The sequence below is a fragment of the Sylvia atricapilla genome, chromosome 16, assembly GCF_009819655.1.
Source record: "Sylvia atricapilla isolate bSylAtr1 chromosome 16, bSylAtr1.pri, whole genome shotgun sequence".
In the NCBI taxonomy this organism is placed as follows: Eukaryota; Metazoa; Chordata; class Aves; order Passeriformes; family Sylviidae; genus Sylvia; species Sylvia atricapilla.
Genome location: NC_089155.1, coordinates 8,604,683 through 8,665,630, shown reverse-complemented (window position 1 = coordinate 8,665,630; position 60,948 = coordinate 8,604,683). Strand labels below are relative to the sequence as shown.

Sequence of the window (60,948 nt, the reverse complement as noted above, 5' to 3'; positions counted from 1 at the left end):
AGTTCCTGATGGGGGTTTCTCTATAGGCTGCAGTGTCATCTCCAGCCCGTCCCATTGCTCCCCAGCCTCAGCATTGTCTTTCTGGGGCCCAGGGGGGAAGAATTTGATGCTAAATCTCTGAAGAGTGAAGTTGCTTTCTCTCCCCAGTAGCCTGATGGGAACAAGGCAACCCCTTCCTGATCTCCCAGCTGTGTGTTTTTCAGGACCCCGTGGTTGTGGGAGCAGGGTGAGGTGACTCGAGCCTTCATTCAGAGGAGCTGTGGAGCAAGAGGAACAAAAATCAGAAAAATGCACCAGTCTGGGAAAGAGTCCTTCTTCTTCCTGTCTACAGCTGAAAGCCATGGCTGGAATGCCTCTCTGGAAGAGATTAGGTCAATGCTGACAAGTGGAAGGTACCATTTTGGTCATTAGCAGCTTTTAACAATTAACAGCAGCGAGGCCAAATGACTCTCGTTGGTCAATGGTTTATCGATGTGTTTAGAGACAACCATATGCTGACGAGTATCTTTTCCCTGGCATCCTTGAAGCCAAAGGCCCACTCTGCTCTGACATTCCACTCTCACCCTACGCCCTGTTGGAGGAGGCTTAAGAGCTCTCCTAAGCACACCTATAAACTGACAGTGTACCATCTTAAACCAATTCAATTCCCTTCCCTGCGATAAAGGACGCCAGTTCCGAGAAGATAACATCTCCCAGTGATGGCTCCCTGAGCTGCAATTTAGCACAAATCTGAGTGCTCTATTATCCAGCTCAGCCAATTCGTTAAGGAAGGACAGGCGAGCACATCTATTAGCTCGATCATCATAATCAAATATTGGCACAAGGAGCTGCTCGGTGCTGCAAAGTCGAGCGAAACCCCCATAAAACAATTATGTGCCCTTCAGGAAAACAGCGTGCCAGCCGGTGAGGTGGGCATGAGTCCGACTCCTTTTCCTCCTCTGAGAAAAGGACAAAATCCCATCAGCTCCAAGTTAAGTCCAGTAAAGCCTCAAAGAGACTTTGTTCCTGGGGCTCTTGAGCAAATTGGGCTCTGTCTCCAGCAGTCCTCATTGCTGGGGCTGTTTATTCTCAGGGACCACTGGCTAAGGGATCCTAAGCCTGTCCTAAGCTTCTGCCACTTGTCCTGCACCAGGACATGCTGCAGACAGTAAATGAAGGCAGAAAAAACTTCCAGTGAACACCCATGGCCATGCACATGCTCAGTGAAAGGCTTTAGGAAATCTTCCTTTTACACAAACTTTTCCCTACATTTTTCTGACTACAGTTCTTACCTGTTTGGCTGTGTTTTACTCTGCCCCTTCACTTTCATGCCTGTGGTAGGGCCACCTCCTCCTTGCTGTAGCCCAGCAGTGCTTGTGCTTCCATGCAGGGACAGACAGAGAAGTTCAGTTCAGTTAATCAGACAATTGAATTTCTTCGTGATGAACCTGCCTGAAATTCCCATTTGATCCAATTCACACAGCTCCAAATGGCCTTAACATGATTTACCTTATTTCACCTCTGCTACAGCAGAGCAAAACTGAATTTTGGCGCTTGAGAAATTATGTCTCCAACACAGAGATCAGTGAAAAATTCTCTTCACTGCCACAGTTTCAAAACATAAACTCTTACCAGAGAAAAAGGCTCCATTCTTCCAGGAGGGCAATCTGTGAACATCACAGTCAGGTTGATGCAACTGAACAGATCTTGTTGACAAAAAAGAGTTTTTGAAGTTCTTTTGGAAACCCAGGAGGGAAAGGCGTCCATCTCTGTGTTGCATCTCAGGCCTGGCATCTCCTGTACTGCTTCTGCTGGCATCTCCTCTGCTCACACACCACCTGTGGGAGCACAAAACTACAAGACCATGAAATCCTAGAATGGTTTGTCTTAGACGGATCATCTCATTCCAGCCCCCTGCCATGGGCAGGGACACCTTCAACTATCCCAGGTTGCTCCAAACCCTGTCCAGCCTGGCCTTGGACATTTCCAGGGATAGTGCAGCCACAGCTTCTCTGGGCAGCCCTGTGCCATCACCTCACCACCCTCACAGGGGAGAATTCCTTCCCAATACCCCACCTCACCCCGCCCTCTGTCAGTGTGAATCCAAGCCCCCTTGTCCTGTCCCTCCACACCCTCACCCCAAGTCTCTCCTGAGAGAGATTCGGATGTCCTTAAGACATTGGAAGAAGCTCTTCTCTTCTCTTCTCTTCTCTTCTCTTCTCTTCTCTTCTCTTCTCTTCTCTTCTCTTCTCTTCTCTTCTCTTCTCTTCTCTTCTCTTCTCTTCTCTTCTCTTCTCTTCTCTTCTCTTCTCTTCTCTTCTCTTCTCTTCTCTTCTCTTCTCTTCTCTTCTCTTCTCTTCTCTTCTCTTCTCTTCTCTTCTCTTCTCTTCTCTTCTCTTCTCTTCTCTTCTCTTCTCTTCTCTTCTCTTCTCTTCTCTTCTCTTCTCTTCTCTTCTCTTCTCTTCTCTTCTCTTCTCTTCTCTTCTCTTCTCTTCTCTTCCCTTCCCTTCCCTTCCCTTCCCTTCCCTTCCCTTCCCTTCCCTTCCCTTCCCTTCCCTTCCCTTCCCTTCCCTTCCCTTCCCTTCTCGCTTCGCTCCCCCAGCTCTCTCAGCCTGTCTCCTCAGCAGAGGTGCTCCTGCACTCCTGGGGATGTGGAGCACTGGGGCTGCAGGGAGCAAGTCCTGCTCAGAGGAATTCTGCCTCCAGCCTTCCTGGGACTTATGATTCCCATCACAGCATTAGAATGATTTTAAGCACCTGCTTGGCTGGATGGTGGGAGCTCCTTTTCTCCAAAGCCTTCAGAGATACCAAACCTAAATTCCCCTGAAACCCTCCAGCTTAGGAGGTGGGAAGAGCTGGGTGAGAGGTGGACAGCCCCTGGCTAGAACTTCAGGCCAGCAGGGACACACTGACCGCCCCCAAGCCACAGTGCAGGACAAGGACAAAGCCCAGTGGGACACATTGGCAGCAGCTCGAAGAAAGACCATAGCAACTAAAGTCACAAACAGAACTGGGTTTTATTATGAAATAACCCTGCCAGTACATAAGGAAGTTCTGTCTGCAAAATACATTTCCTGAGGAAAGTAGATCACAGTATTCGTTTTCACAGAATAACATGTAGCCTGCTATAACTTTCAATGTGACTCTTTATTATTTAAATATTAACAGTATTCCTTCACATAAACAAGTACTCAGTCATCACATAACCAACACACAAACGACAAAATAAATATACAACAAGAGCACAGTTCATTTTTTTCCCCGACTTAAATATTAAATAAATAATAAATACAGAATTTTCATTTCCTGTTGTCAGTGCCTGAAACAATATGAATGAAAAAGAAAAGAAAAACTGAAAAAGTCTCTCTTCCCCCCAGTGCCCCTGCCCCCACAAAAAAACAAACAAAAAAATTATCAAAATGTCTCAGTTATAAAATATCTTTAAAAAAATTCCCATCATTAAAAGAATAAATAACAAAATATATAAAAAATAACTTGGTTGCATCAAAATTACAAGTAGGAGTTGTAGATAGGGTTTTTTTCTTTTTTTTTTTCTTTTTTTTTTTTGGAGTATCATATTTTATGGTCAAAAGTTTTAATTTTTAACTTTTTTTTTTGCTTCTTTTATCTTCATTTCTATGGTGCAGTGTCCAGTTTAAAATAAGTATAAAATTAATAAATAAAAAAGTTAAATAAATAGCAAAAGTTAACATAAGGTGTTGTAAATATAAATTACATACATCTTGCCAAAATTAAATAATTTACAGGATAATTAAACTAACTACTTTTTTTTTTTCTTCTCTTTCTTCCAGTAAGTGCAATTTCTCTACTTTTAAATACTAACTGAATTGCAGTCACAATCAATTTGGACTCTATTTACATGTTGAGAACATTGTGTTTTTAACACCTCAAATTTTATACTTTTTTTTCTTTTTTTTTTTTTCTTTTTTTCTTTTTTTTCTTTTTTTTTTTTATTTTTTTTTTATTTTTTGAAGTTGGAATGGGTTCTAAAATAAGTGAACTCGTGGAGTCTGATCCTGCAAACACTTAAGTATGGGAGCAAGCCCACCCAGGCCAACTGCCCTATGGGACTTAACACAGGGAACAACTCCTATCAAGCCACTCATGGGCTTCCAGGCCAGATCCAGTGGCCATGGTAGTCACTGGGACTTTCCACTGACTCCTCCAAATGGGGAATTATACCCGAAATATCTGCAGGGTTCAGCTCAAAATGACACCACACTCTTGCCTTTTGTTGGGTTCCATAAGACCCTCCCTAGCTCTGCCTGCCCCACGGCCGGGAGTGATGCAGGGTATGGGATGTGGGGATTTCCCCACACTGGGGCGCCTCAGGGGGTTTTGCCCCACTGAAGTGTTTGGAGAAGGAAACGAGCTCCAGGTGGGAGCCAAGGTGGGGAGCAGCCCCGTGGGGTGACAGCCAGCCCTGGAGCAGTGCTGCAGGGCAGCGCCCCAAAGACATTCACAGAGTTGTTCTCTAAGTGCACAGAGGGCTGCGTGTACCCAGCTGCTTAGAACTGCTTCTTTGGAACAATTCCCAATACCTGAATCCTCTTCTTTATTCTCCTTTTTTCTTTTGTTGTTGTTGTTGTTGTTGTTGTTGCAGAATGACGCTCGAGCTGTGATTTCAGACAAATCCTAGAACACCAAACCAAACCATCCTCATTGCCCTGTGGATACGTGTAAGAAATCAACTCCTGGTTCACAGTAAGCACTTTGCTGGCCATCAATTAACATCTCTCTTTTTGTTGGTTTTTTGCTTCTTTTTTGATTTGATTTGATTTGTTTTGCTCATTGCAATCTCAACCGTTCTCTGGCATTGATGTATGATCTCTGGACTGGCAGTACTGCGCCACTGTAGGGATGATTACAATAATGAAAAGAACCAGAACTGTCATCAAACAGATTTCCAAAAAATCATATACACCGGACCATGACACATTAAAGAAATTCTTCTGTTTGAAATATCTGGAATTGGCCTATTCATAATAGCTACTCTCATATTTAAGACAGACAAAGGAATACTGTAGTTGCAAACTCCAAAAGCTTCCCTGAGAACCGTTTTTTCCATTGCGCTTTCCACTGGAGATCCAGAACTGCTCTTCAGATTTCTTTCAGAAAATAAAAATAAGCTACTTTATAATACGTCAGAGTTCCCATGCCCAGTGGATATCTGAACACTTCAGGGTTGGGAGGCCCAGCACAGGTTCAGATTTATAGGTAGCTTGCAGCTCCAGCACTTGTAGCAACATAGAACAAAACTCATGTGTGTTGGTGATCTGGACATACGACCATAGACAACATGGGGGTTTAAGCCAGTCATACACTAGTCTTGGATCAGACAAGACCCTGTTCTTGTAACGTTTTAACCCTTGGATCAATTCTGCAAGAGTAAGCACTCATGAAAGATGCCTGCTCTTCACCTGCTACCAAGCCCCACAGCCTACTGGAGAATTTAACCTTCCATCCTGATCTACCTCGTGGTCCAGGTAGAAAAAAATCCCACTTTTCACAAGAAGGTCCAAAGTTAAGTAAACGAGAACATTGGGTTTGATCAGTTCCATGTCTCAGAAATGGCCTCTTGGTTTCATTTTGGTCCTTTTTTTTCTTTTTTTTTTTATTCATTAAACAAGTTTTCTAACTTGTAAACCTGAATACTTGGAGGGGAAGTTCCATCTTACAGTCTGTTTGCTTGCTGCTCTCCATCCCACAGCACTACACCTGGATGCCCTTGACAGCTTGCTTGATGCTCTCCAGCAGGTCCTTGTTCTCTGGGTTCTGGTAGCACTCCTGGTTGGTGTACATGTCTGTCAGTGTGTTCACATAGGCATCAAAGTTCTGCTCACTAATTGGCTCCTGCAGACAGGGAAAAAAAAAAAAAGCCAAATAAAAGCATTAGTAGAAGAGCAGGAAGAGGATGAGAGACTTTGCAGTAAATTATGGGCATATTAGAGAAGTTGTGGATTCCTGAAAGTGCTCAAGACCAGGCTTGGAGAAACCTGATCTAGTTGAAAGTGTCCTTTCCCATGTCAGAGGGCTGAGACAGCATGAGTTTTGGGGTCCCTTCTGACCCAAACCATTCCATGATTCTCTGTGTGTACAGACAGCCAGAGGTCAAAGCCTTTTTTGTGCAGTGCTGCATCTGCAGGAATCTCATCATTGCCCTAATCCCACCAGATCTTAACCAGGTCCTTCATTTTATGCCCTGGCCTTGTGGAGCTATTAACAGCATCAGGTTAAGTGTGTGCAGGCATCCTGACAGGCTGGAGGCTGAGTTAAGGCATGGAAATGAAGGGCTGGAGGACAACAGGACTGCTGAAACATCACAGAGGGAACCAAAGGCAAAGTTGGGTCACCTTGGGCTCACAGCTGCCCAGCCCAGCTCTCTGCTGCAGTACAGCCTCTGCTTTTGAGGGGCATTGCAAGTATCTAACTTGGGCTTAATGGGGGAAAAAAAAGAGGTAGAAGGAAGAAAAAGAATGGGAATAAAATGGGCATAAAAGTCTCATGGGCATCATTTAATTAGAGTTGCCTGAAACCTTGAAAAAATATTTGCTGAACAGTTTATTTGACCTTTATGTGTCAAACACGTTACAAAAAAGCTCTCAGCAAGTGGTTTTCTGCCAGTTAGGCAGCTGGGTGAATACGATCCAAAACTGCTCTGCTGGAGGATGGCTCCTCTCCAACCAGCCTGAATTTAAATACAAACCCCAATGAAAAGGATTCCCAAAAAATAAAAAAAAAAGGAAAAGAAAAAAAAAGAAAAGAAAAGAAAAAAAAAAAGAATGGAAGAAAAAATAAATCAAAAGCTAATTCCTCTGATCATTGCAACGGTCTTTATGAGTTGTAAGAGGACAGCTTCCTCAACAACACCAGCCCCACCTCCACACACCTGGTTTTGACAACAGTAATTACATTCCTGGGAATAGAGAGAAGGTAATTAATAGCCTTTTGTGGTTTTACTATTTTAATGCAGTCTTTTCATTTCTCAGTAACTCTATGGTAACATGCTGTGGGCTGTTAGACCTTGTTAAATTAAACAAAATACACTCTCTTTAAGAATGCTATTCTTTAGCTGCCAGCTATTCAAAACTGAATTGAAACTACCTGCATTATAATAGGAGCTCTAAGATCTTTCTGACGTTGAAATCCAATCCCTCCTGATCTCTGCTTGTGCTGTCTTAGCCTAAAAGGCACTGGGTGCCCTTGATAAAGTTTCCTATTTTGTGATAGTGCTCCCAGATGTAATGAGACAGAACAATAGATACAAAGGGAGATCAGCAGAAAATGACAACAAAAGGGAGATATAATGCAAGCTTCAGAGATAAGGGAAAAGTACTGATCTTATAAAGGACACAGAGGTGCATGGAAAGAAATTCTCCCGCTCTTTAATTGTGAAAAACCATGAACTGGGTTTGGCAGAGCTCCCTCAATGATACCAGCTTGGGCTGAGCACTGTCAAAGTTTCTTACCATGTGTGGAAGGCGGATATTGGCAAGACTTTGGATGAGAGCCTGGCTCAACCCTGAGAGCTCCAGGAACAGGGCTTCATTTTGCTCCTCTATGATTTTGTTTTCCTCCTCAATATTCTTCAGGTTCTTCTCCATGGTGGAGATCTGTGGAGCAAGGAGCACGGCAGCGTTACCAACCCTCACCAGTGGTACCCACCAACACTCTGCACCCCTGGGCTTGAGTGCATGGCCAAGGACACCAACCTGGGACTGGAGTTTCACCATGGCCGCTTCCATCTCTGAGTTGGACTCATTCAGCTCACTGATCTCCTTGTTCAGCTGCTTGATCTCCTCATCATTCTCCAGAACTGCAGGAGGGAAGGTCACAGGCAGTCAACAAATGCTCTTGGGAAAAGCAAAAGTGTTGGGCTTTCTGCTGAGCACTGTCCTCACCTTGGCTTTTACAGCCTCGAAACAGGACATACCTCTCACCTGCCTTTTTTTTTCCTATTTTTTTTCTAATTAATATTTTTATTATCACAGTTCAATGATACTTGAAGAGGCCAACATGTAAATGCAAAAGCAAAGGACAGCAGAGCAGTTGGAGTCCAACACATCCCCACACCAGGCAAGGTTGATTGTCCAGAACAATCAGGTCACTCTCTCCGATCCTGAGTTTGGAATGATGCCATTTAAAAAACTAATGCATGTCTTGATGAGAAATTACGAGGCCCATAAAATAAAGCAATATTTCTAGAGGAGTGCAGGTATTTATAGGTTCCAAACTATCAAGTTTAATGCTTGAACCTCGTCAAATACCACAGAAAGCTCAGTAATAGCACTGGAAATGCAAAGTGCCATCGCTAACAAAATTCCAGATCCAGAAATATCTCAGTATTAAAAGCCCTGAATAGGTGAAAATTGCTGAATGACTGCAAGGGATTTGTAAAAGTGCCAGTGAACTTATATAAAAAAAAAAATCAGAATTTCAGCATTACTTCTTTTGCCTTCTTTATTGTTGCTGCCTTAAAATGTGTGACTCAAGGAGTGAGGCTGGCACCATGCAACCACAAACACCCAGAAAACACAAGGGTCTTCAAAGTACACGATGTCCTTGGAATCTGTGCCTAGATTTCAGCTGAAAATGCCCCAGTCTAAAAAGAAAAAGATCTATGGGCTCAATACCCTGACACACCCCCAAGGCAGAGGAGTGAAAAATCTTACCATCACTGGTCTTGAACTTTGTGTTGAGAATTTCATCCCCTGAGAGTTTTCCTTTCTTCCCAGCAAAAGTAGCTCTTGGACACCCTGACAAACTGAAAAACAAGTAAAAATGGGTTTCATAGATTCTCAGTATTTATAGGTGCTTATGTTACCAACGTAAGAGCATGTGCCATTTGGTGGAATTCAAGCTGAGAGACAATTCTTCTAAAAGCTTTTTATGGTACAGAGGAAATTGCTTTATGAATAGTGCCACAAAACGCCCCACTTATAGAGCGAGAGCAATTTTCTTTAAGCAAAGATTAAAAACACATTGCCTCCTGAAAGAGGAGGTGTGCCAGGTCAGGAGGGTGAGATAAGTCCAGTTGTCTTGGGCACCAAACTCCTATTTGTGGTGCTCAAATTCTATTCCAGCATGCAAATTGAGATTTAGATTAGAGGTTAGGAAGAAATTCTTCTCTGTGAGGGTGATGAGGCCAGAGGTACCCAGAGCAACTGTGGCTGCCCCATTGCTGGAAGTGTCCAGTGCCAGGTTGGACGGGGCTTGGAGCAACCTGAGATAGTGGAAGGTGCCCCTGGCCATGGCAGGGGGGGGGAATGAGATGAGCTTTAATGTCCCTTCCAGGCCAAAACATTCTGTGATTTTGTGAATATTAAAACAACCACACATTTCCTCCGTTCAGTAAACTTCAACCTGACTGAACTCAGCATCAAAAGCACAAGTTCTTGAGCCTCACATGAGGAGCTGAATGCTGCTCAAGCAGCATCTTGTGGCGGGTAGGTTCATCCACACCAAAATCACCACGCTCACACCACCTTAAACCCCAGGATTTACCTTCTGTGAGTGAGGAAGCTCCCGTTGGCGTGGCCAGAACCGTCACAGCCTGGGGTGGGGCAGGTGGGGCCTTCGTTCTTCAAGGACTTCCAGGAAAAGGAGGAGCCATTGAGGGACCCTTCCTTCTGCCTGCGGGCTGCCAGGGGACAGCCGGAGGCGCTCCGGTGTGACGCGTACTTGCCGCTGATGTGTCCCAGCCCCACGCAGCCCGGAACAGGACACCTGTAGGAGACGGTCCAAAGATCCCTCACCTGCCTCACAACTGTCCTCAGGGACAGAGACTGACACCCTGAGGACAGAGACTGAAACCCTCAAACCCCAACACAGGAGTTCTGGCCTGGCTGAGGTGGGATGTCTCCCAAGTGTTGCCTGCAGGTGTGTTTGCTGGGCCAAAAAACTGGCACGCATTCCCATGGGAACAAGTGAAGGAGCAATGGGCAGGTCATGGTGGACTGGCTGTGCTGGACTGGCCTGTCCTCTACCTGTTCCCTCAACAGACCTTGTACTGATCTCCCCACCCTTTGGCCAATTGCCTGTCACTTTGGAAAGACTACAAAGAGACTCCCTAGGTTAACCAAAACTGGAGATCTCCCCATGGAAGAAGACGGATCTATTGGTGGACAGCCACAAGGACTTTGTCTCTTCTGTTGGCAGCTATTCCTCTCTCTCTCTCTTTTTCTCCTCTATCGCATTACCATGCTGTGGGCACTCAATAAAGGTGGATTGTTTTGATTAAAACTGTAATTTTCTTGTGTCCTTTGCACTCTGAGATCAATAAACAAACCATCACGACCCCTGCTTGTATTAGCAGGTTGTGACAACACCTGTGCACAGGGAACCACCCAGAGTAACAGCAATCCAGAGGGAGTGACAGAGGGAAGGAATAAAGGCATGAGGGAATTATTGATGAGCAGGGATGAGCCTGGGAAAGGAGTGTTTGCATTTGGGTCTCGTCTGGAGTTGACAGGGGAGAATCTTGGTTGATGGAAATAGCAGATGGGAAATTAAGAGTTGTGACTGCTCCTTTGAAAGAGCCAAAGAGAGTCAAGGAGAATTCTGCGGGAGGGAAGTCTGTGGAGGTCACATCACAGGATGCAAAAGTAGGTCCCAATGGTGTCAGAAACCAGGTATTTGGGGCCTCACTGAGGACGGATTGGGCAGGTTGGGCTGCCTGACATGGGATCCTGATGTTCCCCAAGGCTGACACTCACACTGAACCATCACACACATACTGCTGACTCTGCCCTGTGTCACTGCTGATGAACCCAGGCTCATCTCCTGCCACCCTACACCAGCACAGCCAACACAGTACAGGAGCACTGCCTGTGCCCTTGGGGACACAGCCCTCCCCAGGAGCCAGTCCCTGAGCCAGGAGCTGTTCAGGCTGTGCACAAAGAGCTGCAGTCCTGTTCCTGCCAGGAGGGCTTCTGAGGGGTTTCTGAGCCTGCACACCATCAGACAGGACCAATCACTGGGTCATCACTCCCCCTGCAGCCACGGCATGGCCTCTCTTGCTTCCTTCTCCTCCTCCTCCTGGCTCACATCCTGCCTCTCTTGGGAGATCAACCCACGCTCTCGAGGGGATAAAGTGGGAATTATCATCAAGGCAGCCCATGAGCCCTGCCCTTACCAGACCTCAGCCTCTTTATGGCCAGTTGAAACACCCAGGAGCTGCGAGGAGCCTTGTGGAAGCACCAACAGAACTTGTTCTACTGCCAAGCACATGAGTAGTTCTCTAAAAGGCACCTCTTTCCTCCCTCCTGACCTAATGGCATTCTCCCTAAATCCAGGCATCCTACAAGCCCAGTGTATCTATGGGGTTTTCTGCTGTGGTTTGCCTTTGTTTTAAAAATGCTTGTCAATTATAAATACAGTTAAATGTTTATTACTCAAGGGAGGTTACTCAAAAATAGAGGAGGTGGAAGGAGGTAAGAAATGACAAAAATAACCCCCATGTCCTCAGTTTGGAAGCAATTAGGGACTTTGAGGCTCTCCAGCAAAAGCATTCGTGGAGCTGCTCCTGAAAATCGCAAGCTGCGTTTCACCGCAGAAATTATTGCCCTGATTGTTTACATTCCACACAAAAGGAAGATGACAGCAAAAGGGGGGGCCCCCTACACCCAGCCTTTTCCCAAGATAATTTGAAAAATGCTGATCTCGATTTTAATCAGCTGCAAATGCAGCACAATTCACTTATAATATCCCTGCCAGCAGGATCCTCAGTAAATTCATAACATCATTGCTTTTATATGATCACGAGCAAATTACTGAATCCTCAGGAGGAAAAGGAGAAGGGGGAGAGGGGGGGAAGAGCAAGAGAGAAAGAGACAAACCCCAGCATTTCATATGCAGCCGTTACAGCCCAGCCATTACATATTTTACACCGTTAATTTAACTTTTATTACAATTTCATTGTTAAAAAATAAACCAGAGCCTTATTGCACAAAACAGCTGTCTTGGACATATTTTAAAGGTTTTTTTTTTTTTTTAACATTATTATTATTTAATGGGAGCACCAGTAGTGTTTGATCAATTAGACACCTGTGGATGCTTCCTCTCTATGGGCTGGGCTGAAGGTTGAGGTGATCTGTTCAATCACGTCTGCAGCAAATTACTTGAAGGATGAACAGCACAAACAACAGGGACTAAATGACTTTCTCCTCGGTGACGATGTGCAAAACTTGGCCGGGTTCCAAGAGGAGCTCGGTGCAGACAGAGGAAGGATTTAGAGCCAAAGCTGCTTAACATAAACCCACCCCAGGCACACCTTGCTGTGGGTGGTGGGACAAACATTTCCACAGGCTGGGGGAAGGCACCAGCCAGGGATTGTTGTGCCACATTGTTTTGCACATCTTAGAGGAGCTTCTGCTCCTCCTGGGTGTGCTGGAAGACAGGAAGATTGCTGTCTGGGCCATGGGATGTTAGGGAATGGGGGGGGATGGCACCAGCTTTCCAGGAGTCAGAAAATCCAGTTCTGGTGATGCTCCAACCCTATTTGGAGTCTGGAGCCTAGAGAATCTATGGATGCCCCACCCCTGGAAGTGTCCAAGGCCAGACTGGAAGGATCTTTGAGAAATCTGGTCTAGTGGAAGGTGTCCCACCCCATGGCAGAGAGCTGGAATGGAGTGAGATTTAAGACCCCTTCCAACCCAAATAATGATATGATTTCTTGCAACTTCATCTCCCCAGTGTTTGCAACTTTAGGGTGGACTAGGAGAAACCCAGCTCCTGCTAAGAGTGCTGGTGGGGACCCTCACTCTGCTGTGGGTGTCCTGCCAGCCCAGCCCATGGTCCCCATAACAAATCAGCAACATAAAAACTCCTTTCCCCTTTCACTGGGAAGTGATTTCTCTGCAGAGAAACCACACTGGGGAAACTGCTTGGCACATTCCTGCCCTGAATGGGGAAAGCACAAATGAACAAAACCACAGCTTCCCCAGCCCCACAGGGCACATGTCCCTGGGGAAACCCTGGAGAGGGGTGACCTCCCAACTGGGGGTTCCAGCCATGGTGATAGCAAAGGTACAACAGCCAGCAGTTGTACATCTACAATTAGCTGCCTGCCCTTTCCTCCCCTGTGCCACTGGTTAATGGCACAGCATTGCAACACCACCAGCAATTCATGTATTTGAGCCAAAAGAGGCTTTTTTTCTACAGATTCTCGAGTAGGTTGCTTAATTTTTAATAAACTCTGCTAACTCCTGCTAATTATCACACGGCTCATTTAACTGGGAGGCTTTCCTTCCTGTCGACTGAGGAGGAAGAACAGAGCAGATGGCTCAAATATCATCTTTTTCTGAAAGGTCCGTCCCCCCCAGCAGGCACATCCCAGCTTCCCACGGCTCCCACAGGGTTCTTCCACCCCTGCTGGGTCCTGCTTTGGCTCAGCCTCTGCTCCAGGACAAAACCTGGGCACATGGAGATATCCACCTCTGCTCCTCTGTGACAGCAAGGCCTGCCCTGGGAGTAAAATATTTTTAAAAAAAATCCATTTGGAGACAGTCTGCTGAGCCAAAGGAGTTTGGACAGGTATGCCAGCACTTATGGGCAATGAGAAACTCTTGGAAGTTGTTGATAATTTTTTCCATGTTTCTTTTTTGCTCCCCTCCACCTGAACTTGCTGGGTGAGTGTACAGGCTTCAGAAAGGCTGGAGATGCTCTGAGGTACCAAAGAGAAAAAAAAAAATAGTGTCCTGGGGTGAGTGCTGCCTTTCATGTCCTGTAGCTGTGTAAGGAGATACAGATGCCAGACCCCACATGCTGAGCCTGTGATGCTCAGACTTGCTAAAAGTCAGGACAAATGGATTTCACAGCTCATGAAAACTCCTGAGGTGGACTAAGCAATTTCAAATCTCTATTCCCCACAGGAATAAACCCCCTGGGACGTTTTGAAAACTTCAGCCTGAGGCAGCAAAGAGAGGTTTTTTTCAGTTCACTTCGAATATTCTGCCCTGGCAAACACTCCACAAAGCACAGTTTATTCAGGGTTACCAGATCCTGACCCAACTCAGCACAGGGTAGTTTCTACTTCTGCTATGCTCCTGGCAGTTAAGTCGGTCCATCAACCCTTGCCTGCCCATTGCTTCCCAAAAACCTGAAATGTTTGGCTTGACTGTGGGGTTTTGCTCTCATTTACAACACTGGTGTCATTTTTCCAAGAATTATACAATGTACAGGTAGCAGAGAAATTGTTTGTGCCCTACCAGCCTACCGTTCACATCTGCAAGAAAACTACACCATTGCCTCCCCACCACCCCATTTTTCCAGCAAATATCAAAATTGCAACACCAAAACACAGCAAAGAGCTTTGGAAGAGGATGCTCAAAGCAGTGTGAGTGAGGGGGAATGTGGGGTGGGTGCTGTGACAAGCTCTGCTCAGGAGTTATTTCCAGACTTACTTCATCAGCTCTGGGTCTTCTTTATCATCCTTTGTCGGAGTGATCTTGATCCCACTTTTCTTGGCACGAGGGCAGCCTGACAGACTGTGGTTAAAAAGAGAAGAAAGGCCTGTCTCACTGGCAGAATCTCTGCATTTGCTATTCCCCCGCTTCAGTCATCTTTCCCTTGAATTTGGCACAGTGTTTTTGATCTCTCTCGTTTTGCAGCTTCACATCACGAGGAGAAGTCAGAAGAAAAAAAAATAGCAAAAAATTGAGGGAGATGGACAGTAATTAATGGTGTCTAGATAAGAAGATATCTGCTAACAGCCTGCAATGTTTAATGGAATTGTTGAAACAGAAGGCTTAGATCTAAGCTATTAATGTTCTAAAGTGATAATAGAAGTCATAAATAGGTAGCAATATTAACAGGAACATTGCATCAGCTAAAATCTGACCCTTTGTCTTTTATTCCGTTGAAAGGAGCTTCTAATCAGATGCTGGAAACATCAGAAAAAAAAAAAAGAAGTCAGATTAAAGAGATGAAAATAGGCTTCAGTTGTCAGTAACATTAATGTTTTATTCAGAACTTTACAACTCTGCCCACTGCAGGGTAAAAAAAAAAAAAAAAAAAAAAAAAAAAAAAAAAAGCAACACAGAAAGAGGCCAGAGAGAAAATAATTTAAGGAAGATCTTACCTTCTATGTGATGCATAATTTCCTGTTATGTGACCAGAGCCATCACAACCAGGAGTAGGGCACCTGCGGAGGCAAGGGAGGCCTGGATTAGCCTGGGGACATGAGCAGGGAATCCACACTCTGACAGCTCTCCTCAAAGAGAAATCTGGGCACTGAAAACACAGGAGCAGGTTTATCCTTCCTGCCCCTTCCCCCTCCGTAAGGACAGGATTTGGTCTCTAATATCCACGGTAGTGAAGTCGATGAAGCCCTAGTGACATGATGTGACATTGGAGAGGAACATCTGTGCCATGTTGGGGGTTGCTCTCCCATGAAGGGACACAGGTCCCAGCCTGTGTCCCCACCCTCGTGAAGAGGACAGCTCAGGAGCTGATAAAGAGCTAAAATACCCCTCCAGGACAGTGTTTGTCCTCTTGAGGGAGGCATAAGGAGACACAGGGGCCATCCAGGGCCAGCAGGATGGACCCAAGCAGAGACAAGAAACCAGAAAAAGAGCTGACAGCTCTGGACAGCAGGGCCACCATGGCCACCACCAACAGAAGGTTTTGGCTCGGGTCTGGGTGACTGTGGGGAGCATAATCTCCGTGAGGGCAAACAGGCAGCCCATGGCAGGAGTGTCCGCAGAGTGCCAAACTGGCCAACATTCTGATGGAAAATGATGAAGAAACAGGAGAAATGTTGGGTTAGCCCTGGGTCCTCTCCTTCCAGGGGACAGGGTGACAGCAGGGGGACAGCCTGTGAGGGGCTGGGGACCACCAGGTCACCAGGCAGCAGCTTTTGGCGCAGCCTGTGCCCCTCAGCCGTGGTACCAAGTGCCCTTTGAAGGCGCATCCTGAGCTCCCAGGTGAGCATCCAGCAAAGGCTCGGCATCGCTCCTGCGACCGCCCAAACCCGCCCAAAGGCTGCCGGGGGCTGCGGGGCCACCCAGCGGCACGGAGATAATGGCCCCAGTTAAAAACCACATCATTAAAGGGCTCCGAGCGAGAGGAGTGAGGGGATGTAAAGCGCCGCAGCACAAAGATCTGTTCCCCAATGCTGTAGGGTGACGCGACGGACATAAAAGTTGTCATGGGGACAAGGAAGAGAGGCGAGGAGTGCGTGCGGAGGATGTGCACGCCAGCCTGCCAATTATCCGGGGCTGTCGGAGTCAAGCGATGCCGGCCGGGCACAGGCTGTGCGGAGGAAATCCGCGCTGCTGCCGCGGGGCCGGAGGGAGATGCTCGGCTGCTCCTTCCGAGCACAGCGAGCAAAGCTCAGGGCACAGCCAGAGCTTGAGGAGCGCCCCTTTCTCCTCGGGAAAGGGGTTTTGGGTGTCCCCACTTTCTCCATCCCTGTTTTTAAGGCACCCCGGGTCGGGCGGCTGGCTGGTACCTGCACAGGGCAGGGGTCGGAGTCTCCGGGATGTGCCGGTGAAGTGATGGCACACCTCGGGATACACGGCCCAACAGGGCCCTTGGGAAAGGCCAGATGCTTCCCCTAAGGTTGGACAGGGCTCTGAGAGCCTGGTGGAGCTGAAGATGTCCCTGCTCACTGCAGGTTTGGCCTTTAAGGTCCCTTCCAACCCAGAGTATTCTGTGATTCTGCGCTGGTGCTCTGCCCCCTGAGAGTCAGTGGAGCAATAGTTTCCGCAAGTGACTTCGGTTTGGAAAATAGCCTTTTTTAAAGTCTTCTCTTTTTGTTCAGAAAATATCAAAATTCTCCTCTTTGCAGCAGCTCCCAGTGAAACTTTGGCATTTGCAGACCACTGAATAATCTCCATTGGAAAAAAAAATTGGCACCTTGTGTAGGAGAGCTGGGGCATGTCCTGGTCCTAGAGGGGTAACAGAGAGGCTCAGAGCCAGGAAAACCTAAGTGCACACAGGTCTGGTGCAGTAAGAGCAGGACACATCCAGCAGGACCTCAACAGAGGGTTCAAATTCTTCAACTCATTTAGAAATTACAGTGTTGGGAGATGACTGTGATATTTCCCAGCTCAACACTGTTAGAGTAGAAAGCAAAACTATTTCTCTGTTGTTCTAGCTTCAGGGTGGGAGGATATTATGAAAACACTAACACCAAACTCTTTCTTCCTTTCAGGATTTTTAAAGAGGAGAGAGAAGTAATTTGATTTTTATTTTTAATTATCTGGAGACAAATCATACCAACAGAGACCTTTTATTGCATGTTCCAGCCTGAAGCTATTTTTTTTATATCAGGGATATTAACCCCTGAAATAGAATTTATAATAGAAACACTGGCAAGGTCTTATCTGGAGTTCTGAAAAGCTGTGACTGTGCAATCTATAATATCTCAAAATCCCTTCCTCCTTCCTCTGCTCCCATCCTCACCAGGATGTAGGAAAAAAGTGGTATTTGAGGAAATATTATTAACCAAATTGGGGGGGGGGGGGCAAAAAATCCTTTTTTACACAGTATTTTGATAAAAATCCTTACTTACACAGTATTTTGATAAAAAGCACTGACACTAGATGCCAGAGAGGAACATGGGATGCTGTACAGTGAGGCTGGACACAGTCCTCTGTCTCAGGGGTGAGCCCATTTGCTTTTTGTCTGGCCCTTACTGGGAATGGTCACTGCTCCTGAAAGCTTTTAATATCTTCATCACTAATTGTCTGATCACTTGGCTATTCCTTCAAACTGTTGGAGAAACATCAGTTCAGCAAAGCTCTTTGAAGAGGTCCTTTCAAAATGTGTATGGTCTATAGTGCTTGATTAAGTGCACTTAGCACTAATCACAGCAGTCCTTGCCATCCACCAGCAAATTCTTTTAATATCAACTAATCCTGCCACTTTGTCCACCTCTGTGATAAGGAGCAGGTGGTTAACTAACACTCCTCCTGGAGCCAGCCCCACACTGGTGGTGGGGCACAGAGAAGTCCAGGAGCCACCACAGAGGAATTTGGGATTTTTCCAATGATCTTAGTGTCCACTGGGGCTGCTACTGACTCACCTATGGCTCCAGAAACCCCTGACTGCACACAGGGCACAGCACTTCTGGGTTTTTTTTCATGGTGGCCCTGTGCAATGTGAAGCTCTTCATGAGGCTTTACTCTCAGTGGAGGCTCCTCAGTTGTAGTTACAAATAGCTCAGTGTCTAAATTATCCAAAAAACTGGATTAAGCAAAGCTGGGAACTCAGAGGAGACTCAGCCTGCAAGGATAGCCTGGGCCCATAAAACAGATGATGAAAAAAAAAAAATCACAATGGGATTTACCCCAGAGATGCAGATTGGGTGGAGAGGGTTGGGGTCTCCCAAGTGTTCCCAACTAAATACAATTTCACCTTTCTTTAATGAAGGCAACCTAAGAGAGCATTTGGGAAACCCACCTGTGAAAAATAAGCTCCTACTGAAAAGGAGGAGTTTGGAGAAGACAGCAGCAAAGCTGAATATGGATTCAGAGGAAAATACCTGAATGAAAATGTCAGAACCAGGTTCCTCCCTTCAGAAACAGCAATGGGAATGGGGATGTTTGAATTTCTGTGAGCCCTTGACCACTGGCTCAGGATCTGGCCTCACCAAGCATTTGCTCACTCTGTCTTTCATTCCCTCACAAATCATGAAAATGAAGAGGAACTTCTCTCAAATACATCCCAACCAGCCCCTAAAATGTAGCATAAAAATAGCACTCCAGGTTCTCCAGAAGAGTTGGCTTGGCTGTGTGCTGGCAGTGAGCTCCCAGCTGTGTCTCTACCCAAAAATAAATCCAGGCTTTGGATTATTTGAGATGGACAAAAATGAAAAGGGTTATGGCCCAAACTAGGCAACAAGAGCTTGGGAAAAGATGCCAAGTGAAAAAGAAAATAACATGTCTACAGTGCCCAGAGGAAACCTGCCAGGTGTCCAGGTTATTTCCAGTCATTGCCATCAGCCCCTTCCCCAAAATTATCCTTCCTCCATGCCATTGCCTCTTCAATGCAGCAGCTGGAAGCTGGACTCCATCAGAGCTCCTCGCAGGCAGGTTTTGATCAGCTCTTTGAAAGGAGAAGGGAGGGGATGGAAAAGCAAAAGCAGAGCAGGAGGTGTGGGGGCAGGAAGGGAGAAGAGAGAAAAAAAGTGTGGAAATAAAGAAAATAAAGGAGTTCCAAGTTGAGCACAAACATACTTGAGGTCAGCAGAGTGGGCAGCCATGAGGTTTCTGAGGCTCTTGTCAGCAAGAGGACAACCAGAAAGGCTGAAAGAGAAGAGATGGAATATCTGGATAAGCAAAAAAAAAAAAAAAAAAAAAAAAAAAAAAAAAAAAAGGAGAAAGAAAAAGGGCTGGGCCATGGGGAGGGAGAGGGACAACAGAAGGGGGAGGAAACAGAACCAAACTATCCACATGGTCACAAACTATACCAAAAGAAAAAAAAAAAAGTTGCTTTTAAAGTTCAAACCACAGAAAAGCTGTTGACTCACCTGCGGTGAGAGGCATAGTTCCCCGTGATGTGTCCACTGCCATCACAGCCTGGGGTTGGGCAACTGGGCAACAACAACAGCAACAAAGAGCATAAGTGTGGGAAAGGAATGGACTCCCCAAGCCCCACGGGTGGGCAGAGCCCCCTCAGGGTCTGTCCCAGTCCAGCCCTGCTGCCAGACCCCTGACACCAGCCCCATCCATCAGCTCTTGGGGTGTGTTTCTATCTTTGCACGGGTATAAACCAGCTGTTTGTTTCCCTTTCACCTCCCATTCCTCCCTTTTTACTTCTAAAAGATCATAAGGATCCTAAAGACACAATTTGAAAAAAAATGAGGAAAAAATTGTGGCAAAGAGTTTAAAGCCCTTAGTTGATGGGAGGGCTTGGTGGCAGTGGGGGACTGACAGACCTGCTGGGTGGCATGGCCTGACAGATGTGGCCACCCCTGGCTGCTGCTGCCAGGTTGGATGATTCCTGCCATACTCAAGCTCTGGCTGCAGGAATCATCTTCTTCAGATTTCAGATCTGAATAAGGTGCTTCAGATTTCAGCTTTCTGAAATGATTTTTTTTTCTTTCTCCCAGCCCTTACAGCTGCAAAGAAAAGCAAGTGTTTGCTGCTGAAAGGTAATGACAGTAACCTCTTGCTGTGCCTGGGGGTGATGGGAAGATGCAGGTGAGGGGCACCTGCCTGGCAGTGGCACAAGAACTTCACCCAGACACAGAGCATCAGGCACAGCAGGCGAGTCTGCTCCTGAGTTAACTACAGCTAATTCATTACAGCCCTTGGGCCAGAGGGGAACAAGGATATTAAATGGAGAGGAAAGTCTCAGGGCTGCCCATGACACCATTTATTTATTCATTCCAGGGCTGTTTCCATTTAGGAATTTTCTCTACCATCGCAGTAAAATTAAAGCACAGGAGGAGTTCGGGGCTCTACCTCAGAAATTGCTGTTCACATCACTGGTGATTTTTAAAAAAACCCTTTGGAGCTTTGTGTAGGGCAACTGGTCTGAGCTTTGCCCACTTAGGGAAGATGCTGCTGCTGCTCTGCCCCCACAGATCTCCTCCCTGGCTCCCTCAGCCTCCTGCCTCCAGATAACGAGTGAGTTGGATGTGAGCAGCACAGCAGTGCCCACCAACTCCCTGTGTGATGTGTGGGAGGGTCAAATGCACAGAGAAGAAGCCAGGAACAGCTGGGATACCTGCAAGGGGAAACTTCCCCATCACAACCTCCAGGCTGATCCCTGTGTGCTGTTAGACCAGAGCCAGGTCCAAGCTGCCACGTTTGGCTCAAACTCTTAAACATCAACCATTCCTGTGGGAATCAGTGTGGATGCAGAGCCATCCTCTATCCAACAGGGCAGATCTGGCTCTGTGCTTCCACCCACAAGATGGGCACACAGGTGTGAGCTGGGTCACATCTCCAACGCAAAATGCAACACAACAGCAAACTTGCTGCAGCCTCAGGTGACATTTTGTGTTCCTGCAGTATCACAATGCTGGGGCTCATTGCTCTAAGCCAACAAATCCTGTCTTTTCAATGAGACAGCCTGTGTTCAACACCCCCTTCAAGAAGGTGCTGAGATCCTTTGGGTGCTCTTGGCTCCACAACATCAGCCAGTGTCCCAAAGCAGGGAATTAGGACATTGGGTTGGTGCCCTCACCATGCCAGAAACAGTCTTGCAGGAAAATACCAGGAAAAACTGGCCTTGAAAGGAGTTTCCCACAACCCTGTCCATGACACCCAAGAGCACGGAGCTCTCAAGTTCCCTTCATGACTGCAAAGTAATGTAGGAACATATTTTGTCTCATTGATCAGCTGTTGTGGGAGGATGAGTAAGATCAATCACAGTAAGAAAGGGAGATACAGTTCTTTTTTAAAATGTATTTACTAATTTTTTTCCCAAGCATCCTGGCTAAGTACATATTAATAGATTTTTGAGGAAGAGACAAGGAGGCAGGACTTACGTGAGCAGCTCTTTCTTGATGTCCTTGGAGAGGAATTTCAGCTTGAAGTTGGTTAAAGTAACTTCACCTGGGTATTTTCTCTCTTCAAAGTTCTCCTCTGACACTTCTTGCTCATCAGCTTCCGAGGAGGCAAAAGAGTGAGCAGCAGGCTCTGACTGCAAGGAGAGGGGCAGAGTTGTGGTGTGATCATTGCTGCTGAACTGTGATGGGAAAGGATCCCAAATTCATCACAGCTAAGGGTTAGTGCAGCATCACCAACATTCCTGAGCCCCCTGCAAGCACCTCAGAGCACGCAGCCCAGAGATCCAACAGCCTGTAATTTCCTGGCTTTTTAGGAGAAATGCATAAACTACGTCTGTAAAGGGATTTACACGTGGCTTTCCCAAGGTCTTGAAGGGGTGAAGTTCAATCCCCTCACACTCTTCCTCAGCAGCCTCTCCATGGGCAGAGAGGCAGGTGATGCTCTCAGAGCCAGAAGCCTCACCCCAGCTGAGGGTCATGGCTGGATTCCTCACCTGCAGGATTAATGTCAGTGCCATGCAGGGCTGTAGCTGCTAATGGCAGATATAAATCATCTGGAAAAATATCATCAGAAGCAGCACTGCTGCAAGAGAGCTGACACGATTTACAATGAAGAAAACACTGCAGACCCAGGACAAACAAAGTGGTGGCTTCTTCCTTTGCAAGGGAATCTCAACAGATCCAAGAGCAGTTGGTTCCTGCCTGGGTTTTCCCTGGCTGATATCTGATAGCACTGACAAAGCCAGGAATATTTCTTTCCCTGGCTCAAAGGTCAAACTGAGGGGGAAATAGGACAACTGTGCAGGCAAATATGGTGTTCAGTGTCCCCTGAGTTGTTATTCAAGCATCAGGAGCCACTGCTCACCTCCTCTGGCTCCTCTTCCCGCTGACGGTTTGGTTTAGTGTAGTCGATGGGCCCATCCCACTCATCCTGGCGGGAGGTCTGGCTGGACTGGGGGGAGGTCATGGTACTGCTCGTGGCACTGGTGCTGTTTTGGCGCTGGGACACGTCTGGGGACTTCATGCTGGGACTACTGCTGCAGCTGCTGCTGCTGGGGAAGGTGCTCTCCCGTTTGCGGTGTTTGTTCATACTCAAGTCCAGAGTCCCATTTTCATCCACCTCGATGTCCATGGACTGAAAGGTTGGAAACACAACCAATGTTAGCAGCTGCTGGAAAGTCCCCATGGGGATCTTGCCCCCATTTGTCTTTTGCAGTGCAGTGGGCAGGTATTTGTGTGTCATCCCCTCCACAGTCAGGTAGGAGGAACTGAACAAAAAGGGTTGGTCTTTCCTAAATATATCAGGAACATGTCGTGAAAAGGCACCCCTGTACTACCAGCAGGTATATTTTGGCTTAGTTGATTGAACACAGGCATCTAGTGCCACTGAGGATGCCTCATGGCATCCATAACGTTGGCCCAAGGTTGAGAGTGCTCCATGGGACATTGGGAAAACCTGCATTCCTCTTAAAAACAGCTGGAAATCAGACTGGACACAATTGGGGTACTTCAAATGGCATCATATACAGATCAGGGAACAACTGAAACCAGCTCTGAGATTCATGGAATTACCGAATTGTTTGGATCGGAAAAGCCCCTGACACCATCAAGTCCAAACATTCATCCAGTACTACCAAGCCTATAATTAAACCATGTCCCCAAGTGTCACATCCAAATGTCCTTTAAATCCCTCCAGGGATAGTGACTCTACTGCTACCCCGGACAGCCCATTCCAGGGCTTGACCATCACAGACCATAGTTTTTTTCCTAATATCCAGTATCAGCCCAAGACTTGGCTTGGGACTGATGATCATTTCACATGGGTGGCACCTCCACATTGCTCTAAGAGCCAAGATTCCCTCCTCCAACCCAAAGCAAGGAGCCCAAAGGGAGATTTTGGATGAGTGCCTGCATCCCCTCTATATTAAAAAAAAAAAAAAAAAAAAAAAAAAAAGGGAAGGTAAACCAAGGTGCTTCTCCCACCCCGAATTTCAAGTTTGGCCCCTGGGCTGGGGCTCCTGGCCACGTTCACCCACCTTGCCAGGGACCTCTTGCTGCTTGGTGCTGAGATTCTCGGGCATCTCCCAGCAGCGGGTGGAGAGGTTGAGGATGGCGGTGGCCGCCATGTGCGCAGCCTCCGCGTCGTGGGAGTAGTCGAAGCCTGTGGAGGAGGATGAAGTGCTCTTCACGTAACTGCTGGAGGGGCTGTGGCTGGGGGAAGAGGCCTTTGGAAAAGGTTTGGCTGGAATAAAAAGAGAAGGAACAACACAAGGCGAATGTATAAACGGCGTGAGCAGCAGGAAAAGGTTAAAGTCAGTGTGACACAGTTAATGTACGAGCAGTTCCTGGGGTTATTCCCAATCCAGGGGCTGGTTTGTTGCCTGGGACGTGCAATGGGAGCAGTGCTGGCTGCAGCTTGTGCTTGGTGTGAAAGGTTAATTCATTAACTGACTCTGCCATCAATACCCGAAACACAAGTGCTTTTCTTCACTGAGCTGCTCCTCAGTGGAAGCAGTTAAAAGAGAAAGCTTAGAGAAGCTTCCTGGCTCTTTTTTTTATTGTTCTCTCTCTGCTCATAACTTATCTGCAGGGCTGCCTTACAGGGAGATTTCTAGTAGCATGTTTGAAAACTTTAAATTTATAAAATTACATTAATAGAAAAAACATGGTCATAAAGTATGAACTTCCAAGGATGACACATGGTGAAATATGGATTTTCTGACAGCTGACATATCATTTAAATATGCCAGAGTAACAGGATTCATTGCACAGCTGCACATAGCCACGCTCCTGCTCTGCTCCTGTACGTCACAGCAGCAGCAAAGCCAGCCTGGAGATACAATTCCTCTTAATACCCTGTGAAGTGAAAGTATTTCTCAGGGTGGACACAGAATAAAACTTTCCCTAATTATAACTAATAACCCCTTTTTAATAAAATTTGAAGCTTATCCCATTTAGGGGCCCTCAGTAGTTTCAGTGGGTGCAAACAGGAGCTCATCTGATTTAGAACAGTCACAGGATTGCATTCTGAATCGATTATCAAAATCGTCAAATTCTTAATTCATTCCACCATGCTCTTTCTGGGGGAAACCATCCCCTGCCTTTGTGGGAAGCTCACGAAGGGAAGACTCATAAGCTTTGGGCTGATCATTGGCAAAACCAAGCCAACCTCAGTTGATGCAGCCACAGAGCAAAGTGATTTCATTATTCCCATTACAAACTCGTAATATAAGACACTATAAAATGCTAATCTTCCCCAGCACTGCTTTCTTCCTCGTTGTGTGCGCATATAATGCATATTGACATTAATGGGAGTTATACACACACATGCGGGGGAATATAAATCCCTCTGGATGAAGATCTCTTTAAAATAAGTTCTCAGTGAAAAGAGCAGATTTCCCTGCTATGATTGGCAATCATATTCATTCTGTCGCTTTGATTAACTCATTGGAGGTTTGCCCACATGGTTATTCTTGTGTCTGGCTGCTTGTTTTCCTGTCCAGTTTAATCCATGTCTTCGAGGCGGGGCACAAGGATCTGCCAACCCAACCTGACAATATCCAGGATCGGGAGATGCCAATTTCAATTTCACACTGTAGGCTCAGCGATGCTTTTCCATTTCATAAGTATTTCTACCACTAATAGACTCGCAATCAGCAAATTAGTGAAATAAGTGATGAGAAAAAATGGAAAGGATTATCCTAGTGGGTCTGCTGGAATTATTTTTGTCAGTACAATTACCCTGAAAATTCTTTGCTAATATTGCAAATAACACAATCTATTCAGTGAGAGAATCACTTGTACTGGGAAACAAATTACTTTTCCATCAGCCCTAACCCAGGATGACAGTGGCAGTTGTGCTCTCTGGCCTCCATCCAATTTCATTGTCTGATCCTGTACAGATTTAGTACTGTAATAAAGGGTGCTCCCATTGTAGTGCAACAACCAGGATGCTTTCAAGTACGAGCATTTTTTTAGAGAGCAGCTGCATCAGGATTAAACAGGATTGTGGAAGTGGGATTAGCCAGACAGAAAGCCCTTTTGAGGCTGCTGACTTCTACAAACTGGTCTCCTAATTTTTTATTTTTTTTTTTTGCCCCTCCAAAAAATGTCTTGAGGTGCACAGTTGGTGTCAAATAACACATTTACAAGGGCTGTGTCTCCATGCAATGTCCCTCTTCCCCGTGGCAGCCCAGCCTCTCAGGGTTTATTCAGCATTTCATTTTCACCCAGAGTTATAACCAGTGCAAGGTCCTCAGAACAGAGCAGGAGTGGGTGGCTATGATAGGAAAGAGCTGGAAGATAGAGGCGGGTGATCGATAGGTAGAGCTGGAGAGCAGAGCATGGCAGGGAAGACAAATGGGGGGAATGGGTCATATATAAGATGGAAGAGAAGAAAACTGTAATCCATTTAGCTAGATGAGGAAAGCCAGATCAATAGATATGAGCTGCAAAGCAATGGGGACCAACTGAGGACAACTGTGTAACTTATCCCACCTCGAGACATCACTCAGGTTAATGTTCCCATCACAGTTCTTCCCAAAGCCAAAGAGACTCTCTTCCAAACAAAGCTTTCCCAGCAGTCTTGGACTCCCCTCACCATCAGTGGTGCCCACCTTGGGACCCACCTCACCCTCCCCATCCCAGGAGGGTCCAGCAGCATAGCCCCAAGAGTCTCCCATCACTCCAAAGCCACGACCCCAAGAGCCTCGCAACATGCTGAGAAAGGCAGAAAATACACAAACCAAGCCCATCCCTGCTACCAACTTACATTTAAAGGCTTTAGGTGAGGTTTCGCTAGTCTGAATCTTTGGGGCAAGCATGCGTTTGCCAAAAACCTGAGCATCAAAACTTGCATAATCGAAGGTGACCTTGGAGTACTTCTCCAGCTCCTTGGCCAAGTTGGCCCGAGGGGTTGCTGGGACCATGTTGGGCCGGTAGCTTCCATACTGAGGGATCTCCAGTTGCTTCACAAAGCACATAGGCCTGAGGATGAAACAATGAAAGGCAATTATTTCTCTTTTCCTTGATGAGGTGACAGTTGAGAGGGGACCAGACACAGTGAGGGCACAGCTCCACCTTGCTCCTAAAGGTTACTGGAGACAAGGAGGCAGTGACAGTCTTTTTGCTCTCCCTCAGCAAGTCTGCATCTGATTTTTACCTCTCAGACTCCAGTTTTATTTTTTCTATCCTTTTTCACGTTCTTTTTTTTTTTCTCTTTTTAAGCAGAACATCAAAGTGTTATCCAGCACAATGTTCTTGCAGGCTGTCATGGTGTGGCAGCATTTTCCAGAAGAGACCAAACTTGGGCAATAACTCCCTCATGGGACCCATGACACAGGGTGGCACACAAAGGAGGACCCCAGCTCAGCTCGGCTCCCTGCTGCAGGTTCACTGCAGAGGCACCAGGTTCTCTCCCCTGCCTCGGCCCCTCCTAGAGACCCGCTGCTGTGGGCTGCCTATCATGAATCAATTTGTCTTGCATATAAATTGTATATAAATGGCCTATTGTTATTCTCCTTCCCGTGACCTCTTTCCACCAGAGAGTCTTGGGAGCGGGAGCTCCTTGGAGCATGGACCGTCCTCGTGATGCGCTCTGAGCGCTCTGCGCGGGCTCCGCTGCAAATAAATAAGTAATCGCCCTAAATGGCCTTTCCAAAGTAGCGAGAGCTGGAGCACCAGGGTGCTCAGCAGTCCTGGGGAGCAAATAAATAAATGAATCAGAGCTCGATGCCTTTGTGGAAAGGCTGCTCGGGGCTCGCACCACGGTTTTCATCCTGCTCTCGTTGCGAAATAACCAACCATATTCCAATCCATCTGTAGCCTCATGAATCACATCAGCTACAGAAGCCAGCATCTATCAGGGACATCCTTAATGGGAGACAGCCCCTTCTCCCAGGAAGAGAGAGACAGGCAAAGTATCAAAATTAATGTGACTGGTTTGGAAACGAGCGGCAGGTTCCTCTCCTCTGAAACATGTGAGCTAAGGAAGAAAAGCAGGTGGACTTTAATGCACAACTGCCATGGAGTGATTTGTGTGTAGCCTAAACCTCCTCCTCCTCCCCCTCCCTGAGCCCACCCTACTTATAATGCTGATATAATAACCAGCCCTCACTGGCAGTTCGTGCTGCGGAGCAATCGGCACAAGTGCCTTCTGCTGCACTGCTAAAACCCTTTGGCCTGTAGCCTCAGCATTAATTGATGCTACAGAAGCAATTCATTGTCCTCAATGCTCTCCCTGGGATCATCAATTAAATATCTCCCCACCTTGGCGAGACCTATGATCATAATAACAGGACTCAGCAGTATCAAGATACAGCTGGAGGGAGCCGTGGCGGCTGTGCCTGGGAGCGTGGCGGGGAGCAGAGGGCTGGGGCAGTGTGGGGACATGGAGCTGAGCCTTCCTGCCTCCCTTACCTGAGTATCCGGTCAGAATTGGAGCTGGTCTTCGCAGGATCACCAGACTGGGTTTGTTGCTTTTCGTGTGATTTGGCTAATTTTTCAGCAGCAGCAATGGGGCACCCAGATAAACTGTGGGAGTTGGTTGGGGTTGGTTTTTTTTTTTTTTTGAAGGAGAAGAAAAAGAGAGAAGGAAACTAAGCATGAGGAATGAGCACAAACGCCTTCTTTTCATGGACCCAGAGCTGCACTGAGCCTGTGAGAAAAGTTTTTGCTTCCTCTACACTGAACAAGTAATAAGACAAATTCACCATGCACCTCATCAACACAGAATCATGGAATCATGGATTGTAGAATGGTTTGGGTTGGAAAGCACCTTAAAGCACAACTCATTCCAACACCCTTGCCACGACCAGGAACATTTTCCACTATCCCAGGTTGCTCCAAGCCAGCCTTAAGCACTTCCAGGGAGGGAGCAACCTCTGCCAGGGCCCCACTACTCTCACAGGCAAGAATTTCTTCCGATCTAACCCTGTTATCTGACATTTTGAAGCCATTCCCCTGCCCTGCCACCCCGTGCCCAGGTTAGAAGAAGCCAGAGGCGGTACCTCCTGTGCGTGTTGCGGTTGCTGTTGACGTGACCCTGTCCTGTGCACCCAGGTGTAGGGCACTTCAGCACATTCTCGTGCATCGCCAGGACTTGGGAGCGAGAAGGGGAGAAGGGAAGGGAAAGAAAAACAACTTAATAAAAATCAGAGAGGAAAAGAAAAAAAAATATAAAAAGAGAGAGAGAGAGAAAATCATCAAGCCTTGTATGCTGGTTTCGTAGAAATCAGGGGATGTGAAATGCTGTAATTAGGGTTTGCCGAGGAAAAAATAAAAGATTTACAAGGCAGCAGTGCCCAGGTCAGCACTAAATTAGCATTTCTGCACACAGCCTGGGCTTTCTCCTCATTTTCTGATTGCAATCCAGTTTTCCCCATCCAGCCCCTCCTCCCCATTCCTATTTTGGAACCAGGTCTCCAGTTTCAGGTAGTTTTAAGTGATTGAAGTTGTAGTTCTGCTTTTATCCTTAGGACTAGTCTTTGTTTTTATTTTTTTTTTTTTTTAATCTTCAGGATTATTGCTTCCTGCAGTGCTGACCTTAAAAGTAAAGAAAATAATTTGATCTGCAAGCATTCGTAAAGCCCACAGCTTGTGTAAGTTATTTATTAATATTTTTGCTTGCATTCCAGCCTGTGAAGATAACTGCAAGAAGATAATTTTCTCCTTGTTTCTTCCAGTTCTGTGTTTATGTCGGGTCTGCAACATTTGAAATTACTGATAAGGAAGGGCTTCTCTTTCTTTTGGTCTATTATGCCATTATCATAAACATACAACATTGATTTTTATGTATCTGTACAGGGAAAGCTATTTAGGATGCTGGTAGAGAGGTGGAAATACAATCTCTCTCTGTGCATATGTGTGTATGAAAGTCTGTTACGAGGATGATAAATATTTTCTGTAGAACAGGTGACTCTTGGTAAAGCACTTTGGGAATTTTGCAGTGTTTAGGGCACAGGAGACTCAGCAATCCTGCACATCCTAAATCACTCCTCTTCTTTCCTGCATGTCAACATATTTGGACAGCAAGGAAGAAAAATATCCTTTTTTTCCCTAACATGATGTCCCAAGCAGGGAAAAATATGTGACTTCCAGGGTAAAGATGGGAACTGCTTTTTAAAGGGTTGATTTTCAGAGAAAGGATCTTTGATTTTCAGAGAAGGGATCTCATTCTCCACAGGATGGTGCTAAAAATCCTTTAAGAAGGGCAGGACTTCCAAGTAAATCCCTTCCAAGTAAACCCATCATGTTTCCTGTGATTAGCGATAACACTTTGGTGGACAGCAGCCTCAAGGACCAGCTTGGAAAAGCACCATCCCACCCCAAAAACTCTTGTTATACTCCAAGGAATGACATCAGGCTTGTTCTAGGGACTCAGTCATAAAATTCAAATCATTTGAGAAATTCCCCCAAGAGAATTAGGCTACAGACTAATTGAAGCAGGCCTTGGTAGCCCAGCATGTACTCACTCTCGGGGGGGATCCTGTCTTTGTGCGGACAACCGGAGAGGCTGCGGTGGTGAGGGTAAAGCCCCGTGACGTGCCCAGTCCCATCACAGCCAGGAGTTGGACATTTGATTTCTCGCTTCTCGGGTCTTGCAGGATCTGAGGATTGTGGGGAAAGGGCAGAGAGGGAAGTGGGTTAGTGCATTTGGAGGGGAAGAAGTGGAAAGAAGTGCTGAGGATGTGTCTCTCTGCCTTTTCAGTCAAACAGGGAGAAGCCTTCGGATTTGGAGGTTTTTTCCCCTGGAGTTGGAAGTGTAACACTGGAAGTTTCAAAAAATTAAATCAGCAAAGTGATTTGAGGAACTAACACAGCTCAGAGCATGGGGCCACTCACAGTGACTGAGCAGGCAGCCTAGCTCAGGGCCAGGGGCTGCTGAAGCCCCTGCCCTCATGTTTCTGTGGCCTGACTCCTACCACTACTTTAAAACCCACTTGGATTTTAAACCAGCCCTTCTGTTCAGGCTGAGATTTTCAAGGTTAACTGACAATTTAGCCAAGCAATTCCTCTGCTCAGAGGGAGGAACCCTCGTGACAGTTTAGAGGACACCATCATTTTATGCATGCACCGTTGACCTCAAGGATGTCCCCATTCCTCTGGGCATTAAGGATTTGTGGTTGAATTACCCCTGTGGGCTGTGAACTCCCCCTGCATCAGCCTAATAATCCGTGCTGAGCAGACAAGTTCAGGTTTTCCATGAGGGGTGGGAAAGAGGGAGATACACAAAGGTTTGTCCCACACCTTTGCCATAGTAGCTCTTCCGGATGCTGTCCAGCGGTTTGTTCTGTTTGTCCTCCACCTGGAAGTGCTTCACATGCTCTCCTGGCAGGCGGCTGGGCTCCCGCACGATTTTCACCTGCTCAGCTTTCAGGGCAATGGCTTGTTCCAGCAGCCCCAGGTTCCCCCTGGTCATCATGTCGTACATCTCCGACTCATCAGTCACTGCTGATTTCTGGGAGCGGGCATCGTCGTCCTTGTCGTCATCCGACCGGACCTCCACAATGACCGAGTACTCGGGCTTGGGGCTGAACTGCCCTTCACAGTGGTTTTTCTGGGGGTCCTGAGAAGTGTGAGGAGCTTCCTCGCAGATCACTTCAGGAGCCATCTCCTCCTCCTCTTCCTCCTCCTCTTCTTCCTCGTCCTCCTCCTCATCATCATCCTCTTCCTCCTCTTCCTCCTCCTCATCATCCTCCTCATCATCATCCTCCTCATCCTCTTCTTCTGCTTCAGCCTTTCCCAGTTTGCAGGGCTCCTCTCCGTTGGCGTCGTCCCGCGGCTCCGGGCACAACTCACTGCTGCGCTCGCTGGTGACCTCGATGACCTCCTCGGCGTCCTCCGTCTGGATGATGATCTCCTTGTCACACTCCTCCTCCACCAGCTCCTCTCCTGCATCCTCATGGACCAAATGCACGACACTGGCCGCCGGCTTGGAGCCCTGCAGCTCGGCTTCGGGCAGCTGCCCTTCGATGGCGAGCGTTTCCTCTGCTATTTGGCCAAGGTTCAGGAGAGAGTTGGCGATTATTTCCTGGTAGCTGCTGTAGTTGGCCTTGCTGGGCCCAGATGTACTCGTTGCTGTGTTTTGTCCATAGTGGGTTGGTTTTGCCGGGCTTCTCTCTGAAGGGGGGGAAGGAAGGAATAGAAAGAAGGGGGAAAGGAAGAAAAGATGGAATAGGGCAAACAAAGAAAAGTGAGGAAATGAGAAAAGGAGGAAAAGGAGAAAGAAGTAAAAGAGAAGTGGAGGAGAAAGAGAAAAGAAGAGGGAATAAAAATGGAGGCAAAGAAAGTAATTACATAAACTCATAAGATACAGCTTTGTTGTACTTAACTAAAACCAGAGACTGGCAGTTCCACCCCTGAAGCAAACTAATATACTGAATTTAGGGATGGCAAGTAGAAAGAGGATTTACACACAGGACTCAGATGCATCTTTTTCCTACTGCCACCCCTGCTGCCAGTGCTCTCCAGGCCAGGGCTCCAAACCAGTGTCAGGACCCCCAAACTGGAAATCCGTGTCCTTTCCCATGTCCTTTTCCTGCCACTCCTCTGCTCTTGGATACTGGCTGGATCTGTCAAGGGAGGAGAATCCTGCTGAGCCCCTGATGACACCTGTGTGGGACCCTGGCTGCCTTCCCCACCACACTGCAAGTTCCTCTGTGCTTTCCATGGGTCTTTCCCTAGGGAGCATCCCTGATGGAGAAGCTCCCATTTTTAAGACACTGGAAGCACTGTGCCTTCTCAGCTTAACCAGAGCTTTGACAATGTGCTTCCACCCAACAACAGTTCCTCCCAACAACTGAGGGACCCATCCTGTACATAATTCAGAGGAGCTATAACTCCTGGCTGTTAACCCTTCCTGCCCTTTCTTCATCTGCACAGCACAGCTCTGCAATCAACAATGACAAAGCACCTTCTGCTGCCTCAGGGCTGTGGGTCTCCTCCTGCTCCAGAGCCTCTGCCTCGTCCTCCTCCAGCATCCCCTCTGAATCGTCGGAGCCGGACTCCTCCTTGGCCTCTGCCTCCTCGCTGCCGTCGCTGTCGACATTGTAGCCCTCGTCCAAGGCCAGTTTGAGAGGGTGGGATTTCCTCTTCGACACCAGATGTTCGGCCTCGGCATCCTGAAGTTTCCTCTTCTTGGCTAGTGGGCAGCTTTGTAAACTGCAGGTGGGATCAAGGAGCACAGAGGACGCGTTGCTGAGTGAGAAAGGCCTGGCTACCTCATCCCAACTGGTTAGGCAAAAGTAAGTGGGACAAATACACAAATACCACCAAAAAATCATCCAGCGCCCCAGATTTTTGGCTGGTTTAACCCCCTGTGGCCAGATGTGCTCTTAGACCTTGATTTTGTGCAACTACATCAACTTTTTTTTGGGAAATCAGCACACAAATGCTGGGATCTGGCATCTCAGGACTAATATTGGTGATTGGCATCATAAAATCAGGCATGGGATGCAGAACCAGCCCCTGGGACACATCCACCAACTGCTCCAATTTCACAATTCATGGGGTGATGAAAACTGTCAGTTGAGGCTTGCATGACCTCCAAGGCAGCCAACATGTTCTCATTTGCCTTCCCCATCCATAGAGGCATCAGGAAGACCAAAATCTCTTCCCTTCAGCAGCCCCCACCAACCCCAGACAGCTGAGCCAGGCACTTCTGGACAAGTTTGGGGCCTATAGGAAGGCTGCTTTGAGTCTGGAGAAGCAGATCCCCCCAGGATCCCATAAGGAGCGATGGAGAGCCAGAAACAAGAAGATTTGGGGCAGATGAGTTGGATTGCTGCTCTGAACCAGACTTAACACCTGTCTTTGGGTCTGTTGCTCACATTTTTCCATCCCAGCTCCCTCCAACCCCACCTCACCTTCTGTGCCTCGCATACTTCCCACGGATGTGTCCTGAGCCATTACAGCCTGGGGTTGGACAGCTTGGGAGGGAAACAAACAACCATCAGGAAAAGCAAGAGGACTCGGAGAATTAATTAGGGTTGTATCAACTACAGTCAGTTTAAACAGGTCCCATGCCCAAGGAAAAAGCTAGCTGCAAGCAGGAAGTTAATTTCCTTCAAATGGTTCCATTTGTCCCTTTGAATTCCAAGGGAGGAGGGCAGGAGAGCAGCCTTGCAGTTTGCAAAAAATTAATGAAATTACTCACCCCATTTAATTAGATGAACAGTTCGCTATAGTTTTATGAGTATGTTTAATTAAAGATTTACATGTGTGAGAGCAAGCTTTTAAAGGCAGACAGCTACTGCACTCTGCCATCCTGCTGCTACTCTCCAGTTTTCATTTTCTCAGGAGGAAAACATGGGATTTTCCCTTATCTGGTGGCTTGTCAGGGAACTGGGGCCACTTACAGTAAAAAATGTGTGTGTTTTCGGGAAGAGCAGCCTGGGACCTTTCCAAGGAGGTTTTAGCCAGACACATTGGACGGAGATCCCCAGGACTAAAATCCTCAAAACCTTGCTTTTGGGGGAATGGATGGGATTTAGGTGACTAGATCTCCCAAATCCCTGCATTTTTTTTTCCTGCTACTCTGCAGAAGGGGATGAGTTAAAGGCTTGCAGGGAGCTCTGAGCCTGCTCACAGCCACTGCTGCCTTCACTTGAGCATCCCTCACACGGGACCACGAGTCTCCCCTGCAGGGGTAATTAGTCCCAGCTTCAGGAGCTGTAAGGGCTCCAGATAAGAAGCATTAAAGCAAACATTTTCTGGCAAAACCAGATTATGGCATTGATTATAGGATGCCCAAGTGACTCGCCTGACGTCTGAGGAATTCTGGAGTCGTGTAGGATTAATAACCTCATTTAGCACTGTATCACCCTGAGCCAGGGAAGCTGGAAGTGCTAATGAAATCTCTTGATGACAGTGCAAAGGGAGAAGGCATCACCAGCCCAGAGGGGATCTGGCCAGCCTGTTATTCTCGGAGTAAAAGACATGGGACAACATTAAATAGTACCAAGTGCCAAGTCAGGCTTTCGGGACTCAGAATTTCTGCTCCCAGCAGAGCTCAACTCCTGCAGAAAGCTGAGGACATGGAGAGTCTGCCTGCACTAATGGGTGCAGCAGCTCTGGGAGCACCAGAGGGTTATTAATGGTTCAGCTCCCTAGAATACAAGATCTTTGTGTTTAAAAACTATAATTCAACCCAAAACCAGGGCAGGACAGTGCTGCTGAGCTGTCAGGAGAGTAGGAATCCTTTCTTCAGGGAGACAGACTGGTTTTAGGTTAGCAAAGCAAATGCTGAGAGGGAAAACGGCGGCACCACATCCCCTAAGGGGAGGTGGAAGCTGTACCTCATGTCTCCTCCAGATAAGTGCCCCCTTCCTGCTGCCCCTTTGCTTGTGACTGGCTTGAACCTGTGATGCTGCACATCCTCCACTGCCATCTCTTGTGGGATGGCTGCCAGCACTTCTGGCATCCACACAGCCCCACCACACCACACCTGGGGTCTGGCCTCACAGGATGGTGTCCCTTCTCCAGCAGGACACTAGAGCCATAGAGAACAAGTCTCATCCCACTAACGTGCAATTGAAAGAGGGAGCTTCCCTCTTCACTGCTTATGATCTAAAAGCCTATTTAATTTTAATTGCCCTCAGGCCTGACTGAAACTGCTCTGTCCCAAGCAGCCCCAGCCACACTTTCAGTGACTGCACACCAAAAGACAGAGCAGTGTTTATGTCACTAGTGACTTCCCTGAAAAAGGCCTTATTCAATGGCAAACAAGAGCAGCTCTGATGAAGATGTTACAGGCTTTTATAAGTTTTCCTGTATCAATTAAAGCGGATTACCCATCACCCCATTTTTAATGTGGTTAAATGAAGCCTGCAATAAAAAGTATGTAGGAAAGAGACAAGTGGTTCAGCATCGAGGTTTGCCGAAGCAGGTGTTGATTTGGGATGTTTCTCGCTCCACTTTGTTGATTTAATGCCTTTAAAAAGCACCAGCACAAAGGTGATGCTTTACATGCTCTGGGCCAGGCTTTCCCTCCCCACTCTCTATTGGGGAGTTTTCGTGTATTTTGGCAGGAGTCCCGAAAGGGGAAACGGGCTTCGAGGTCTATTAAAGCTGCTCTCCACCCCGCAAGAGCCACCACACCGACCAGCTCTCCCCCTCTCCACAGCCTTCATCTGCTTGACAAAAGGGCTTCTTATTGTTATGCAGACGATGCCCTGCTTCCAATTAGTCGATTAATCGTCCAGTTATTCAGGCAATTAGGTGACAGCTGCAGAGATGGCTTTGTGGAGCACTCTGTCCTGCCCCTTAGATATGTCACCTGCTCCAATTACCACCTCCACTCAAGTGTTCAGCAATAAAAGTTGGAGAAGGGGCATGCCCAGTGCTGGCTCCTCCCGGCTCTTCAGAGTAATAGGAGAGTGGAGGAGGAAAATGCTCTGAAATTGAGTTGGTTTAGGTCCAATTACTCTTAGACACACGCTGGAGGCTGCAAAGAGAGGCAGCCCCTGCTCTTAGTGCCTGTCCAGGTTAAAGGCTCCTACCTCTGGCAGAAGCCTCTGTGCAAGGTTTAGTGGGGGATTACTGGTGGGGGAGGCTGTCACATCTAATGAGAAGCTCTGGAGGGCTGCAAAGGCTCTGCTCCTGCTCTTTTGGCCGCTGCTGTTGGCATCCCAGCACTGCTAAAGGAGTGACAACAGGAGCTCAGTGACTGAACGGAGGACGGGGCACTGAAGGAGCCCCCATGAAGGTCCCCATCTGGGACCAGAAGTGACTGACAAATATGTGGAAAAAACCTCTGGTTAGTAGGATGGTGTCCCCAGCGATCCCGAAACACAAACCATGGGCATTAGGTTTGACTGGGGTTTAGATCTGGGGTGGGACAGTGGGTGGCTGGAGCACCTCTAGTCTGATCTGATCCATCCAGAGCTCTTGGATTTTCATTTCTTTAACTCTTGTGATTCCTCTGATGTGTTCTCTAGTGATACCCTGAGGACTTGGACACAACCACTGATAGAAGACCCCCAGCAAGACCCCATTAGTCCAGCAGGTTTGCTCCCCTCACTTGGGTTTCCCAGCTGAGGGGCTTCTCTCAAGGTAGTCCCACCATGTGCCCCCCATCCCTCCCATGGCCAAGGAGGAGCAGGGTCCTTACCTCACCTCCTGGCCGATGAGCTCCGTGGGCACTGGGCCAAGGGCAGGATGCAGCAATGGAAACAAACACAAGGTCAGAAACAATCCAGAGGTGCCCGCCCCTCCCAAGACTGAAACTTCTGCCAGCAGCTGGGTTTCTGTTTCCTCCCCAGACATCCCACTTGGAAAAGAAAGGGCCACTGTATCCTGTTGTCTTTTGTTGCATGCCAGCCTGTAGTAAGTTATAATCCTGCCTTGTAAATTCTCAGGCCTGTGCTGATTTTCAAGCAGGTGAGTGCACACTGGCAGCATCAGGGACTACCTCTCTTCTTTGACTCCATGATGACTTTTAACTCAGGGGAGCTATTCTGACATACATGGATGTAACTCAAACACTTCTAAACAGGGACTGAGTTTTCTCATGCCTTCATCTCTCTTTTTGCCCTTTTAAGTTGCTCATCAGTTTCTTCTTTCCCAGTTCACAACTGTTTTCCTGCAATGGCCACATTCACCTCTATAACACCAGCATTTTTCTCTTCTCCTTGTCCCATCAGACTGATGCAGGAGTCCCTGCCAATGCTCAGACATATGGTGGGGATTTTTTTACTTGGGGTATAGGTTAAACAAGAGTTTGTATGATTTTTAGGGATTATTCCCCACTTGTGAATAAGAGGCCTTCTCACTGCTCACAACAAGAACATACAACAACTTCACATCGCAGCTGAAACCTCACATCCAGCCAGGAATCCAAATAATGAAGAGGAAAAAAAAAAAAATCCCTCAGCACAAGTCTAAATTTGCCCAGGCTAAAAACCATAACACGTTTGCTCAATTTGTTTGAGCTAATTGGGTTTCCTGGGATCCAGCTCCCGGTGGGATGACTCACAAGCTTCAACAAACTGGAGGCAGTGACGAGTCCCAGGGTGCAGGCAATAAATTACCTTTTCACTTCCAGAAACCAAGATTTGAGTGTGGGGAAGGCAGGGTGTGAGAAAATAAATAGAATCAGGGCACTCTCATTTGCAACCTGAATGAGCACCTTTGTGTATGTGCAACAAAGCAATGAAATCCAAATATTCAAGCTCAGTTCCACACAGCTGGCAACATCTGGGTTTGGTTTTGTTTTTAAAAGGTGCAGATGCTGTGGAGAGCAAGGAGGAAGGAAGGTGAGGACAAAATGAAGGTGGCCCAGCCCAGCTGTAGGATAGAGCTGCAGTCCCTGCAGCCATCATGCCTTTCCAACATTGTTGGTTCCTCACTTCTGGCACCTTTGTCATTTGCCACATCTACAGCCACAAAAATGAACCCCAAACCGGAGAGGCTGGTCTGTAACCACGACACATGGCTATGGGACTGCCTGAGGTGACACCCGGGGCTCTAATCAGAGCCTCTCGCCTTCTGCCAGAGAGAAAGCATGCAAAGAATTTAACTTCTTTTTTTTTTTTTTTTTTTTTTTTTTTTTTTTTTTTTTTTTTTTTTTTTTTCCAAACCCTTTTTTAAGGAAATAAATGGCAATCAATCTTTGCATTAACCAGTTGTTTGTCCTCCCATCCCTGCCGAGGCATGGCCCATTTGTTCTCCAGCATGAGCTACTTCTGCCAGGCACTCTCAAATGTGAGACTTCAAAGCCGCTGGCACAGTGAGCCTGATGAAAGCCCCAGGAGCTGATCTGAAGCTCCAGTGATTGCCATCCCCTACAGCAAAGCAGGCACTGGGGCTTTTTTTCCTTATTTGCTTGTTTTTTCCCTTCAGCTGAGTGTAGAGGATGAGGGTTAAATATCATAAGGACCTATAAAGTTTTGTGGTTGGGACTTTTGTAGGATTTTAGACAAATTTCAGTGAGGATGGGACAGGGGTAGTGAGCATAACTTGAGGAGTTAAGCCTGGACTTGAAAAACCAAAGCCTGTTTGGAAAAAGGAAGGTGCAGGGAGCTGAGGTCTGCACAGCCCAGTGCTTCCACTCACCTCGGATAGACTTGGATCGCGTGCGTGCTCTCTTGTCGTCATTTTCCAAACTCATCTGCAACAGAAAGAAAGGAATCATTACTGAAAGATAACCAGAAAATCATCATTAAAGGACAAGCTCGTACGTGGTTGTCGCTTTGCGTAAATATTTGGGTGGCTGGGAAAGCTTTCCCATGTTTTTGAGATGGAGGCTTCTTACCTTAATGCTACTGTTTGTTCAACCCACAGTGCCCGGATTTAGCAATTTTAAATTGATTTCCATATCCTGGGACACAGGAAGGACTTTGTTGAGTAGCACAGAGGAACAAACACTCAGATGTGTTGGCTGTGCTTGAGATACCCCTTGTTAAGGGCAGAGTTGATTTCCCTGGGTTTACAGCACAGAACTGCTGTGAGCACCTGGGTGGAATACCAACACAGAATCAGAAATCTCTGAATATGTGTCTGAGCTGATCTCCTGCCTGAAAAGGGCAATTTTTCACAAGTGCCCTGAAGAACAACCTCTCCTCTTGCTTAAATTTGCCACAAAGGGGACTGCATCTAAATAACCCACAATGTGGACATCAAACACGAGGTCTGCAGGGAACATGGGCATGAATAAGTAACATCAGGGACTTCAAAGTTCTGGGTATTAATTAAACATCACCACATGCCACAAGGTAGCAGAAGGCTGAAGTGCAGCCACCTCTGGGGTACAGCACCTTTGAAAGCAGGCAGTGCCTGGAGGTGGGAGCAAGAAAGCAGGGACCTCCATGGCATGGCACAAAGATGCAGCTGGAATAACATAAATGGGATGTCATTAAAGTTGTCAAAGGAGATGCTGAAGTGGTCAAAGAACTGTTTTACATCTCGCCCTCGGCACAGATGCTCTCTCTGCAGGCAGGAGTGTTTGGCAGTTTGGGAGCAGGTCAGGGGATCAGAGCCTGGTAGGTTGGGAAGACAATTTGAGTTTAACTGCAGCGTTACCATGTGGGATATTTCCTCCAGAGATTACAAGGAGATGGAAAAGGAGATGGAAGAGCCATTTACAAATGGGATTTGACATAATAAAAACAATCTCTCTTTGGAATATCCTCTACAGACCCAGTTAGAGAAGGAACAAACCAGCTCCTGTATCATTCCTAATGAGGATATTCCACAGCTCCAGCGCCTCTGACAGTGCAGGGACACCATCTCTGCTGTCTCTGGTGAGGGGCAGGAAGGGACATGCACATAGAGCATCCCTACTGGCTGTGGGGATGGTGCAGGTAGGGAATGTGCTGTTGAATCCCTACATGCACCCTAAAAACATCTGGATGAATGCTGCTCCCAGCTCCCAGCAGATGGGCCAGGGCTCCTCACCCTCAAAGAAGGCATTGCTTGGTGCTTTTCCTGAGGTTTGGGAGCAGCAAAGAGAGAGGGAGGCTGTTGGGGCAGGGAGAGGGGACCAAGGTCCCCAGCCCTTGAGGCATCACAGCTAAAACCCCCCCAGAGGAGGGATGAAGTTTCCCCCAAGTGTGCCTCTCCTTCCCACTGCCACCTTCCAGAAACTCAATGTTAACATGCAATGATTTGTTAGATGGGGAGGTTGGAGAGGAAAGAAGAAAAAAAAAAAAATGAGAGGGGGTGAGGGGAATCAAAACCTGGAGCAATTTATGCATCCTGTCAGCATTCAGCTCGTGGCACGGCAGCGTTGTGCTCCGCGTTTATTACAATCTTCCCAATAACACAGCAGACAATTACTATAATTTGTATTTTTAAAGCCCCAGCTCCCTGCGGACCAATGGCTCCCGTTTAAAGTGTGGAGAGGAGCAGGTGTCACAGGGACTTCATTACATTTACGAGCCTTTCAACGCCGGCGTGCGCTGAGCTCGCTCCCCGATGCCGCCGCACGCCGCCAGCACAGCGGCACCTCGGGTGGCTGGGGGCCTCCAGCCAACAGCACTTTCAGAGAGGGCTTTCTCTTCCTTTTTTCCCCTCTCTCTTCTCTTTCCTTTTCTGACAATTCTCACAGGGAATTGGCGTGTGTTGGGGCGGTGACCTGGCAGTTTCCTGTAGATCGGAGTGGTGGAGGAGGTCAGGCTGTGGGAAGGGAGATGGGCAGCGCCTGTGAGGGGCCAGCTCTGGCCAAAAAAGAGCTTTTTCCACATGGACAGCAGTAGAAAAAGCAAAGCAAAATTTCATTTTTCTTAGCCAGGCAGGTGGAACGGCTTCAAGCTGCTTATCTATAAATAGAGGAGATCCCATTTCAGGTCACATTTGTCTTCAGGAGTTAAATATCGTGTGAGCTGGCATCCAGGCTCCTCACTACACCACAGCACCTCAGAGCAATTCCTCCCATTGCCTCCCATTCCTCTTTCAAGTCAGGATCAAACACCATGAGAAGACAGGAGCAGATTCAGTCACCACATGGGGAAAGGGGACTGGAGCCACCAAAGACATGGACAGACCCACGGAATCACAGAATTCTCAGGGTTGGAAGGGACATCTGGTGACCCAGCCTTGCTAAGGACCAAAGAATGGAAAAGCCAAATAGGCTGCCTTTCCTGGCTTATTATACAAAACAAAAAACCAAACAACCCACTCCCAAACTTCTAAATTTTTGGGAGTTTTCCCCACAGGGAAGACCCCATTACTTGTTTAGAGAGCCTGACACAGCCTCATTGCTGTGTATTTATAATGTTTCACTTACATCACCGTCAGGATGGGGTGGGCTCTGCACTCCCAGATTCTGTTTTCTACCATCAAGCTCCTTTTTGCAGCTTAAACCAACATCAGGATCATCCTCAAAAATCCTCATTTCCCTCCAAAGTGCAGAAACACCAGGAATAAGATCCATTTCAGAGCTCAGCCCCTGCTCCTCCCAGGCAACTTAAACAACTGGCAGAGCCCTGACAGCACTTCTGGAGCCTCTGTGATATCAGGCTCAGATGCAGGAAGGTTACATGAAACCATTGTCCTTTATTGTTGCCTTCTCAGCCAGAAGCCCTCTAGACAGATCGTTTTAATGTGAAATTTCAGGTCACACAGTGCATGTTTGCAGTCCTGGAGACCGACAGGGTATTTTCATTAGCTCTCTCTCTTGTTCACATAACAGCCAGGCTGAGGAGCCGTCTGGATTTCAGTCTTATTGCTTTAACTCTGAATGAAAACAAAGCAGTCCAAAAGGAAACCTGCAAATAAATTATTGCTGCCAGATGCCAGTCACAAGCACATTAATCCAGCTGGAAAAGACAGAAGTTCATTCCACACCTCCACACCTTATCCATGGGTTATCTTTAAGATTAAACCAAAATCAGCATCTAGCAAGTTTCCTAAGCCAACACTACAGGAAAGGACCCTGTGCTGGGTCTCTGGGTACTCCCTTCAGGATTCAGATCAGTGCTCTGCCTGTGGTAGTCAGGGTAACCCTAGGAACATCACTTCATCTCTATGTGCCCGTTTTCCCCCTTTTTTTTTTATCTCAGAAAGTAAGAAATGTCCCCTATCCTGTTTGCCCTGCACCAAGGAGCTCTCTGACACAAGCAGAACACAAGTTATAATGGTAATTTGTCAGTGCTGCAGACTTAAATCAATGATACTCAGACAGACAAACTTGAAAAAGAGTTTAACCTGAGCACAATGTGAATTTTAACAGCCAGATTCCATAGTCAGGGTCTTGTCCTGCTGCCAAGACAGCATCATAGCAAGGATCTGAAGTTTCATTTTATGGAGTACCTACAGGCTTGACATTTTCTTCTTCATTCTTGTCTTAATACACATTTCCTTTCCAATGTAAGCCCAAGGAACATAACAGAACACAAACCCACAGGGAACCCAGCACGTGCTGATGCCCAGGTGGGCCTGGGCTTCGACAGCTCTATGCAAATCTGCCATTAAAGGCCCTGCTGAAATTCCCCCCGGTCAGCAGTAATACTTTATATGTATTCAAGAGCACCACGGAGCTCAGAGAAAATAAACACTCTGAAAAACCCTTCAGCTGGACAAAGGGAGGTGAGGATTCAGCAGGAATATTTATTTTACACTGGAAGCAGCAGAGCTTCCATCAGTGCTTATTTGTAGAGGTAGAAAAATGCCAATTGCAAGAAGCAGCATCTGAGCTTTAGAGGGACAGACAGACACACAGTGCCTCTATTTTTGTTTTTTAAAACCCCCAAATTTATATTTGCCTAGTAGCAGAAGGAAAATGCCAGAAGAAATGATATTTTTTTTTCTACAGAATTGTTGAAAAGGGGTTTTCTGCTTGGTCCTTCCCCTCTTGAAAATCCAGAGAGTCCTTTCTTTAGCTCCTCAAGGGAAAAGGCAGCAAAACTGCCTCTCAGTGAGGATGGGCTTGAATGGCCTGTGCTGATTTCTCTTCCCTTTTATTTCTTATGGGTAATTCCCCTTTGGCTGTTGCAGGCTGAACATAGCTGGAGAGACCTGGATCTGGGTCTCCAAATTTCTCCCCTTTCCTCTCTGTGAAGTGCCATGGCATCTTTGTTCATTGCAGAAAATGAGGAGGACTTTGTCCTGCTGGACCTTCTCTGGATGTGAATTTTTGAAATAAATAATTAAAGAGTGATGGAGGAAGAAATACTCGTGATCAACAGTGTGCCTCTACTTTTAAAAAAAGGCTCAGTAGTAGCTTCCAGCTGCTATTTTATAACCACACTCTGAGATTAGGAGGATTTTTTTCCCCTCTTCTTCCTTTAGGGTCTTCCTAGCTGCTTGATTTAAATCCTCCTGACGTTCCACCTATTGTGAGTCCTGTTCTTGGCTGAATAAGCTCCCGTCTGCCTTTTGCTCTGACTGCTTCCAGGAAAGGACACCCTGCACAGTGTTCCTGGGCTCGGAGCTGGCGAGGGGGGAGGACTTTGCCTTGACATGTTGAGATTCAAACTCCCAGCTTGTACCCACCTCGAATCCGACACTCCAGCTGTGTCACAAACATCCTCCTGAAGCCGTGCTGTCACTTTGCATTTGCAGAAAGGGTCCAGCCCCCTCCCAAAAGCACCCAGTGCTACGAGTGAAGCGCTGCCCAAGCACTGCTGCTCACAGCGATGGCAGCAGCATCTCCACTCTCGAGGGAAGCGGAGCAGAAAAGCTGCTCCTGAGCATCACATCTGACACAGGCGCAGCTGCAGTGGTGCCTCTGCAGCGCTGACAGCCCAGCATTAGGCTGGGTAATTCCAGAGGCCGTGGTTGAAGTTGACACACACCTTCCTCTTGGCTCTTGGGAAGTGCAACAACACAAAAATCCCAATGCCAGGGAGACCTAATTGGCTCCGTACGTGCTGATGGCTCTCATGCCAGAAGAGGAGGGGTAGGGAAGAGGGGGGAAAAAAAATTGTAGTTCTTCAATCTCATTGTTTTCCACCTCTCTGATAAGCTTTTTCCATGAGATTATCCTCGAGTGGCCCAATGTGAGGGGATGGCTGAGATGCATCTCTGCGAAGGGGACAGCAGTGATGGGCCCTGGTGGCCCCACCACCATCCACCCTACCTGTCCTGACAGCAGTCAGCCCTCACCAACAACCTGCCTGCTATTCAGCTGCCTCCCAGCTAGATCCCAATGGCACAGGAAAATAGAGGTTTGGGAGACAAAGGTTCGTTTTGCCACCAGACACCGTGGTCAGGACGAGCCCTGGCAGCAGCGTCCGGGCTCAGCTGGCTCCATGCAGAGATCAGCTCTCCCCAGCACTGCAGAGATCTCATTTCAAACCTGTCATGGGAAATTTTATCCCATGCCTGGGCTTCTTTAGAGGCAAAAATAAATAAGTAAACGTGCCCCACATCCCATTGTCCTTCACCGCTGCGCATCCGGTGGATTACGAGCTGTGACTGGCATGAAAAACTACATTTAAATACAATAGATATTTATGAGCACACAGAGAAGTGCAAGCGTGTGCACACAATGCAGATCTAAGGTTAGAGAGTGATCAGAACCTCTCCCCCCGTGAGGTACGAGGGCTGCACACTCACACAATATCCATCTCCCTTCCAACTCCCCCTCCCCATCCCCTCCTCTCACCCCTGAGCCAGACACTCAGATAAAGCACAGATAAGCAGAGCTGAGGATTGCAAGAAATGGTTAATATTCGTGATTTGCTTGTTAGAGACAGAGCACCAGATGAGCACCAGGTACTGGGAATGTTACCTTTTGTAATCATTACTTTATTAACATACGACAATCTTATTAAATCTAACCTAAGTGCTTATTTGGCAGGTTCAATAGAAAAGCCTTAATTGAGCTCATTTTAAATATAGCAACAACTGCTTACTCTGCTTTCTAAGAAGGTGTGAGCTTTCCTGGCGACACCTGCATGCAGCTGACAGCTTGTTAGTGAAGAAGGATGTTTTTAAGTGTGGATTTTTGCTGGTTTGGGGTTTTTTCAGGGTTTGGTTTATCTAGGGCTACAGGAAGAGTTGGTAACATCAGTCACCTAAGGAAGCTTCCTCATCACCCAGGTGGGTCCATCCACTCACTGGAGACGGTGCTTGACTTCTGAGAGGCCAAAATAGGACAGGAAGCACCATTTGTGCAGTGAACAGCCCAGTTCTCTGCTTAATTAAAGCTTCCTGATCTGCTGGCAGTGAATCTGCCAGGAGGTTTGACAGCCTTGGCTGTACCTCTTTCATCAGCCACAGCTGCAGCAGTAAATGAGTGGCTGTGTTGAGCCCCGGGAGCTGTCCAGGGTCCCGGCGGGGATGAATGACTCCCTTGTCCCCTCCAAAGGCGCCCCGGCTTCACCTGGTGTTCGAGGGGCTCCTTCCGACCAGCCGGCGCCTTGGAGAAAGAGCCTATTTTAACAGGCCTGGGAGTGACCTAAATACCCACATCTGAGCCACCCTTGAAGGATGGCACCGGGGAGGAAGGCAAGGATTTAAATATCTGGCCTCCAAGCCAAACTTTGACAGCTGGAAGCCCTCCCTGCCCGGATTCTCTGTACAGGGGGTTTGGCTGTAGCGAGGAGACAGAGATTTCCAAGTCCTGCCCATCACTTTGTGGGCACTGGAAAGGCTCCATTCCCCCAGGAGCAGCTGGTCCAGAAGGAGCTGGAGCACATGTGGCCCTTGTCCCACAGCCAACACACGGGGTGGGGGTGTCACTGTCCTAAAAACGTCCCTGCTGGTGTGCTCACCTTGATGTGTGTGCCGTGCAGGCTGGCGGCTCCCTGGCAGCTGCTGATCTTCTCTCCACACGTCCACCTCTGGTTCAGCAGCTCACCCCGAAACTCATTTTCTGGGGAGGGAAAGAGGAACACGGGGGTCAGGATCCAGGGTCAGCCCAGCACCCCGTCAGCAGCACCAACCAGAGGTAGAAATGCAGTGTTTATTCCCTGCCTGCTTTCTTTAATGGCTGTACAAATCCTGAGGGTCTCCATGCCCTGAGCAGGAGCCCAGGGTGCTGTGCCAAGGCCAAGAGCCCAAACCATAAAGAATTTCCACCCCGATCACTGCAACTCTGCACAGCTCAGTCCTCAGTTGGAAAAGACACTGTTAAGAGTTGAAAATTAACATTCAAAGATGTACATCCAAGATGGTTCCTAAGATAGGTGACTGACAAAAATACTTTATGTATTTGTCCAAAAACAGCTGTTCTGTAGCCAAGATGGCAGCTAAGGGGACTTCTCTAGGTGTCACAGGAGAAGCATTTGTGCTAGAGACTCCAAACCATGTTTGAAGCACTGTGTTCTGTCCTGGACCTTCAGAAAAGGCTCAGGGCTTGCAGACAAAATCCAAGAGTTGCTGAAACATTATTCTGCTTCAGAGAAGCTCTGAGGGAAGGGAGTGGGGAGGCACAGATGGCCAAGCAGATGATGAAAACCAAAGAAAATGAGAGAAAAAAGCTAGAAATGGACAGAAAAAAGGAGAACAGAAAGGGAAAATATCAAATAAGAAGAAATAAAGATGTTTCAATAGCACACTCATAGGCCAGCACTGCCTGCCTGCTTATCTAAAGCATGTCTCCCAGCATCCTTCTCCCAACAGAACGTTTTTAAACAGAAGCATCCTCTATGGGATACAGTAGGGGCAGGAGCCAAGAGAGGGTTAAACTGTACAAACAATAGATCCTGGATAATCTGAAAGATAGCTTACAAGGTTTTTGCAAGGATGAAATATCATGAGGTTCAACCACAAGGAGGAAAAATTAGCATCACATGCAGATCCATCCTCTCTGGGCCTGTTTTCTCATGTGAGCCCATATCACAGGCCAAGGGTGAATCCTGGAAGCTGCTGTGGCTAAATCTGGCTCAAAGTGCCATCTTATCCTTGCTAAAGGCCCCATCCTGATGCCCCATGCTTTCATCCCTTTAAGCAAGAGGTAGAAAAGTACTGAGTACTGGGGCAAAGAGCCTTGGCCTGGCTGAAGGTGTGTTGGGCACACCAGTTCAGAGACTTCCAGGCTGCTCCAGTCCCTCTGCCCAGCCCAGCTGGAATGGCCAAGGCAGCTCTGTCAACACTGGAATCAGATTTCCTCTATTCCATGCTGCTTAAATGCACCTGGTCTCCAGGGAGGATCAGCTTGCACTGCTGGCTCTGCCCTTTCCACCTCCCTCCAGATCCTGGCTTCAGCAGAAAGGAAGCTCACTGGTTATGTGAAGGACATGTCTGTTAACCCCTGCCTGGGCCACCCACAACGAGCTGTGGGATATTGCCTTAAATACATTTTTTAGCCCATGGGAAGCAGATCCCAGAAGGAACAGCAAATTCTGGGGTCTCCTCCTGGCACGGAGGTTGGGCAGTGAGAGCTCAGAGCCTGAGCACTTGCATTCACCCCGCCTTGGAAAATTACATAGATGCTCAGCTGGTCCGATGGATCACATCCCAAGGGAAGCCACCAGCTTTCCCCCACCATCTCCCTGCTCAGCTCCATCCACCCAGGCAGGACTGGAGTACACTCTGCTCTCCTAGACTGCTTTTCCCCATCAGCACTCATGACAAGCTGCCACCATCCTCTGTCAAAAGATGTTCTTTCCCAAACCTTGAATCTATCTGTCCCTTTCTGGGATATCTACAGCTGTGAACCAAAGCATTGCAAGTTGTGTGGAATCCTGGAACAAAAGAACAAGTTCCTTGAAGGGTTTTAGTCACCCTTATCCAATCCAAAACAAGATAATGTGGAAACTTGGGAGCAATTTGGAGTGTTAACTGGACTCACGTGTGTTTTACTTCACATTTCCAAAGACAGAAGAAAGCATTCATTTGACATAAAAAAATAATTACCCCTCAAAGAATCACAGGAAAGTCCCCCCAAAATAACCACAACAAACCTCATGGGAAGCTTTGGGGTGAGGTTGAATAGAAAATGAGGACGGGGGTGCCTGGTGGCAGTCAGTTCTCACACATGTCCTCACAATGCCAGGGAAGCCCCAATTGCAGCCCCACCCTGTCCCCAAATCTCTGCAGAGGCTACACCTGCTATAGCAAAGTGAAGGGCTAAGGGGAAGGTTCTGTAAGGAAAACATGGGGGTGAAGGCTTCCTTTCCTCATAAAGAAGCATCACTGCAAATTTAAACTGAGAGACTACAGGAAAAACATATCAATCTTCATTTGTTCCTCCAAGTGTAAGGAAAGAAAAAGGAAGGGAGGAAAATGTTTCTTCATTTTTGTTCAGGTGCATTTTTCAAGGGAAAGGTGAACCCTGAGTTAACGAGGCAGCAGCATGCTGGGAACAGGCTGGGTCCTTCAGCAGCCCACCAGACAGTGTGGGCTCACTTCTCAGAGCAGACACTGCAGCAGTGTAAGGTATCAGAGGGAGCATTTTGTGACACCCTTTTTTGTGATTTTTTCATGTGAATTAAAAAATAAAAACACCTCAAAACCAAATTTTACACTTTCTCTAATGCAGAGAAGCCACTCCTGGACTGCTTCACCCTTTGCCTGCTGGCTGCCTGACACCCCTGCCTTTTATAGAAAACAGGGAGAGCAACTTTTTACATGGGTAAATAGTGATGGGATAAAGAGGAACAGCTTTAAAAAAACCCAGAGATTTAGATTAGCTGTTAGGAATAAGTTCATTATTCAGAGGGTGGGAGGCCCCGGCACAGGCTGCCCAGAGAAGCTGTGGCTGCCCCATCCCTGAAGTGTGTTGGACAGGGCTTGGAGCCACCTGCAGCCACAGAAGGTGTCCCTGACTGGAGAGAACTAAAACAAGACGATCTTTAAGGTCACAACACAAACCCTTCTGTGTTGCTGTGATTTTGCAGTTTGTTGCCCACACACGTAGCTCTGTGGCCACTGCCTGGAGAACACAGATCAGTGAATTTTCTTCACTGCATGGCCCCAAGCCCTGGGTGCAATGAGAGCTTTCCTGCTGGCAGGTAACATGAGCCTTATCTTTGATTTAAGGCCTCAGTCTCAGCTCCAAACTGCAGCTCTCAACGCCCTCACACAGCCCCAGGACTCAGCCCAATTAATTGCCCCACACTCCTGCCCAACATTTTCCAAGTAAAGACCCCTCTGAGCCGGCACCCCACGCACCTCAACCTTCCCACTTGCAGGAACACAGCAGCTCTGCATCAGGGTGCTTTTTTTTTTTTTTCCCAAAGAAAAGGAATTAAAACCTCTGTAGGAATCAAAATACACTGGTAAATGTAGAACCCAGCTTCTTCAGCAATTCTCCTCCATTCATCTCTGATGCCAGGAGTGTTGGTTTAGCCCCCTCTCAGGGCACAGGAATGCTGCCTATTCCAGGCAATTATCTCTGTTTACTGCAGCAGGGCTGTGTTCAGTGCTGCAAATTTAGCTTCCCAAACACGCATTTAATTTAAGATCTAATACCGGATGTTAATTGTATATTGCACAGTAAACGACTGATCATTAAAACATATTAATTGAGGTTTAACAGCTGTGTAATAGATATTACATCTCATACTTATCAGCAAATATGATTTAATAATTAGTTAAGATGGGATGTATGGATAGGAGTTGTAGCATGGCTGGCTGGATTGTGGTTTTACTTTGTTCATTTGCTAAACTAAAGATAGTTTTCCTTATCACATTTAGAGAGGAGCTTGACAACCACCAGGGAGATCATCAAAGGGTTTGGGTTGGAAATGACAAATCTCATCTCATTCCAACTCCCTGCCATGGGCAGAGACACCTTCCACTATCCCAGGTTACTCCAAGCCCCATTCAACCTGGCCTTGGACACTTCCAGGGATTGGGATGTTGAGCTTTGATGCTGTCCCCTGGAAGAGGTCCCAATGAGTTTGTAATCATCATAAAAAGAAAACTTAAGGGGTCATGTTTCCTCTTAAAAGCTGAGGCTGAGCTATGGGGGCCTGACCCCATGACTGTGTTTGCACAGCTCACAGAGCTGCTTTTTGCTCCTCATCCCCACATCATTCCCAGCCACGGCTCCTCTCAGGGCAGCACAGAGCCAGAGGGTGCCTTGCAGGGCTCTCCAGAGACCCAACAACTCGTTGCACCAGTGAACTGAATTTGTGATTCCACTGCCTCAACAAACACACAGTGCTGGCTTTACCCACCCTACTATCAAACTGCACACTGTGATGTCATGAAATCTGTGATGCTCACTCTGACCTTTTATTTTCCACTTACCCAAAGGAGAGGAAGGGTTTGATTTCAGCAGGAGCAAGCCTTTCTAGTGATTTCCCTTCCAAACAGCCCCCTGCAGCACAGTGTGCCTTGCTGACACACTGAGCCACTGGCTCAGCACCAGCACAGCTCCGAGGTGTTCGGTGCTGACAGCCAAGCACAGCCTGCTCATCCCTGCAGGTCCTGGGGCACAGGGCACAGGAGGGGAGCACCAGACTGTGCCAGGGGAAAGAGGACAGGCCACCACTAGCACCGTGCTGCTGCTTCCCCATTTCCAGCCACAAGAACCTGCCACTCTCCTTCCAGCCATTCCTGCAGCCCAGGGAGCACCCCCTGCCTCAGCTCCCTCCTCCAGCACTGCCTGAAGCACAAGTGACTCACGTCCTCCTTCCCAGCCCCTGCCACCTCACCTCTTGGCTCATCCTGCTTCTGTCAGCTGCCAGCCCTGCCCAGGCAGCTGTGTCAGCCCCTGTGGTCACCTCAGCCCTGCCAGCTCATGCTTTGTCCTGTCATACCTGGCACTTTTGCACGCTCTGGAACTCTTTGTCAGGCCCTCGATGGGAACAGGGAGTCATCCCTTCCCCATGGACAGTGAGCAAATGGTTGAATCACAAAAAGACTCAAATCTCCCAAACACCAAAACATGTTGCAATGGGAAGAAGCCTGGAAAACTGGTCCTTGGAGAGGGAGCAAAACCCTCAGTGGTGGGGTTCATTAAGAAGCTCAAAATCCACCAGGAGCAGGGTACAGACCCTGGTGATGGCTGTGCTGCCACCCTTCATCTGGGATCCTCTTCCACCCCTGCCCAGCACCTCTGCACACCAAATTGTGCTCTAGAGAAGGACCAACATTCCCTCCTGTATGTCTGTATCACCCAGGGCTGCACTGTATCCCTGTGCACCTACAATGCAAGGGAAGCAAATGAAGCTGCAGTGTCTCCTCATTAAGAGCAATATTCATGCTCCAGTGTTCATGGCCAGTTAATAAGAGTTTTTATTAGAGCCTTTTTTCTTTTCCTACCAAGTGGCAGCAGCACAGTACACAGCAGCAGGACACAGCAGAAGGCATAAAAGGAGGTGTTTTTCACCCTCCATCCTGTACCACTTGTGTACTCTTCGAGAGAGGAACAAAAGCCTCGTGCCCACAGCACCACTGCTGTCTGCACGGTGTTCTTAAGTATTGATCAAAAAGATTAAAGAGTGAACATTGTTCAACATCCGATTTTCCCCCAGCTCCATGGGGGAGCTGTCAGAGCACAAAGCTGCTCTGAATGTGGCGAGTGAGGCCACCAACAAGAGGGGAAACAAAGCACTGGGGTTCTCCACCAGAGAATCCTTTTGGTGTTTCCAAGGCCCAGGGCAGCAGCAGGGCCTGGAAAATCTCTCAGCCAATCGGGGCCCCTCCAAGGCAAGAGCAAGACCTGAGCTGTGGATTTTCTCTGCCTCCTGCCTTTGCCCTGCCAGCCAAAAAGTGTGAACGTTCCTACTGCAGCTGAAGGAACCTCATTGAGATGGCTGATAATTCCTCCCCAAACATACCTGATCCTGAATGAAAAGAGAAAACAACAATACTAAAAAAAACCCCAAGCAAACACAAACATATCACTTCCAAATGATGAGCACCATCATCCTCATTCCTGCCAGGCTTATTCACAGCAGGGACTCCTTCTGCCACCGGCACCATCCCCAGCATCCACCCCTTTGTACATGCCACGGGAGCTCTTCTCAGCCACACTTATCCATGTGTGCCCAGAGCATGTGCAAGCAGCCGTGTGAGGTGTCAGGCATGCAGGGGAGCATCTCTCAGAAACGGGATGTTGCTTCTTTCTTCTTGCACATTTCCCTCATTATTTTGTTCTAATTTGCCTTTCCCAGTACCTTCCCTATTCAACAAAAGCCAAATGCAAACTGCGTCCTTTAATCTCCAGAACAGCAGCTCACTGCTGAGAAAATAATATAGATGTAACTTCCAGCATCACACACTTTCTTTTCCATTTATATGCAAATGCCGACCTTTCACCCAAGCTGTCTCAAAGAAGTATTTCCTTAAAAATGCAAATAGCATGTTGCAGGCAGTTACTCTGGCTGAGTCTTTCTTGTATTATTATTATTATTTCTTTTAACCTTACCAGCACTGTAAAACACAATAGCTAAACTGCACCCTGGCAATAATTACTTTTCATACCAAATTGAAAGCCTCTGTGGAGCAGACTTGTCGAAACACCAGCAGGAGAATTCAGTGCAGATAAATTCTTGGAGATGCTTTTGGACAAGCATGTCTTGGACCAGTGCGAAGGAAGCAGCCCTGAGACAGCTCCTGCTGAAGGAAACCACCTGATGGCTCAGAGTGAAGTAACAAAAGTCTTGTAAAACCCTTCCTGTGGTGCTGCTGGTGCACAGGAGCCTCAGGAGTGGGAAAACAACCTGTGTAAGGTGGGGTAAGAACAGGAACAAGGAGTGTGCCCACCGGCAGTGCCAGTGTTGGGCAGGGATGTCCTTCCCCACCTGATGGGGTCTGGGAAGACTTTCAGGGCTGTGTGTGCTCTTTGTGCTGTACAGAGGGCCTCCAGGGCAGCATTGGGACTCTGGGCCTGAAGACGAACAGGGAGAGGGGTGGTTGGAGAAGGGGCTGGTGAGGGAGAGCCACGATGATTCAGAGGAACAAATGAGAGTTGGAGATTTCGGCCCCAAGACCCCCCCTAATTCACCTCTCTTTCTCCCAGCTGTTGGGACACCTCTGGTGGAAAGCAGCTTCCACCTCCACCACTACAGCAGTCACAGCCCAGCCCTCTGTGCATCTCCTCACCTGTGGGCATGGGGACAGGGCTGTCCCCAAATTGCTAATGCAAGCCCACCCCAACAAGCTGAGGGGTGAAAGAAGTCATCAGCAACTGCTGAAAACGAAGTCCCCTTCCCCACAGCAGCCCCAGGCCTGCACAGGGACATGCTCCCAGCATGGATGGATGTCAAATAGAATGAGTTGGAGGTGTGATCCAGTCCAAGTGTCTGACACGCTGAATCCACAATCCATCAGATTGGAAACTGAGGGATGAGAGAAGAGAGAGCCTGAGCTCGGTGCTTGCACAGGGGGTACAAGGCTGAGCACTGAGGGGAAGCCAAATGTAAAAAGCCAAATACAGACAGCCTTTCTGGGATGAGGCAGCACAGGGTTCAGCACCTGCTTCTGAGCAGCAAGTACAGATTTCCCCAGTGTGTAGGGAAAGAGTAGAAGAAACAGAGGAAATATGAACTGGTCTTTCCTTTACCGTTTTAGCTGTCCAGAGATTCAGCTGACAATGATTCTCAGGTTCCTTCTGAGCTCCAAACCTCCTGAGATGCCCCAGTGCTGACTGTGACAGCCCAAGTTATTTTGAATCTGCTGTGACATTTCACTCTCAGCCCTGTAAGTTCTGGGTAAAAACAATGGCAAATCCCCAAAAGCTTAAACAAAACCCTACATTGCTTCTGCCCAAATTTGGCCCACGTTGGGCACACAGATGTGTTTGTGGAACACAAACTGCCTTGCCCACAGCACAAGGCTGGGGTCCATCAACACTGTGTGCTTCAGGGAGGTGTTTTCCTGACAGGGAATTCTACCACATGTGACACCAGGCCGGGCAGAGGAGGGAGAAGCTGCCTGGAAGAGTCAGGGAAGGGGCTGGCAGTGCCTCTGACGCAAAGTTAGATGACTAAATGGGCGACTTCCCAGCTGCCAGCTTGTCTTTACGATATTAAGCCTTTTCTCTCTGCTGCCATATAAGAAGTGAAAAGTTGACACGTAAGCGTGTGTCATATGGAGTCAGGGAGACAGAAGCAATAAGGCATAAAAGGAGGTGAGATCATTGTGCAGCAGCAACTCCCCAGGGGTACGAGGCAGCTCTGCTCAGTGCCTGCTGGCTCTCAGCCCCCACCAGCATCCCCCTCCCGGGCTTGGCACACTCAAACCAAACCACTCCCCCGCCAGAACCCCCAGATCAGGGGCAGGCTCAGGGTGCCACGCTGCCCACCACGAAATGAGGCAATTAATGCCTTCTGAAGGGTCAGCTCATTAAACAGGAGTCACCACTGCAGCACGAGTGTCACAGCCCCCCAGGATTATTGCTGCTGAATGGGGCGGCTGCTGTGCACCATTTGCCTGAAAAAAAAGAAGAATCATCAAATATGTTGAGTTTATAGCCCTGCTGGCACCGTTCTGAGCACTCCTGCGGGCTCTGTGTAATTGAAATTAAACAGAGGCGAGTGATACCTTTCTGTCCTTCCTGCAGCCTTCGCTGCTTGGGGATATGATGCAGGGACAACAAGGAGGAGGGTGAGGCAGCAGCTGGATGCCCATGGGCACTGCTCTTGGAGCAGGTTTCTTCCCCATTCCAGCCTCTTTCATGGGCTGAGCACTCAGTTTGGTCCTAAAACTGAGCCAGGAGCGGGGGAAGCCCAGAGTGCCCAGCAGTGCATCACCCCCGGGCTCCACAGCCAGCCACCAGCTCATGTCCTACAGGCTGGAAGTTTCTCTCCTTTCCAAATCATTTTCTCCCAATCCTCCCCTTGCTCAGTAGGTGAGTGAAGTGGGAGCAGCCAACCTGCCAGAGCCACCTGCCTCCCTGTGAGCCAGGAAAGATGCTCCATGAGGAGAGGGAGTTGAAAGTTTCTAGGGAATGTGGGACAGGAGCTGACAACTCTGTGCTCCACTGAGATACTGCAGGCAGAGTTAACCATTTCAAATGTCTTTTTTTTTTTTTTTTTTTTTTTTTTTAAAGCAACAACATTGCTCCTGGGCACTATTTTTTTTCCTCTTTCTTTTTTTTTTTTTTTTTTTTTTTTTTTTTTTTTTTTTTTCATTTTTTATTAAATAAAAAATGGAGCAGCTCTCTCCAGAAGGCTATTAATCCTCTCCTGTCACTTGTGTTCTTGGAGAGCGTGTTTCTCTGGGCAAAAGCAGTGAGTTGCTCGCTGACTAATTACATCAAAATATTGAGTGCAACAAACAAACCTTTAACTTCACTTGCCAGAAGCTTGCTAGATGCAGAGCTTTGGAATTATGGAAGAGAAACGTATGCAAAAGCAGGAGAAGCTGGGACTCCAGACATGCTCATGGCCACATCAGGTTTTAGAGGGATGAACCCTTTCCTCTCTGCAGAGCCACTCAAGCTGGGTTAACTTCATCCAACGTAACTTCATCCAAAATCTCACCCACCTAAATACTTTTATTTCTTACAAATGAAGATTTTGTTTTTTTCCTTCGCGATGGGAGTGAACTCATTTATTTTCCTCTCATTCCCGCAGAGTCACTTGGGCTTAGAGTGCAGAGCAAGGACTGGACACATGTCCCTCAGAAAGGCTCAGTTTAGGCTTCAAGCCCCACTAGAAGGCAGTTTTAGGCTGAAATCAGGCAGCTTCTCTCAAAGCCCACCCAACACCTTCACTTATCCCAGCAGCTCACCAGAGCAGCCTTTCTTTGGGGCACACTACTGTGGATTTGACCCTTCCCTGCTGTCAAACCTTCACCAAACATTCAGCCAGCAGGGCTTTGGCATTGACTTAATTCCCATTCCATTACCCTGCATTGCCATCCCACCACACAGCCACAATGGGAAGAGTCAGTGCTAAAATGAAAGCTTAATTCTGCATATAGGTGCTAAACCTGATGTGCTTCCAGAGGGTTTGGATGCCCAAGTGCTGAAACAGGCCACTCAAATGCAAACTTTGGCCCCAAACTCACGGCTGCCAGAGAGCCACTTCCACCCCCCAGACCTGCATCTCCCTGGCTGGAGAAACACCAAGAGCAGGGAAAGGCTCCAGCTCTGAAATGTGGGTTAACCCAAGGCAGCTGCTGGGGAGGTTTCTCCGCACTCTGTAGGTGTTCAGGCAATGGGGTGCTCACCACCAACCTCAGCCAGCCACACTCAGGGAGCCCAGTGACAAGCACAAGCTGTTCAATGTCAAATTGTTGGTTTCAAGGGATTCTTTAAAAAAAAAAGAGAAAAGATTTTCAAAAGTCCTCAGACTGTCACCTATAGATTTTGCCAGCAATAACTTGTTTTTTAAATACTGGATGCATAAAAGCTCCCCTGAGCCATCTCTTGTACCTTATAATAATATTCACCAGGGGATCCTCCTAATGCTGGGTTTGCATCCTTTGCTGCTGAGTACACCCGACCCTGGGCTAGCAGAGAGGGCTCAGATAAACCTGCCTGGGAGCTGCTGCTCAGAGAGACAATTACAGCCCTCAGCATCGATCAGAGAGGTTCTGATTGCACCCACAAGGAGCTGGAGGCTTCCCCAAAACTGGCACCAACCCCGCTTGCAGATGCTGTCCTAGGGAGAGCCACACACTTGCCAACCAATTTCAAGCAGAGGAACGAAGAAAGCCGAGCCTGTACTGCAGTTTATATTTAATTAGAGGGAAGGCAGCTCACGCAGCAGTTTCGGAAACATATTGTCTTACAGCATATTGGATATTTGTATCTTAACAGCTCGACATCGATTTCTTTTATGTAAAGGAAGAGGGGGGAAGAGCACGGCGTGCCCTAAGTTGTGTAAGCTCCAAAGAGACTCCTGCACCACTTGGACTAATGTTTGGAGTAATCAAAGGCGTGAACTCATGTATTATGGATGGGAACGAGAGTTTTCAGGCTTCTGCAAAAAGGAATCTCCAGCGATTGGTATTTTGTTAGCAGCCTGGCACCATATGGCTCTCCCCTGCTGATATTCTTTCACACCAGAACTTTATGTTCAGATGCTTTAGTTAATATTTTACCCAGCAAGCATAAACAAGATGCAAAGATTGCAGTCGACAGCAACCTTCTCTTAAACCATATATGCACGTTTATACTGAAGGCTTCTTTCAGCGAGTACTTTACCCAACACATGCCTGGCTTTATTTTTTCCTTAGGGGGCCAAGCCGGGCCATTTACTTTAACTGCCTTCCCATCAAGCAAAAAAACAAGCAGTGAGCCCACGAAGGACATTTTCACTCCCTCTCTACTCTGCTTCCTGGCTGGTCCAAAGCAGCGCTGGATGAGTGCAGGTGACACAGACATGCTGGTCATGTTTGTGTGCAATTTAACACTGTATCTCTGCATCTGCACCGTTTCAGCCTAAATTTGATCCTGGAAAAGCAGAGTTTCCCCTTCCCCACTTCCTGAAGAGGGATGGGCCCCAGGCAAAACTCCCAGCCCAAAGGGAAGCCTCACACAAACACCATCAGCCTAAACCGACCACGAACAACAAAACAGAACATCCAACTCGAGGTCCAAGATTTGTGTTTCCCTCTACCCTGCATCAAGTTAGACCCAAAATAATTTTGGAAAACTGCAGCTCTGAGATCTGGTTCTAAATATCACACTTAGACTTCCCCCCCCACCAAACCCCCACCCTCCAATATTCTTATTAGCCTTTAATATTCTTAAAACAAATAGGACCTAACAGATGTCTTTTCAGCCTGCACTCTTATTAATGAGAATATTGTAAGAATGGAAATCAGGTCACAAATGTTTAATACTTTGTTTAAAAAGTCTGCAGCTTCTTTAAAGAGTTCCACTAATCCCAACATGACAGATGTACAAGGCAGTTTTGCTTGGGGCAGATTAAAATTCTCGCTCTGATTTGCTCTTTCATTTGGTCTGATTAAAATAACATTGCGATTTTTTTTTCAACGTGCTGACTTCAAAATAAAAAAGGAAAGAATAAAAAGTGACCAGTAAAGGCCAGCATGATCACAATAAAAGCAAAGTTATTGTTGTTAAGATAAAAAAAAAAAAAAAGCGAGGGAAAAGGAATGAGGGAGCAGCCAACTCATACTCAGGTTAGCATTAAAGCTCTGTGTTAAAGATGAAAGGGGAACCTTTCCAAACTATGTTTTTCCATTTGAAAGTGTTTATTAATCTATTCTCTCTGAAGCAAAAAGTTCAATGAAAGACAAAGATCAAAAGTATTTTAATTTAGGTGAATTTTTTTCCCTCTTTTTTTTTTTTTTTTTTTTTTTTTCCCCTAAACCAAACCAAACCAAACTGAAAATCAGAGGACTGCAGAGCGTGGCACTTCAGTATTCTGCTCTAAGACTGACATTTGCTGGGAACAGCCCAGCTGGCAGAACAAGGTAATCCCAGCCACTTTTTCCTCAACCAAACTATGCCTGGGAATTCCCTATTTCCCTTTCCTGACATCCTTTCACACCAGACCAACCTTCCCTGGGCAAATTTCCCCACCTAATCCATTTCCTTGCAGCTACAAAACACGCCTGGCCTAAGAGTCACACGTGGATGTGTGTGTGGCAATGGGTACTCCAGGATGCTCTGATGGGAGCAGCAAAGGAGCAGGGCAGTGGGATGGAGCCCTGGCCACACTCCCAGCCCACACCCTCTCCCTACACTCATCCACAAACAGGCCACAGCTGCATTTTCCCTCTTGGGTCTGCCCAAAACCAGCCACAGCTCCCAGTGCTGGGTCCATCCAGGGCACTGCTGGAGCAGCTTCCTACAGGCATTGCCTCCTCAGAGGCTGCTGTAGCATGGAGGGGCGCATGGTTTTAAAAAGCAGCCAGAGCTATTCAAAACACAGCCTCCCAAAGGGCAAACCCCTGCTTCAAGAGATCAACTTCTCATAGAAAGTGGTCAGTATATCTGTCTGGACCTCTCAGCCCAGAAATCTCCTGTGTCTCCCCAGCTGGTCCTGCAAGCCCACAGCCAGGCCTCACAGGAGCACTGCAGCGCTGAATAACCTCAACAACAGAAAACCACTTGTTTGGGGATGTATAGTTGCCATTTTTCCTTAAAACTCCAACTTGTGCCTTCTATGAAACAGTCCTTAGAAAATCCACTGTTTTCAAGGATCTGCTCCACTCTGGTGATTTTTTATGTTTACAGTCTTTAAAGGTAATTGTTTAATATGTGTTCATGCCCCTGAGATGTCCTCACCTCAGGGCCCAACTTCAGCTTTTCCCGAGGCAGAAACAACCTTCCTTCCAGGCAAGCTACTGTGGGAAAGCAGCTCAGGGCAGCCAAGGGATATCTCCCATTCTGCTGTTCCCAGGGAAGCTGCGTGGGGAGGAGATGCTTGGAAATATCTCTTCACCTTCTGTGTGCCAGCCTGGCCCAAAGGGCAAAGCCACCACGCAGCTGCTCCCAGTGAAGCTGCTCCAGAGCTCTGCAAGGGCAAACTCTGCACTTTCAGAAATCCCCTCTGACAGATTGACCTGCCAAGAGGGAAAACTCCAAATATAAACCCACAAAGCCCTTTACTCCTTGGTGAAAATATTTGTGCGGAGTGGGAGGGGACAGATTCCCCTCTCATCACTAAAGGGAGCAGAAGGGGTGTCCCAACTCTGCTCTCTGCCATTACTCAAGACCTGGCTCCCAGATCCCGGAGAAGAAACTCTCACATTAATTCCTTTCTTTCTAGGAACAAGGTATTTTGAAGCCTTTCCCCACTCCAGAAACTTTTTACAGCCTGTGCTTGTCACTCCACTTCTCTACTCACACCATGATTCTCCTCTCCAAGCCCTGGGCTATGGATCCAACTTCTACTTTGCAAAGGTAAACAGCCTCAGAAGTGATAAATATATTATAAGATGGGAAGTTTCATACAGTCCTGCCTTAAGGGTGTCAGAGACACCAGTGGACTCTGCATCCCACACCTAGGAAGACCAGCATGGGAACATGGGTGGGGTTACTCTTTGTAGAAATCACTAAAACACAAGAGAAAGAAGGAAAAGGCAGAGAAAAAAGTTGAAATTTCTTGACAGCAACTTCTGCCCTGCCAAAAGTCCAGAAACACCTGGGAACTGAGAGGCTGTCTGGCAGTTAACCCCAGGCTGATCCTTTCATAGCTGCTGTAGGACTGTAAGGCCAAATAAACCTGAAGTGTGGGTCACCTCAGCCTCCCTCCGTGTCTGCACAGTCAGGGAGCAAACAGCATCTGCACAATAAATAACCCAAAAGGGGATTTGTTGGGAAAAGAAGGGTAACACAGAGTGGTGGAAGTCTGAAGAGGATACTTTATGCTCAGCTCTCGTGGATGAGAAAGAGGAACAGCTACAAAGTGATGACAGGAGATGCACTTTGTCACTAAGGAAAGGGCTCTAACAACTCAGCCATAGAGTTTACAGCTAGAAAAAAAAAAAAAGAAGCCCTTGCATTTAGAGATTCACACACTCACAAAGCAAAGGAAAGGGTGGGTCCTGCGCCCCACTTTGCCATTAAAGTTCCACATCTGACTTCGCCGTGGAAAGGCGATGCTTCCCCGCCTCCCCCTCCCCTTCACACGCCTCATTTCATGTCTTCTGGGAAGCCCAGCCCAGCCCTGGCTCCAGCCTTTCCTGTAAATCCTCCTTTTCCCCTTCCTCGCTCTGCTCTCGGGTCCCGGCCCCCCCAGCCTTTGAGCCGGGGATGGCAGCATAAAATAAACCCCCCGAGGCTGCCAAAGGAGAGCTCTGCTCCGGCCGGACAGGGAGGGAAAGAGCATTTGGCATCACACAGACTGATTTGGGGGGTTCAGGAGTGTAACCTCACCTGTCCTCCTCAAGCCCTGACGCAAAACTGCGGTGGGATTTCAGGAAGGGAAAAGAGTTTCTATTGCTGAGCTCTAAAGCTGTGTCATTCAGCCTCTTCTGAGAGTATTGCTGCCTTAGGGCGCGCTGCTCCCCCCAAAGCCCAGGGAGAGCAGCGTGTCCCATGCAGAACCCAAGTTTGGAGGCAGCACCCCAAAGCCGAGCCTCCCGGGGGCTGGAGGGGGGGTTAGTACCGTCTGCTAAAATGGCAGCTGCTCTGACGCCGAGCTACGTCTTGCGAAGTCAGCCCTGCCCTCATCATCATCACCATCATCATCATCATCATCTGACTGCCGGGAACTGCTCCGGCTCCCGGGGCTCAGCGGGACGGGGCGGGGGAGGCACAGAACCGGGGCCTGGCCCTG

At 47.6% G+C, this 60,948-nt stretch overlaps 1 protein-coding gene across 2 annotated transcripts; it reads right to left on the bottom strand.

Moving 5' to 3' along the window:
- Positions 1-2,977: 2,977 nt before the first annotated feature.
- On the bottom strand, positions 2,978-45,695 carry MYT1 (myelin transcription factor 1). 2 transcript variants are annotated; one of them, XM_066330829.1, is made up of 22 exons: positions 45,619-45,695; positions 38,516-38,570; positions 36,573-36,603; positions 33,328-33,390; positions 32,376-32,623; positions 30,710-31,582; positions 29,935-30,069; positions 28,471-28,603; positions 27,881-27,994; positions 26,235-26,449; positions 23,500-23,705; positions 22,329-22,598; positions 21,443-21,597; positions 19,475-19,537; positions 19,182-19,250; positions 15,080-15,142; positions 14,403-14,486; positions 9,505-9,726; positions 8,673-8,764; positions 7,713-7,816; positions 7,470-7,613; positions 2,978-5,853 (listed from the first exon to the last, which is right to left on the bottom strand). In XM_066330829.1, the coding sequence occupies exons 2-22, from the start codon at positions 38,568-38,570 to the stop codon at positions 5,713-5,715; spliced, it is 3,480 nt and encodes a 1,159-aa protein (XP_066186926.1). In that variant the 5' UTR covers positions 45,619-45,695; the 3' UTR covers positions 2,978-5,712. The 2 variants fall into 2 exon arrangements, with proteins under 2 accessions (XP_066186926.1, XP_066186928.1); XM_066330831.1 differs by having other exon boundaries at positions 28,471-28,561.
- Positions 45,696-60,948: the final 15,253 nt, after the last annotated feature.

What these genes read in the sequence shown, in the direction of transcription:
- MYT1 (XM_066330829.1), bottom strand. Translation starts at nt 38,570, where the DNA reads ATGAGTTTGGAAAATGACGACAAGAGAGCACGCACGCGATCCAAGTCT. An exon ending in ATCAAGAAAGAGCTGCTCAC is followed by an intron (nt 19,538 to 21,442) that starts GTAAGTCCTGCC and finishes GTTGTTGCCCAG; the next exon opens with TTGCCCAACCCCAGGCTGTG. An exon ending in TGGTGAAACTCCAGTCCCAG is followed by an intron (nt 7,614 to 7,712) that starts GTTGGTGTCCTT and finishes CTTGCTCCACAG; the next exon opens with ATCTCCACCATGGAGAAGAA.